The 60,948-nt window shown below is 39.9% G+C and overlaps 2 protein-coding genes across 2 annotated transcripts; one reads left to right on the forward strand and one right to left on the reverse strand.

The window, feature by feature from the left end:
• The first annotated feature begins 35,550 nt into the window (after positions 1–35,550).
• Positions 35,551–42,768, forward strand: traip (TRAF-interacting protein). The gene is made up of 16 exons (XM_083906449.1): positions 35,551–35,682; positions 35,838–35,956; positions 36,030–36,087; positions 36,176–36,259; positions 36,384–36,423; positions 37,053–37,180; positions 37,257–37,351; positions 38,491–38,604; positions 40,723–40,810; positions 40,893–40,982; positions 41,060–41,148; positions 41,475–41,630; positions 41,774–41,819; positions 41,903–42,007; positions 42,094–42,144; positions 42,642–42,768. The coding sequence occupies exons 2-16, from the start codon at positions 35,859–35,861 to the stop codon at positions 42,747–42,749; spliced, it is 1,350 nt and encodes a 449-aa protein (XP_083762575.1). The 5' UTR covers positions 35,551–35,682; positions 35,838–35,858; the 3' UTR covers positions 42,750–42,768.
• A 1,504-nt stretch (positions 42,769–44,272) lies between these two features.
• On the reverse strand, positions 44,273–55,912 carry grm6b (glutamate receptor, metabotropic 6b; the record flags this gene model as incomplete). The annotated part of the gene is given in 12 exon segments (XM_083906134.1): positions 44,273–44,512; positions 45,654–45,965; positions 46,030–46,653; positions 47,385–47,524; positions 48,173–48,373; positions 48,457–48,597; positions 48,834–48,988; positions 49,114–49,249; positions 50,284–50,500; positions 53,948–54,502; positions 54,505–54,537; positions 55,898–55,912. Coding segments are annotated over 12 exon segments (2,769 nt in total).
• Positions 55,913–60,948: the final 5,036 nt, after the last annotated feature.

A 60,948-nucleotide genomic window follows, 5' to 3' on the forward strand; every position in this document is an offset into this window, starting at 1 on the left:
AACCCTAATGCTAAAATTACAAGTAAACGGTTTTCCCATAGAAAAATAAGAATATGACATTAGGGATTATTAATCAACCATTTAGGAAATTGTTTGCATGACAACGATATGCCAAATATATATATATAGATTAACTGTTTTTAAAGCTCACCTAGAGTGGTCCTGTTGCACATATATGTTAGTCATGGAGGTCTACATTAACTTGTTTTTATGGTCAAAAACCTCCTAGTTGCTGTAAACGAGCCGAAATCCTCTTTTCTGACGGTGTTTCCCAGCTGCGAGATTTGAGACTCAACTCTCTCACCCAGAAGACAGAGTCTTGGTGATTGGCCAGTACCTGGAAGTGACATATTCAGCACACCAGCTCTCACCCTGGATTTCCACTGGACGCGGAACGGCCGCGGAACGGCAGCGGCGCGGTTCTGCTTCGTCCTCTGCCCGGCGTCTTACCCCACTGGTCGCGTTACAGCAGCGGTGCGGAGCATTGGGAGCCGGCGGTATTCACGGAAGATCGCGCGATAATCTTAAACGTACGGTTAGCGAGATCCAGCGATAGACTCTGTGTATAAAGGAAACAACAACAACACAGCTTCTTTTCATTCTCTGACGTGGAAGAACTGTTGATCTTGTGTCATAAATGATTTTATGTTTCTCCATTTCTTCAATCAGTCTCTCGTCGTACAGTATGACTCTCAGAGACGCTCTGATGATTGACTGTTGACCTGGAAGCACCAGTCCCGACGTAATGTTGATGTGAAGTTGTGACAGGCTATATGACCTGCGTATTGTGTTTTATTTTGAAAGGGGGGCGGAAATGTTTTACTTTGAGTCTGTGTCGGACTTCCTGTCTGGTGCGAACTGCTCTGTTGGAATTTACGAGGTTCAGCAGCGGCAACGGCAAAAATAGAACTGCTACCTATCGATAGTGCTGCGGCGCGGCGAGCCGCTTCTGGGACGCTGCTGAGATGCTCCGCAGAGCGGCCAGTGGAAATGCTCTCATTGATTAGAATGGAAGCGATTTGCAATGGCGACCGCGCCGCTGCGTCCAGTGGAAATTCAGGGTCAGAAGCGCAGCTCCCCCCTCTGGAACGGTGGATGCACTGCTTCTCATTATCAAAACATTGTTTTAACAAGGTTTAAAAATAGCTTCTTCACGACTCCCCACCGCAGTCCCTTTTAAGACTTTGACCCAGAGTCAGACCCAGAGTCAGAAGACACTGTCGCTCGTGAAACACCTCCACAACGGACGTTATTCTTCTTCTGCGGTTCAATGTACGCAACCGGATGTGCCCGGACTAGTGCCCGGAGCAGGAGGATCTGCTGTTCAGGAGAACCGGTTTTTACGTAGCCAGATCTGTTTTTTTCAGAGATCTCGCTGAGCCCGAGATTACAATAAAACACAGCGTTCTCAGCAGTGGCTGAACTGTTTGTTTTGAACCTTCAGGGCTTCATAAACAAGGTAATGACGCAGATACACACTAAAAAACAGCGTTAATTGGAACTTCTGGTCTAGGTCCGCTTTAAATAACCCCTTGTTCACACTGTATCAACAGGAAGTGAAAATAAATGAACTGAATGGAAATGACATGGTTGACTGAACCAAAGATGTGACTGACTGAACTAAACTAAAGAAAAAACAGAGGGACTACAGATGAACTGAAGGGTGAACAATTTCATTTTTTTCATTTATTTCTTGTGTAACACTCATTTATGTTCATTTCTATATTAGGGCTGTCAGAGTTTAATACAGCCGAGATTTACATGATAACATAACTGAATACAAGTTTGTTTACGTGTGTTTTACTAACGATCCTCCTCAAAGCCTATGTAGCTTTCCATTTAGTCCTAAGACTATTACATTTCAAAGAGTGGTTACAAATGTTGTTTTTGACGAGCCAGCCAGGAGGATTTTAACTAAAGCACAACACGATAATAAAGACCTGGTGCCAGCATTGTTTTCATGGTTATGCTAGTCATGCTGATGTTGAACACACTTATGGGGTTCATCCAAGAAGGGCAGTGTTTGCACAGGGTATTATTGATGAAGACACTTTGGTTATTCAGTCATATGGTAGGGTTGATAAAATAGTCCGACTAAAACCAGTGAGGAGCCATAATTATTGTTTGACTCTGAAGAGACAGTTGCACACCTTAAGCCACAGTTAGAGATTAGAGATCCTAATTTGAAATGGTGTTTAGACAGCATTGGCAAAATGACTAAATGTCAAAATTTCAACTAGTCAGCTTAGCCAGCCCTCTTGACCAGTGAACTAAGTCAGGATGAGGTGGTCCAGCGAGTCCTGCAGTTCTGCTCTGAGATTGAGTCAGATAGTAGTGAAACACCATGCTCACTGGTTCCCCCACAGAACAGACAAACTGTTCCTGCTTCCCCTCAATCTCCTTCCCCTCTGTTATGACTACAAAGCCCAAAAGACAACCTGCACCTGACGGAGTGAACATTCTGTCTAGAGCTGTGATGGCCCAAGCACGACAGAATTCGGCCCGAGTCTGTCAAGTACATTTTGATTGACAGCTCTTTAAAAGTCTGGACCCGTTCACAGCCTGGCATTATTCAAATGCTTTTTGTCAAGAATGAGTCATTTGGAAGTTGAAACAAAGAAATAAAATCAGTCCTCTGTTAACATCTCAGCACTCTAAATAGGCCTGAGGAGGAGTGGGTTCAACTCCGTACAGCTCTGGGTCTGGACTCTCCACATCTGGTGTACCTGCAGAAGAGTGCAGGCATGAGCACGTACGGCATTCCTGTCTGAGTGCGAGAACATTCTCACGTCTCATGTTGAAAACTTGTGAAAGGTCCTGTATAATCACTTTATTACTGCAGGGCAGTTTACGCACGACAGCTTGCTGGAGAGTCCACGGTCCCGTCCCATCGTGTTCAATCGGGTTCAATCGGGTTCGGACAAAGATCATCAGCTCTAATTCTGTCTGTAAACATTTACATCCTCCTCTCCACAGACTCTGGTCACCTCAGCATCCTCCTCCTCCTGGACCTCACTGCAGCTTTTGACACCATCAACCACACCGTTCTTCTCTCTCGCCTCGAATCGTCCCTCAGCATCACCGGCACCGCCTTCTCCACATCAACAACTGCACCTCCTCCACTGCTCCACTGTCCCAAGGCGTCCCCCAGGGCTCGGTGCTTGGTCCTCTCCTCTTCATACTTTACCTCCTTCCACTGCTACGCCGATGATGTCCAGCTCTACATCTTCACCAAATCCATCACCGCTGCCACTCACTGCACTCTCTCCAACTGCCTCACTGACATTAAATCCTGGATGCACACCAACTTCCTCAAACTGAACTGCGACAAAACAGACATGATCATCATCGGTCCCAAAAACCATTCCCAGCTTCTCCCTCACTGTCGACACTTCCACCCTGTCTCCATCCCTTCACAGTCGCAACCTTGGAGTCATCTTTGACAATAACCTCTCCTTTGAACACCACATAAAACAAATCACCAGAACTGCCTTTTTTTAACTCAAAAACATCGCCCGACTCCGTCCATCACTCTCTTTCTCCGCTGCTGAAACCCTCATCCACGCCTTCATCACCTCCAGACTTGATGACTGCAACAGCATCCTCTACGGCACACCATCCAAAACCTTTAATAAACTCCAGTACATCCAGAACTCTGCTGCTCGTCTGCTCACCCACACCCGCTCCCATGACCACATTACCCCTGTCCTCCAGAACCTCCACTGGCTCCCGGTCCCACAACGAATACAATTCAAAATCCTCCTCCTCACACACAAAGCCCTCCATAACCAGGCCCCTGCCTACCTCACTGACCTGCTCCACCGCCACAACCCATCCTGTAGCCTCCGCTCATCCAGCGCAAACCTCCTGTCTCCACCACCCAGGACCAAGCTCCGAACCTGGGGCGACAGCCTTCTCTGTCGCTGCCCCCTCCCTCTGGAACTCTCTCCCCACACAAATCCGTGACTCCACCGACCTCTCAACTTTCAAATCAATGTCAAAAACTCACCTTTTTAAAATTGCTTTTAATGTTTAATTTAGTCTGATTTGTTTTTAGTGTTTTTCTTATTTGATGCTGTTTTTACTGCTTTTATGATGTATTGTGTCTTTGAGTACTTAGAAAAGCGCTTCAAATAAAATGTATTATTATTATTATTATTATTATTTTTGATTCAGTGCATGAGTTTTAATTTGACAGGAACGGGCGCGGGTCATAAGCTCGTGTTGAGTAAAGTCTTGTTTATACTCACCGTGTTGTTGTAGTAGTATTCGTCTCTACAACAGGGGGCGTACAACCAAAATATCCAAGTTGTGCTGCCGGATAAATGTCCGCTGCCTAGCAACGGTAGTAAACAACAACTTTCCGCATATCGCTTTCATTGGTCTCCGTAACAAGCCCTAGATCATGCAATTGTTGCGATAAAAGTATCAAAATGTTAATATTTTAAATGGATTTTCTCCAAAATTCCACAGTAAATATGGACATATGGGGCATCACTGGAAAGGTGAGAAGGTGTAGTATGTGAATCAGGTGAGACATTCAACGGGAAACCTTATTTGGCCATTAGGTGGCACTGCAAATTCAACAATTGTTGCAATAAAAGAGTCAAAATTATGATGCTTGAAATGGATTTTCTCCAAAATTCTACAGTAAATATGGACATATGGGGCATCACTGGAAAGGTGAGAAGGCAATAAATAATCAGATAATATTTGGCCATTAGGTGGCACTGCAAAGTCAGCAATTGTTGCAACAAAAACATCAAAATGTTGATTTTTTAAATGGATTTTCTCCAAATTTCCACAGTGTTATATCAATAACATTGTAACAATTTATATCAAAAATCTCCCCCTCACAGAACTAAAAACATATCAATATTAGTAATGATACTAAATATTATTGAATGCTGTTCTTCTAAAGTGTTTAATTTTTGTGTTGTTTAATAAATACAAGGATGCACCATCATATTTTTATCTATTGTATGTATATGCACCTGTATGTGCCGTCAAGTTTTTTTAACCAAAAAAAAACAAAAAACACCCCCATATCAACAGCTGTGTGATCAGCACTGCTCTGCAGAATAGCTCGCCACCCAGTGGCTGAAACTTGCACTTTTTAAGGTGGAACGGAAACTTGAAGAGAACCGGAGGCGAATGTGGTGCCAACTTCAGCGTCGTAGTATGGACATATGGGGCATCAATGGAAAGGTGAGAAGCTTTAGTGTGGGAATCAGGTGAGACATTCAACGGGATGTTGTGTCCATTAGGTGGCACTGCAAAGTCAGCAAGTGTTGCAATGAAAACGTCAAAATGTTAATTTTTGAAGTGGATTTTCTCCAAAATTCCACAGTAGATATGGACATATGGGGCATCACTAAAAAGGTGAGAAGGTGTAGTATGTGAATCAGGTGAGACATTCAACGGGAAACCTTATCTGTCCATTAGGTGGCACTGCAAAGTCAGCAACTGTTGCAATAAAAACGTCAAAATGTTGATTTTTGAAATGCATTTTCTCCACAATTCCACAGTAAATGTGGATATATGGGGCATCAATGGAAAGGTGAGAAGGTGTAGTATGTGAATCAGGTGAGACATTCAACGGGAAACCTTATTTGGCCATTAGGTGGCACTGCAAATTCAACAATTGTTGCAATAAAAGAGTCAAAATTATGATGCTTGAAATGGATTTTCTCCAAAATTCTACAGTAAATATGGACATATGGGGCATCACTGGAAAGGTGAGAAGGCAATAAATAATCAGATAATATTTGGCCATTAGGTGGCACTGCAAAGTCAGCAATTGTTGCAACAAAAACATCAAAATGTTGATTTTTTAAATGGATTTTCTCCAAATTTCCACAGTGTTATATCAATAACATTGTAACAATTTATATCAAAAATCTCCCCCTCACAGAACTAAAAACATATCAATATTAGTAATGATACTAAATATTATTGAATGCTGTTCTTCTAAAGTGTTTAATTTTTGTGTTGTTTAATAAATACAAGGATGCACCATCATATTTTTATCTATTGTATGTATATGCACCTGTATGTGCCGTCAAGTTTTTTTAACCAAAAAAAAACAAAAAACACCCCCATATCAACAGCTGTGTGATCAGCACTGCTCTGCAGAATAGCTCGCCACCCAGTGGCTGAAACTTGCACTTTTTAAGGTGGAACGGAAACTTGAAGAGAACCGGAGGCGAATGTGGTGCCAACTTCAGCGTCGTAGTATGGACATATGGGGCATCAATGGAAAGGTGAGAAGCTTTAGTGTGGGAATCAGGTGAGACATTCAACGGGATGTTGTGTCCATTAGGTGGCACTGCAAAGTCAGCAAGTGTTGCAATGAAAACGTCAAAATGTTAATTTTTGAAGTGGATTTTCTCCAAAATTCCACAGTAGATATGGACATATGGGGCATCACTAAAAAGGTGAGAAGGTGTAGTATGTGAATCAGGTGAGACATTCAACGGGAAACCTTATCTGTCCATTAGGTGGCACTGCAAAGTCAGCAACTGTTGCAATAAAAACGTCAAAATGTTGATTTTTGAAATGCATTTTCTCCACAATTCCACAGTAAATGTGGATATATGGGGCATCAATGGAAAGGTGAGAAGGTGTAGTATGTGAATCAGGTGAGACATTCAACGGGAAACCTTATTTGTCCATTAGGTGGCACTGCAAAGTCAGCAAGTGTTGCAATGAAAACGTCAAAATGTTGATATTTGAAGTGGATTTTCTCCAAAATTCCACAGTAAATATGGACATATGAGGCATCACTGGAAAGGTGAGAAGCTGTAGTATTCGAATCAGGTGAGACATTCAACGGGATTTTTTAAGGTGGAACGGAAAATTAAAGAGAACCGGAGGCGAATGTGGTGCCAACTTCAGCGTCGTTAAATAAACACTGTGTAGAAAAATCCAGAAATAGACAATAAGAGTATAAACTGAGCACATATTTCTTTGTAATGTATGATCAATTCTTTAAATAGGTCTTTTTAAAGTATTTAAATGAGATGAATATGAACAATAATAACATGAATCTCAAATGCTCTCCTGTTTTTTTTACTTTTACACATCTGTCTTTCTGTGGAGCCTAAATTCCATCTTTTTTTATGTCAAATTTCTCCATAAAAAGTGATCAAAGTCCAGCAGAGACAGCGTTAATGTGGGTTTTGCAGTGTTGAATTAAAACCATTTGTAATCGATGTTTAAATGTGACTTTGTGTTTGTTTATTTCTCATTTCTCAGATGAAGATCACTGTAAACTGACCACATACATTTCAAAAGCTGTATTTTGGAAGCAGCGGAATAAAAAGTCTTATACTTTCTACACAGTGAATGAACTATTTAAACAATAACATATACATTTTAAATATAGTGATAGGAGGTAGAGTTTATATTGTTGTTTAGAAGTAGTTTTAGTATGAAAGACAAAAACGACTGTTTTAAAAAGAGAAGCACGCGAGGTCACATGGAGCAGAGACCACGCCCCCCAGCGGCCAGGTATCACAGGTGACGTAAATGAGCAGGTGATTAGGCCAACCACTGACACCTGTGTGTGTGTGTGTGTGTGTGTGTGTGTGTGTGTGTGTGTGTGTGTGTGTGTATGTATATAAGCCAACTCCTTCAAATGCTTCATTCTCCGCTGAACCTCAGTGAATCATCACCTGAGCAGCTGAGCATTTTTGACATTTGCGAAAGATTCCCACCTTTCACTAAACTTTTGTTTTCATGCATTTGTAGGTTCCAGCGGTAACACCGAGACACACGAAGGAGGTGTGTAGATAATGACTTTTGATAGAAAACTAGTGGAATTCCTTTTGTGTACGTGTGGGTTTTTTTTCCCCGTTAACTTGCATCATTATTCATCACCAGGTGAAAGAAGATGCCATGACTCACGGCCTGCAGACCGGCCGGTTCTTAGAAAGTACATCCATTGAAGTCCATGCAGCCAGAGGTACGAGCTGCAACACTGATTTATTTATTTATTTTTTAAATGTTATATTCCCCCTTGCTCGGTTTTTTTTTTTTTTACGTGCATTTCTTTTTCAGGATTCTGGCCTGAGTGCGACTTCCTGCAGCAGTGGAAGCTTTTGTCCACAATCTGCCAGAGAAGCAGGTTAATCCCCATCCACTATCTGTTCTGTTTCGCCGCAAGATGGCGCCAGAGGGTGGACTTTAATCTTGTGATTTCCTTTTATTGGACTTTTACAAATGTGCTTGACCCTTTCGTCTTTATTTCAGACTCTGGGGATGTCTGAAGGAGTCATGCAGGAAGTCAACCCCTTCAAGTTATCTGCACAGGTACATTTCATGGAAACTGTTTGCAGTTGTGTTGAATAAACATATGCTCAAAGGCATTTAAACAAAGTTACTTGTTTGATTTGAGGTGAAGCATTTTGCTTTTATTTTATCTGGACTATTTTTTCCACTCACTACCATAGTGCTTCCTGTTGGCCACATTCATGCAACAAGCTGCTAAGAGCTTTGAATACTTCTCATGTTGGTGACATCTGGAGATGTTTTTTAAATTTCTTCCATCCTCTCCTGCTTAATTTGGAGTAAATTCTCTCACGCTGTAGTCTTCTCTTCACTACTATAGTCCTTGTGTCCTTCCTGTTAGCCACATTCCAAAAAAGCTATCGGACTCATTCCGAAGACATGGAGCCATGAAAACTTGTTCTAATGTTGTAGGCTAATGTCATTTTTAAATGTCTTCCATTGTCCCCTTGCTTAAACCTAGAGTAACTGACTAAAAGTTTGGTTTAAATTGCCTTGATGTGTATCAAGCTTTAGTTTTGCATCTCCTTGATGCCCATGTCTAACTTTCAGTGCTTTAGATATTGTCCTCAAGTAGGAGTGACTTGTGCCCTTCCTGTTACCCACAATTCAAAAAGGCTTTAGGATTCATGCAACAAGCTGCTAATTTGGAAGACCTTGATCTTTAAATACTTGTGCTAATGTCAACTTTGTTTGAATGCAGATGCATTGTGTCTTAATGAATTGGGTTTAAATTACCCTAATATTTATTGGTGTACTGCTAAGCAAGGGTCCACTTGTCATTTATGTCCAACTTGGTGTCTTGTCTTCTGCAGGATATCTATTGTCTTCAGTAGATGATGACTTTTAGAAAACTAGTGGAATTCCATTTGTGCGTTTTGCCATTAACGTGCATCATTATTCATCACCAGGTGAAGGAAAAAGCCATCACACACGGCCTGAATCCAGCCTCTTCACTTCCGGTTCTTCTTATTCCGCTTCTGCCCGGAGTCAACATCACTTCCTGTTCAGAGTCACTCGGACAAGGAACAGAAGCTCCATCCTGAGTCCCTGCAGCAGACTTGCATCAGGTAATTTTTGTTTTTTGTAACCACATCCTCAAATGTGCTCACTTGCTCACAGCAATTGTAGCAAATGGGGATAATGGCAAACTTAGTCCCTGCACCATTTTCTATAGAGAAATGTTGGTTTTTAACATCATGGCACACATGCATTAAGCCAGTGCTGCCTTGACTAGTGACTTAAATGTTTGATTCCCTTAACCAAATTAACCATTTAATCTAATTTAAATTTCACATTCTCCTCTTGCTCTTTATTCTTATAAACTTGTATTTTTCAGGATTCCTGACTTCCTGCAGCAGTTGAAGCTTGGACAATCTGCTAGAGAAGCAGGTACATCTCCAGCGTCACTGTTTGACCACAAGATGGCGCCAGAGGACATATTATAATCTGCAGTTTTCCTTTACTGACCTCTTACAAATGTGCTTGACCCTTTTTTCTTGTCTTTACTTCAGACTCTGGGAATGTTTGAAGGTGTAATGCAGGATGTGAACCACCTCAGGTACACTTCACAAACTGTTTGCAGTTGTGTTTAATAAACATGCTCAAAGGCATTTAAACAAAGTTACTTGTTGGTGTTTGATTTGAGGTCAAGCGTTTTGCTTTTATTCAATCTGGCATTGGTATTTTCACTCACATAGTCCTTCCTGTTGGCCACAAATGCAATTCATACAAGCTGCTAATTTGGAAGATGCTAACATCTGAAGATGTCATTTATAAACTTCCTTCTTTGTCCCCTTGCTTAATTTGGAGTAACTGACTAAAAGTTGGGTTTACATTGCTTTAGTGTCACAGCTCCTTGACTCATGTCTAACTTTAACTGATTTAGAAATTGCTCTTGTCCCCAAGTTAGAGTGACTTATGTTGCGTCTTTTAACCACTATAGTCGTGTCCTTCCTGTTACCCACAATCCAAAAGGGCTGTTAGATTTGAGTCATTCATGCAACAAGCTGCTAATCTGCAAGACCTTGATCTTTAAATACTTGTGCTAATGCTGTAGGCTAACACCTGAAGATGTAATTTTAAAGGTCTTCCATTGTGCCCTTACTAAATTGGGAGTATCTGACTAAAGGTTTGGTTTAAATTACCTAGATGTGTTTTGTAGTGTTAGTGACTTATGTTGAGTCTTCACTGCTATAGTCCGCGTGTCCTTCCTGTTAGCCACAATCCAAATTATTGTGAATACCCAGCCTTATGTTGACTGTCATTGTGTCTCACATGGACAATCTTTATTAGTGTTCTGCTAAACAAGGGTCCATTTGTCTGTGTAACTTGGTGTCTTGTGTTCTGCAGGATGCTGTTGAGATGCTGCTCCACTTGGCTGAGAAACCAGAAGCTCCTTGAAGAGACAACTGCACCATCATGTGAGTATGTTGTCTTGCAGCATGTCACCACTTCTGTGGTGTTTGTGTTGAAGTTGTTGTGCTTTGTCTTCCAGAATGAAGATGGACTCTTGCAAGAACTTCAGTTTTGTCTATTTGCTGCCATTTGGAAGAAGAGTGTTCAAGAATCCCTTGAGCACTCATTGTCCAGAGAGAAACATGCGTTTAGATAGTGCAATGCAGGGATTGTTGTGTTTCAAAATAAAAACTTGAACTATACATCTTTTCAAAAATGTTTCAAGCATACTTTTTTTCATGTGTATCTTTATTATAAGGAACAGAAGAAGTAAAACAAATTTACTAAGTACATTCAATGAACCAGTTAACACTGGAGCTAAGGACAAAAAATTATAACAAAGTACAACAACCAGAGAAGCTGAATGAAGTAAAGTTAAACACATTAAAACATAGAGAAAAGATTACTAAGTATAAATGTAGAGTGACACAAGCTGCACAGAGAATAATTATAACAAACAAGACTATCAGAGGAGCTGCTGAACTAAGTTAGACATTAACAAGATTAAATCTACAGTTAAAGTCAAATAATCTGACAAAGTATAAACAATATAACAAATCTGTCTCAGCCAAAATAAAATGCTAAGTTAACAGCTAACAATTGTCACAGAGACATGTTCAGCAGCTCTGTCAGTGATCAGTGACAACTGCAGAGACAGTGGAGACTTGCACTTATCATTAAAGAAGTTCTCTTCAGTGATAAGTTTAAGACTCAAACACTGTCTCTGCAGTTGTGTCACTGATCACTGACAGAGCTGCTGAACATGTCTCTGTGAAAATGTACAAGTGTTAGTTTGCAGTTAACTTTGAGTATTTTCTTTGGCTGAGAGAGAGAGGTGGTCTTCACCTGCTGAGACACACTGACATTATGGTTTAGACTGGATGGGCAATGTAATTGTGTGATTATTTTGAATTAATCTGAGTTGGAAAAATAAATTGGTCTAAAAATAGATCCTAATGGGACTTGATTAGATCGTTTAATAAATAGACAGTACACTTTATTTAATGCTGTAACTTTATTTTCACTCTTTACATTTACAGTTTACTGTTAAATTACTCAATGATTATTGATTGAAATCTTAACATAAGTCACTGAAGAAATGATAATAGTTCATGTTCAGTAGAGAAGGAAATTATAATATTTAGTTTTGGTCTAATAATCAGTTAAAGTAGCATTTTTTTTTCACGAATTTTTGTATGCAAGATTGTATAATTACATAATGATTTTATGCATTTCCAAAATTGTACTCCTTTAACAACCCAATATTCTATTCGTTTTACATTTATTTTGTGAACACCGGGTTTATTTATATTATAGAAACTGCACAAAAAAGCAGCACGGTTTTCAAAAGACGACATTATTATGTTTGATTGTTGTAAAATTATATATAAAAAAACGTGATAGAAACATAGTACAATTAAGATTTTTTTTATTTGGACACACATTGTACAAAGTGACAATTCAGTTATTTAAAATATAAAGATACTATACAGAAAGATTAGTTTAATCATTTTATTTGGCAGGTTGAGCAGGAGAATTCAAAGTCTCTAGTGACAAAGACGATCAATTAGTTTTAGCTATTAATAAAAACAGGAATTTAAAGTTTATTTGAGGAGATTGTGAGATTAATATCTTTAATGCAGTTAAAAGTTTAAGACTTAATAATTCTAGTCATTCTATTGACAGGTCACTGATAAAATTAGAGCAAGTAAATATTAAAAGACATTTGTTGTTTTTTTTCCCCACAGAAGGTTTATTTTAAAAGTGGACAATATTAGCTGTTATTTAGACAAATCAGGATTCATATGAGAAGACACTGATCTGTTATCTTACTAAAATGGATTAAAATTATCATCACGTTATATTTAAGAGCTTAAATTACATTTTAATCAAGTGAGAAGTAGCTAATTTTCTCATAGACTTACATTACATTTGAATCGAGTTAATTTTCAGAATTATCAGAATATGTCTACGTAATACAGTCTGTTTTTTGTTTTTTTTAAAAATAGAATTAATCAATAAAAAAGGGTAGAAACTACATTGATATGATGTCTCAGCGTGGTAGAAGAAGCCGCTCACCGAGTCTTCATGGCGGCTCGTCTTCTTCATCCAGCGTGGCTTCTCCAGCAGAACATCCGGGAACTCTTGGCTTTGGCCGACACGAAACGACAGCTTCCTAAACAAAACGGTCACGGTCAGCGTCATAGTATAAAGTATGTCTTCAACATTAAAAACAATCATTGTTCAGCAGCAGTTACCACCACATGTTTGTCACCGCTGCTCCTCGTCCTTCCGGGTGTCTCCTCCTGCACCTGCGTGCGCGGAAGTTCTGAATGACAAACAGGAAGTGGAAGATTCCAAAAATAGTTGTATCTAAACTGCCATCCGGTGGACAAATGTGATAGTATTGCTACTCAAAAGTTGACACTGCCCTCCGGTGGACAAACGTAATATTACTGCTGCTCAACTGTTCAATCTTACATACACAAGTAGATTGATTCCAAGTCGAGGGATAATTAATTCACAGTTGCTCAACTCTTAAAACTGCCCTCCGGTGGACACACGTGATATTACGTGTAGATGAATTGATTCACGGCTGCTCAGATGTTAAAGCTGCCCTCCGGTGGACAAACATGATATTACGTGTAGATGAATTAATTCACGGCTGTTCAACTGTTAAACCTGCCCCCCGGTCGACACACGTGATATTACATATAGATCAGGGGTCTCAAACTCAATTTGCCTGGGGGCTGCATGAGTTAGAGTCTGGGTGAGGCTGGGCCGCATCACAGGTTTCCCGTTGAAGGTCTCACCTGATTCACATACTACAGCTTCTCACCTTTCCAGTGATGCCCCATATGTCCATATTTACTGGAGAATTTTGGAGAAAATCCACTTCAAAAATCATAATTTTGACACTTTTATTGCAACAGTTGCTGACTTTGCAGTGCCACCTAATGGCCAAATAAGGTTTCCCGTTGAATGGCTCACATGATTCACATACTACAGCTTCTCACCTTTCCAGTGATGCCCCATATGTCCATATTTACTGGAGAATTTTGGAGAAAATCCACTTCAAAAATCATCATTTTGATACTTTTATTGCAACAATTGCTGACTTTGCACTGCCACCTAATGGACAAATAAGGTGTCCCGTTGAATGTCTCACCTGATTCACATACTACAGCTTCTCAACTTTCCAGTGATGCTCCATATAGCCACATTTACTGTGGAATTTTGGAGAAAATCCACTTCAAAAATCATCATTTTGATACTTTCATTGCAACAATTGCTGACTTTGCACTGCCACCTAATGGACAAATAAGGTGTCCCGTTGAATGTCTCACCTGATTCACATACTACAGCTTCTCAACTTTCCAGTGATGCTCCATATAGCCACATTTACTGTGGAATTTTGGAGAAAATCCATTTAAAAAAATCATAATTTTGACTCTTTTATTGCAACAATTGCTGACGTTGCAGTGCCACCTAATGGCCAAATAAGGTGTCCCGTTGAATGGCTCACATGATTCACATACTACAGCTTCTCAACTTTCCAGTGATGCTCCATATAGCCACATTTACTGTGGAATTTTGGAGAAAATCCATTTAAAAAAATCATAATTTTGACTCTTTTATTGCAACAATTGCTGATTTTGCAGTGCCACCTAATGGCCAAATAAGGTTTCCCGTTGAAGGTCTCACCTGATTCACATACTACAGCTTCTCATCTTTCCAGTGATGCCCCATATGTCCATATTTACTGGAGAATTTTGGAGAAAATCCACTTCAAAAATCATCATTTTGACACTTTTATTGCAACAGTTGCTGACTTTGCAGTGCCACCTAATGGCCAAATAAGGTTTCCCGTTGAATGTTTCACCTGATTCACATACTACAGCTTCTCAACTTTCCAGTGATGCTCCATATAGCCACATTTACTGTGGAATTTTGGAGAAAATCCACTTCAAAAATCATCATTTTGATACTTTCATTGCAACAATTGCTGACTTTGCACTGCCACCTAATGGACAAATAAGGTGTCCCGTTGAATGTCTCACCTGATTCACATACTACAGCTTCTCAACTTTCCAGTGATGCTCCATATAGCCACATTTACTGTGGAATTTTGGAGAAAATCCATTAAAAAAAAATCATAATTTTGACTCTTTTATTGCAACAATTGCTGACTTTGCAGTGCCACCTAATGGCCAAATAAGGTTTCCCGTTGAATGTTTCACCGGATTCACATACTAAAGCTTCTCAACTTTCCAGTGATGCTTCATATAGCCACATTTACTGTGGAATTTTGGAGAAAATCCACTTCAAAAATCATCATTTTGATACTTTCATTGCAACAATTGCTGACTTTGCACTGCCACCTAATGGACAAATAAGGTGTCCCGTTGAATGTCTCACCTGATTCACATACTACAGCTTCTCAACTTTCCAGTGATGCTCCATATAGCCACATTTACTGTGGAATTTTGGAGAAAATCCATTTAAAAAAATCATAATTTTGACTCTTTTATTGCAACAATTGCTGACGTTGCAGTGCCACCTAATGGCCAAATAAGGTGTCCCGTTGAATGGCTCACATGATTCACATACTACAGCTTCTCAACTTTCCAGTGATGCTCCATATAGCCACATTTACTGTGGAATTTTGGAGAAAATCCATTTAAAAAAATCATAATTTTGACTCTTTTATTGCAACAATTGCTGATTTTGCAGTGCCACCTAATGGCCAAATAAGGTTTCCCGTTGAATGTCTCACCTGATTCACATACTACAGCTTCTCAACTTTCCAGTGATGCTCCATATAGCCACATTTACTGTGGAATTTTGGAGAAAATCCACTTCAAAAATTCATCATTTTGATACTTTTATTGCAACAATTGCTGACTTTGCACTGCCACCTAATGGACAAATAAGGTGTCCCGTTGAATGGCTCAAATGATTCACATACTACAGCTTCTCAACTTTCCAGTGATGCTCCATATAGCCACATTTACTGTGGAATTTTGGAGAAAATCCATTTAAAAAAATCATAATTTTGACTCTTTTATTGCAACAATTGCTGACGTTGCAGTGCCACCTAATGGCCAAATAAGGTGTCCCGTTGAATGGCTCACATGATTCACATACTACAGCTTCTCAACTTTCCAGTGATGCTTCATATAGCCACATTTACTGTGGAATTTTGGAGAAAATCCATTAAAAAAAAATCATAATTTTGACTCTTTTATTGCAACAATTGCTGACTTTGCAGTGCCACCTAATGGCCAAATAAGGTTTCCCGTTGAATGTTTCACCGGATTCACATACTAAAGTTTCTCAACTTTCCAGTGATGCTTCATATAGCCACATTTACTGTGGAATTTTGGAGAAAATCCACTTCAAAAATCATCATTTTGATACTTTCATTGCAACAATTGCTGACTTTGCACTGCCACCTAATGGACAAATAAGGTGTCCCGTTGAATGTCTCACCTGATTCACATACTACAGCTTCTCAACTTTCCAGTGATGCTCCATATAGCCACATTTACTGTGGAATTTTGGAGAAAATCCATTTAAAAAAATCATAATTTTGACTCTTTTATTGCAACAATTGCTGACGTTGCAGTGCCACCTATTGGACAAATAAGGTGTCCCGTTGAATGGCTCACATGATTCACATACTACAGCTTCTCAACTTTCCAGTGATGCTCCATATAGCCACATTTACTGTGGAATTTTGGAGAAAATCCATTTAAAAAAATCATAATTTTGACTCTTTTATTGCAACAATTGCTGATTTTGCAGTGCCACCTAATGGCCAAATAAGGTTTCCCGTTGAATGTCTCACCTGATTCACATACTACAGCTTCTCAACTTTCCAGTGATGCTCCATATAGCCACATTTACTGTGGAATTTTGGAGAAAATCCACTTCAAAAATTCATCATTTTGATACTTTTATTGCAACAATTGCTGACTTTGCACTGCCACCTAATGGACAAATAAGGTGTCCCGTTGAATGGCTCACATGATTCACATACTACAGCTTCTCAACTTTCCAGTGATGCTCCATATAGCCACATTTACTGTGGAATTTTGGAGAAAATCCATTTAAAAAAATCATAATTTTGACTCTTTTATTGCAACAATTGCTGACTTTGCAGTGCCACCTAATGGCCAAATAAGGTTTCCCGTTGAATGTCTCACCTGATTCACATACTACAGCTTCTCAACTTTCCAGTGATGCTCCATATAGCCACATTTACTGTGGAATTTTGGAGAAAATCCATTTAAAAAAATCATAATTTTGACTCTTTTATTGCAACAATTGCTGACTTTGCAGTGCCACCTAATGGCCAAATAAGGTTTCCCGTTGAATGTCTCACCTGATTCACATACTACAGCTTCTCAACTTTCCAGTGATGTTCATATAGCCACATTTACTGTGGAATTTTGGAGAAAATCCACTTCAAAAATCATCATTTTGATACTTTCATTGCAACAATTGCTGACTTTGCACTGCCACCTAATGGACAAATAAGGTGTCCCGTTGAATGTCTCACCTGATTCACATACTACAGCTTCTCAACTTTCCAGTGATGCTCCATATAGCCACATTTACTGTGGAATTTTGGAGAAAATCCATTTAAAAAAATCATAATTTTGACTCTTTTATTGCAACAATTGCTGACGTTGCAGTGCCACCTAATGGCCAAATAAGGTGTCCCGTTGAATGGCTCACATGATTCACATACTACAGCTTCTCAACTTTCCAGTGATGCTCCGTATAGCCACATTTACTGTGGAATTTTGGAGAAAATCCATTTAAAAAAATCATAATTTTGACTCTTTTATTGCAACAATTGCTGATTTTGCAGTGCCACCTAATGGCCAAATAAGGTTTCCCGTTGAAGGTCTCACCTGATTCACATACTACAGCTTCTCAACTTTCCAGTGATGCTCCATATAGCCACATTTACTGTGGAATTTTGGAGAAAATCCATTTAAAAAAATCATAATTTTGACTCTTTTATTGCAACAATTGCTGAATTTGCAGTGCCACCTAATGGCCAAATAAGGTTTCCCGTTGAATGTCTCACCTGATTCACATACTACAGCTTCTCAACTTTCCAGTGATGTTCATATAGCCACATTTACTGTGGAATTTTGGAGAAAATCCACTTCAAAAATCATCATTTTGATACTTTCATTGCAACAATTGCTGACTTTGCACTGCCACCTAATGGACAAATAAGGTGTCCCGTTGAATGTCTCACCTGATTCACATACTACAGCTTCTCAACTTTCCAGTGATGCTCCATATAGCCACATTTACTGTGGAATTTTGGAGAAAATCCATTTAAAAAAATCATAATTTTGACTCTTTTATTGCAACAATTGCTGACGTTGCAGTGCCACCTAATGGCCAAATAAGGTGTCCCGTTGAATGGCTCACATGATTCACATACTACAGCTTCTCAACTTTCCAGTGATGCTCCGTATAGCCACATTTACTGTGGAATTTTGGAGAAAATCCATTTAAAAAAATCATAATTTTGACTCTTTTATTGCAACAATTGCTGATTTTGCAGTGCCACCTAATGGCCAAATAAGGTTTCCCGTTGAAGGTCTCACCTGATTCACATACTACAGCTTCTCACCTTTCCAGTGATGCCCCATATGTCCATATTTACTAGAGAATTTTGGAGAAAATCCACTTCAAAACTCATCATTTTGACACTTTTATTGCAACAGTTGCTGACTTTGCAGTGCCACCTAATGGCCAAATAAGGTTTCCCGTTGAATGTTTCACCTGATTCACATACTACAGCTTCTCAACTTTCCAGTGATGCTCCATATAGCCACATTTACTGTGGAATTTTGGAGAAAATCCACTTCAAAAATCATCATTTTGATACTTTTATTGCAACAATTGCTGACTTTGCACTGCCACCTAATGGACAAATAAGGTGTCCCGTTGAATGTCTCACCTGATTCACATACTACAGCTTCTCAACTTTCCAGTGATGCTCCATATAGCCACATTTACTGTGGAATTTTGGAGAAAATCCATTAAAAAAAAATCATAATTTTGACTCTTTTATTGCAACAATTGCTGACTTTGCAGTGCCACCTAATGGCCAAATAAGGTTTCCCGTTGAATGTTTCACCGGATTCACATACTAAAGCTTCTCAACTTTCCAGTGATGCTCCATATAGCCACATTTACTGTGGAATTTTGGAGAAAATCCACTTCAAAAATCATCATTTTGATACTTTCATTGCAACAATTGCTGACTTTGCACTGCCACCTAATGGACAAATAAGGTGTCCCGTTGAATGTCTCACCTGATTCACAAACTACAGCTTCTCAACTTTCCAGTGATGCTCCATATAGCCACATTTACTGTGGAATTTTGGAGAAAATCCATTTAAAAAAATCATAATTTTGACTCTTTTATTGCAACAATTGTTGACGTTGCAGTGCCACCTAATGGCCAAATAAGGTGTCCCGTTGAATGGCTCACATGATTCACATACTACAGCTTCTCAACTTTCCAGTGATGCTCCATATAGCCACATTTACTGTGGAATTTTGGAGAAAATCCATTTAAAAAAATCATAATTTTGACTCTTTTATTGCAACAATTGCTGATTTTGCAGTGCCACCTAATGGCCAAATAAGGTTTCCCGTTGAATGTCTCACCTGATTCACATATTACAGCTTCTCAACTTTCCAGTGATGCTCCATATAGCCACATTTACTGTGGAATTTTGGAGAAAATCCATTTAAAAAAATCATAATTTTGACTCTTTTATTGCAACAATTGCTGATTTTGCAGTGCCACCTAATGGCCAAATATGGTTTCCCGTTGAATGTCTCACCTGATTCACATACTACAGCTTCTCAACTTTCCAGTGATGCTCCATATAGCCACATTTACTGTGGAATTTTGGAGAAAATCCATTTAAAAAAATCATAATTTTGACTCTTTTATTGCAACAATTGCTGACTTTGCAGTGCCACCTAATGGCCAAATAAGGTTTCCCGTTGAATGTCTCACCTGATTCACATACTACAGCTTCTCAACTTTCCAGTGATGCTCCATATAGCCACATTTACTGTGGAATTTTGGAGAAAATCCACTTCAAAAATTCATAATTTTGATCCTTTTATTGCAACAATTGCTGACTTTGCACTGCCACCTAATGACAAATAAGGTGTCCCGTTGAATGGCTCACATGATTCACATACTACAGCTTCTCATCTTTCCAGTGATGCTCCATATAGCCACATTTACTGTGGAATTTTGGAGAAAATCCATTTAAAAAAATCATAATTTTGACTCTTTTATTGCAACAATTGATGACTTTGCAGTGCCACCTAATGGCCAAATAAGGTTCCCCGTTGAATGTCTCACCTGATTCACATACTACAGCTTCTCACCTTTCCAGTGATGCCCCATATGTCCATATTTACTGGATAATTTTGGAGAAAATCCACTTCAAAAATCATAATTTTGACACTTTTATTGCAACAGTTGCTGACTTTGCAGTGCCCCCTAATGGCCAAATAAGTTTTCTCGTTGAATGTCTCACCTGATTCACATACTACAGCTTCTCACCTTTCCAGTGATGCTCCATATAGCCACATTTACTGTGGAATTTTGGAGAAAATCCATTTAAAAAAATCATCATTTTGACTCTTTTATTGCAACAATTGCTGACTTTGCAGTGCCACCTAATGGCCAAATAAGGTTTCCCGTTGAATGTCTCACCTGATTCACATACTACAGCTTCTCACCGTTCCAGTGATGCCCCATATGTCCATATTTACTGGAGAATTTTGGAGAAAATCCACTTCAAAAATCATAATTTTGATACTTTTATTGCAACAATTGCTGACTTTGCACTGCCACCTAATGGCCAAATAAGGTGTCCCGTTGAATGTCTCACATGATTCACATACTACAGCTTCTCAACTTTCCAGTGATGCTCCATATAGCCACATTTACCTTGGAATTTTGGAGAAAATCCATTTAAAAAAATCATAATTTTGACTCTTTTATTGCAACAATTGCTGACTTTGCAGTGCCACCTAATGGCCAAATAAGGTTTCCCGTTGAATGTTTCACCTGATTCACATACTACAGCTTCTCACCTTTCCAGTGATGCCCCATATGTCCATATTTACTGGAGAATTTTGGAGAAAATCCATTTTTAAAAAAATCATAATTTTGACTCTTTTATTGCAACAATTGCTGACTTTGCAGTGCCACCTAATGGACAAATAAGGTGTCCCGTTGAATGTTTCACCTGATTCACATACTAAGGCTGAATCCCAATACCACCCCTTAGCCCTCCCCCTTCCCCCTACCCCTTTGTCAGAGTTCCCCTTGGCCCTCAAAACAGAGTTGAGGGAGCGAGGGGTACGAACGTTCCCCTAAGAAATGAGACACACCTCCATTACGTCATCACGTCGTCCGGACTTGACGCTCGCGGACTGCTTCATCAACAAGCCGATGCGATGCTTGTTGATGTAACAATCCAAAAATGCCGTCCTCACAAGTAATGTCTGTTGCCTGGGCTATTTTTCTGTTTTTACGACTGTCAGCTGCTACAAAGACATCGGCGGCGACGCTGTGAGGAGTGTTCACACACACAGTTACAGCGACTGCAGACCCGCTGCATTACCATAGCCACACACACACACACGGTGCAGAGGGAGAAAGCTGCTCGCAGACAGAGCGGAGTAGAGCGGGGACAGAATCTCCTGTTCTGTCCTGAAGACGTAACTGTGCACTCCGGCACAATTTGTTAATGTTAAAAAAAAATAGCGATAGCAGCTAGCTAACCACTTACGAAAGGAACGCCGGGATAGCATCGGCTACGACTAGCTAGTAATTCAAAACAAACTTGACTAGTGATTCAGAAACACCGTTGACAATTGAAGAAGACCACAACACAATCATTACACATGACTGTCGTGATTAAAATACTGAAAATACATTTGTGCGAGTCTTTAACGGCCAGCTTTCAAACTTCGCTGACAGGTGACGCGGCGGAAGCTGCGAAATTCCTCGAAGCCCTCCGTTTCAAGTGTGGTCCTGAGGAAGCTTCGTTTCGAGGGCTACGTAGCCCTACGGCTTGGCCCTACCCCTTAACCCTTATGAGAAATGAGACAGCCCTACCCCTCACATGAACGCGCAAAAACAAGGGGTAGGGGGAAGGGGGAGGGCTAAGGGGTGGTATTGGGATTCAGCCTAAAGCTTCTCAACTTTCCAGTGATGCTCCATATAGCCACATTTACTGTGGAATTTTGGAGAAAATCCACTTCAAAAATCATCATTTTGATACTTTCATTGCAACAATTGCTGACTTTGCACTGCCACCTAATGGACAAATAAGGTGTCCCGTTGAATGTCTCACCTGATTCACATACTACAGCTTCTCAACTTTCCAGTGATGCTCCATATAGCCACATTTACGGTGGAATTTTGGAGAAAATCCATTTAAAAAAATCATAATTTTGACTCTTTTATTGCAACAATTGCTGACTTTGCAGTGCCACCTAATGGCCAAATAAGGTTTCCCATTGAATGTCTCACCTGATTCACATACTACAGCTTCTCACCGTTCCAGTGATGCCCCATATGTCCATATTTACTGGAGAATTTTGGAGAAAATCCACTTCAAAAATCATAATTTTGATACTTTTATTGCAACAATTGCTGACTTTGCACTGCCACCTAATGGACAAATAAGGTGTCCCGTTGAATGGCTCACATGATTCACATACTAAAGCTTCTCAACTTTCCAGTGATGCTCCATATAGCCACATTTACTGTGGAATTTTGGAGAAAATCCATTTAAAAAAATCATAATTTTGACTCTTTTATTGCAACAATTGCTAACTTTGCAGTGCCACCAAATGGCCAAATAAGGTTTCCCGTTGAATGTTTCACCTGATTCACATACTAAAGCTTCTCAACTTTCCAGTGATGCTCCATATAGCCACATTTACTGTGGAATTTTGGAGAAAATCCACTTCAAAAATCATCATTTTGATACTTTCATTGCAACAATTGCTGACTTTGCACTGCCACCTAATGGACAAATAAGGTGTCCCGTTGAATGTCTCACCTGATTCACATACTACAGCTTCTCAACTTTCCAGTGATGCTCCATATAGCCACATTTACTGTGGAATTTTGGAGAAAATCCATTTAAAAAAATCATAATTTTGACTCTTTTATTGCAACAATTGCTGACTTTGCAGTGCCACCTAATGGCCAAATAAGGTTTCCCGTTGAATGTCTCACCTGATTCACATACTACAGCTTCTCACCGTTCCAGTGACGCCCCATATGTCCATATTTACTGGAGAATTTTGGAGAAAATCCACTTCAAAAATCATAATTTTGATACTTTTATTGCAACAATTGCTGACTTTGCACTGCCACCTAATGGACAAATAAGGTGTCCCGTTGAATGGCTCACATGATTCACATACTAAAGCTTCTCAACTTTCCAGTGATGCTCCATATAGCCACATTTACTGTGGAATTTTGGAGAAAATCCACTTCAAAAATCATCATTTTGATACTTTCATTGCAACAATTGCTGACTTTGCACTGCCACCTAATGGACAAATAAGGTGTCCCGTTGAATGTCTCACCTGATTCACATACTACAGCTTCTCAACTTTCCAGTGATGCTCCATATAGCCACATTTACTGTGGAATTTTGGAGAAAATCCATTTAAAAAAATCATAATTTTGACTCTTTTATTGCAACAATTGCTGACTTTGCAGTGCCACCTAATGGCCAAATAAGGTTTCCCATTGAATGTCTCACCTGATTCACATACTACAGCTTCTCACCGTTCCAGTGATGCCCCATATGTCCATATTTACTGGAGAATTTTGGAGAAAATCCACTTCAAAAATCATAATTTTGATACTTTTATTGCAACAATTGCTGACTTTGCACTGCCACCTAATGGACAAATAAGGTGTCCCGTTGAATGGCTCACATGATTCACATACTAAAGCTTCTCAACTTTCCAGTGATGCTCCATATAGCCACAGTTACTGTGGAATTTTGGAGAAAATCCATTTAAAAAAATCATAATTTTGACTCTTTTATTGCAACAATTGCTAACTTTGCAGTGCCACCTAATGGCCAAATAAGGTTTCCCGTTGAATGTCTCACCTGATTCACATACTACAGCTTCTCACCTTTCCAGTGATGCCCCATATGTCCATATTTACTGGAGAATTTTGGAGAAAATCCACTTCAAAAATCATCATTTTGACACTTTTATTGCAACAGTTGCTGACTTTGCACTGCCACCTAATGGACAAATAAGGTTTCCCGTTGAATGTCTCACCTGATTCACATACTACAGATTCTCAACTTTCCAGTGATGCTCCATATAGCCACATTTACTGTGGAATTTTGGAGAAAATCCATTTAAAAAAAATCATAATTTTGACTCTTTTATTGCAACAATTGCTGACTTTGCAGTGCCACCTAATGGACAAATAAGGTGTCCCGTTGAATGTTTCACCTGATTCACATACTAAAGCTTCTCAACTTTCCAGTGATGCTCCATATAGCCACATTTACTGTGGAATTTTGGAGAAAATCCACTTCAAAAATCATCATTTTGATACTTTCATTGCAACAATTGCTGACTTTGCACTGCCACCTAATGGACAAATAAGGTGTCCCGTTGAATGTCTCACCTGATTCACATACTACAGCTTCTCAACTTTCCAGTGATGCTCCATATAGCCACATTTACTGTGGAATTTTGGAGAAAATCCATTTAAAAAAATCATAATTTTGACTCTTTTATTGCAACAATTGCTGACTTTGCACTGCCACCTAATGGACAAATAAGGTGTCCCGTTGAATGGCTCACATGATTCACATACTAAAGCTTCTCACCGTTCCAGTGATGCCCCATATGTCCATATTTACTGTGGAATTTTGGAGAAAATCCATTTAAAAAAATCATAATTTTGACTCTCTTATTGCAACAATTGCTGACTTTGCACTGCCACCTAATGGACAAATAAGGTGTCCCGTTGAATGTCTCACCTGATTCACATACTACAGCTTCTCACCGTTCCAGTGATGCCCCATATGTCCATATTTACTGGAGAATTTTGGAGAAAATCCACTTCAAAAATCATAATTTTGATACTTTTATTGCAACAATTGCTGACTTTGCACTGCCACCTAATGGACAAATAAGGTGTCCCGTTGAATGGCTCACATGATTCACATACTAAAGCTTCTCAACTTTCCAGTGATGCTCCATATAGCCACATTTACTGTGGAATTTTGGAGAAAATCCATTTAAAAAAATCATAATTTTGACTCTTTTATTGCAACAATTGCTGACTTTGCAGTGCCACCTAATGGCCAAATAAGGTTTCCCGTTGAATGTCTCACCTGATTCACACACTACAGCTTCTCAACTTTCCAGTGATGCTCCATATAGCCACATTTACTGTGGAAGTTTGGAGAAAATCCACTTCAAAAATCATAATTTTGATACTTTTATTGCAAATGCTGACTTTGCACTGCCACCTAATGGACAAATAAGGTGTCCCGTTGAATGGCTCACATGATTCACATACTACAGCTTCTCAACTTTCCAGTGATGCTCCATATAGCCTCATTTACTGTGGAATTTTGGAGAAAATCCATTAAAAAAAATCATAATTTTGACTCTTTTATTGCAACAATTGCTGACTTTGCAGTGCCACCTAATGGCCAAATAAGGTTTCCCGTTGAATGTCTCACCTGATTCACATACTACAGCTTCTCACCTTTCCAGTGATGCCCCATATGTCCATATTTACTGGAGAATTTTGGAGAAAATCCACTTCAAAAATCATAATTTTGATACTTTTATTGCAACAATTGCTGACTTTGCACTGCCACCTAATGGACAAATAAGGTGTCCCGTTGAATGTCTCACCTGATTCACATACTACAGCTTCTCAACTTTCCAGTGATGCCCCATATGTCCATATTTACTGGAGAATTTTGGAGAAAATCCACTTCAAAAATCATCATTTTGACACTTTTATTGCAACAGTTGCTGACTTTGCAGTGCCCCCTAATGGACAAATTAGGTTTCCCGTTGAATGTCTCACCTGATTCACATACTACAGCTTCTCACCTTTCCAGTGATGCCCCATATGTCCATATTTACTTGAGAATTTTGGAGAAAATCTACTTCAAAAATCATCATTTTGATACTTTTATTGCAACAATTGCATGATCTAGGGCAGGGGTCTGCAACCTGCGGCTCCCAGGTGCATCTTCCTAGCGCTGTACCTGCATATAGCCCCATGGTGCTGCGAGGGTCCCAGGCCGAACTGCGCAGAGTCAAAGTCACCAGAACCAAATCTTGTGGACCTCTTATACCTTTGCAGCAACAACTCCAGGATGCAATCCTATTTTCAGCATATGAGTCTCCCCTTCCTGCCTCTGGAACCACATCTTCCATCCCCAACCTGCACCCTTACCAGACTGAGGTGTCTGGCTCCTCTTTCAGTCACAGACCCCCACAGTTTTCTCTCCCAACCCCAGAGGACTCAACTAGAAGTCTGCATAAAGCCCTAGCCCTGGAGGGGCTGAGGGACTGGTACCTGAGGAACGCCCTTGGTTATCCACCTGCTGTCTCAAAGGGCCACGACACAGGGATCTCTAGCCTTTCACATCCTCACCCATTGGTGCATCAGGCCCAATCTGTTCAAGGTGAAGCAGCCAACCTCAAGAGCCCTCAGATGTCCCAGTCAGCCAGTTTCCACGGACTCCCATTGCATGGAAGGTCAGCACTTTTTATGTTTTGACTTTGTAAGAGTACATTTACATACATTTAAAGAACACAATAATATGCAATAGTCATATAATATTATGCAAGTCTGGTGATTTGGTGTCAACACCCTTCCCTGAGCCAGAGAATTTCTCTCTCTTCAATTTCCGTCACTTTCTTAACATGATTCATATTTATACAATGTCACTGCCTTCTTCACAGGTCGATAGAGTTCTCTCTCTATCAGGAGACTCTTCATCCACAGATGCAAGAGGTGACCCCAAAGGAACCCAGTGCAGACCCTGGCACCCTCGTGTGATGCAGCAGAACACACCCGACACTATCTTAACTCACTAATGCCCTTTTCACGCCATAAGTCACTGAAGAAATGATAATAGTTCATGTTAAGTAGAGAAGGAAATTATAATATTTAGTTTTAGTCTAATAATCAGTTAAAGTAGCATTTTTTTTTTAAACAAATTTTTGATTATTTTTGTATGCAAGATTGTATAATTACATAATGATTTTATGCATTTCCAAAATTGTACTCCTTTAACAACCCAATATAATATTCGTTTTACATTTATTTTGTGAACACTGGGTTTATTTATATTATAGAAACTGCACGAAAAAAGCAGCACGGTTTTCAATAGACGACATTATTATGTTTGATTGTTGTAAAATTATATATAAAAAAATGTGATAGAAACATAGTACAATTAAGATTTTTTTTATTTGGACACACATTGTACAAAGTGACAATTCAGTTATTTAAAATATAAAGATACTATACAGAAAGATTAGTTTAATCATTTTATTTGGCAGGTTGAGCAGGAGAATTCAAAGTCTCTAGTGACAAAGACGATCAATTAGTTTTAGCTATTAATAAAAACAGGAATTTAAAGTTTATTTGAGGAGATTGTGAGAGTAATATCTTTAATGCAGTTAAAAGTTTAAGACTTAATCATTCTAGTCATTCTATTGACAGGTCACTGATAAAATTAGAGCAAGTAAATATTAAAAGACATTTGTTGTTTTTTTTCCCCACAGAAGGTTTATTTTAAAAGTGGACAATATTAGCTGTTATTTAGACAAATCAGGATTCATATGAGAAGACACTGATCTGTTATCTTACTAAAATGGATTAAAATTATCATCACGTTATATTTAAGAGCTTAAATTACATTTTAATCAAGTGAGAAGTAGCTAATTTTCTCATAGACTTACATTACATTTGAATCGAGTTAATTTTCAGAATTATCAGAATATGTCTACGTTATACAGTCTGTTTTTTGGTTTTTTTAAAAATAGAATTAATCAATATAAATGGGTAGAAACTACATTGATATGATGTCTCACGTGGTAGAAGAAGCCGATCACCGAGTCTTCATGGCGGCTCGTCTTCTTCATCCAGCGTGGCTTCTCCAGCAGAACATCCGGGAACTCTTGGCTTTGGCCGACACGAAACGACAGCTTCCTAAACAAAACGGTCACGGTCAGCGTCATAGTATAAAGTATGTCTTCAACATTAAAAACAATCATTGTTCAGCAGCAGTTACCACCACATGTTTGTCACCGCTGCTCCTCGTCCTCCCGGGTGTCTCCTCCTGCACCTGCGTGCGCGGAAGTTCAAACGTGATATTACGTGTAGATAAATTAATTCACGGCTGTTCAACTGTTAAACCTGCCCCCCGGTGGACACACGTGATATTACATATAGATCCGGGGTCTCAAACTCAATTTGCTTGGGGGCTGCATGAGTTAGAGTCTGGGTGAGGCTGGGCCGCATCACAGGTTTCCCGTTGAAGGTCTCACCTGATTCACATACAACAGCTTCTCACCTTTCCAGTGATGCCCCATATGTCCATATTTACTGGAGTTTTGGAGAAAATCCACTTCAAAAATCATAATTGACACTTTTATGGCAACAGTTGCTGACTTTGCAGTGCCACTTAATGGCCAAATAAGGTTTCCCGTTGAATGTTTCACCTGATTCACATACTACAGCTTCTCACCTTTCCAGTGATGCCCCATATGTCCATATTTACTGGAGAATTTTGGAGAAAATCCACTTCAAAAATCATAATTTTGACTCTTTTATTGCAACAATTGCTGACTTTGCAGTGCCACCTAATGGCCAAAAAAGGTTTCCCGTTGAATGTCTCACCTGATTCACATACTACAGCTTCTCACCTTTCCAGTGATGCCCCATATGTCCATATTTACTTGAGAATTTTGGAGAAAATCTACTTCAAAAATCATCATTTTGATACTTTTATTGCAACAATTGCATGATCTAGGGCAGGGGTCTGCAACCTGCGGCTCCCAGGTGCATCTTCCTAGCGCTGTACCTGCATATAGCCCCATGGTGCTGCGAGGGTCCCAGGCCGAACTGCGCAGAGTCAAAGTCACCAGAACCAAATCTTGTGGACCTCTTATACCTTTGCAGCAACAACTCCAGGATGCAATCCTATTTTCAGCATATGAGTCTCCCCTTCCTGCCTCTGGAACCACATCTTCCATCCCCAACCTGCACCCTTACCAGACTGAGGTGTCTGGCTCCTCTTTCAGTCACAGACCCCCACAGTTTTCTCTCCCAACCCCAGAGGACTCAACTAGAAGTCTGCATAAAGCCCTAGCCCTGGAGGGGCTGAGGGACTGGTACCTGAGGAACGCCCTTGGTTATCCACCTGCTGTCTCAAAGGGCCACGACACAGGGATCTCTAGCCTTTCACATCCTCACCCATTGGTGCATCAGGCCCAATCTGTTCAAGGTGAAGCAGCCAACCTCAAGAGGCCTCAGATGTCCCAGTCAGCCAGTTTCCACGGACTCCCATTGCATGGAAGGTCAGCACTTTTTATGTTTTGACTTTGTAAGAGTACATTTACATACATTTAAAGAACACAATAATATGCAATAGTCATATAATATTATGCAAGTCTGGTGATTTGGTGTCAACACCCTTCCCTGAGCCAGAGAATTTCTCTCTCTTCAATTTCCGTCACTTTCTTAACATGATTCATATTTATACAATGTCACTGCCTTCTTCACAGGTCGATAGAGTTCTCTCTCTATCAGGAGACTCTTCATCCACAGATGCAAGAGGTGACCCCAAAGGAACCCAGTGCAGACCCTGGCACCCTCGTGTGATGCAGCAGAACACACCCGACACTATCTTAACTCACTAATGCCCTTTTCACGCCATAAGTCACTGAAGAAATGATAATAGTTCATGTTAAGTAGAGAAGGAAATTATAATATTTAGTTTTAGTCTAATAATCAGTTAAAGTAGCATTTTTTTTTTAAACAAATTTTTGATTATTTTTGTATGCAAGATTGTATAATTACATAATGATTTTATGCATTTCCAAAATTGTACTCCTTTAACAACCCAATATAATATTCGTTTTACATTTATTTTGTGAACACTGGGTTTATTTATATTATAGAAACTGCACGAAAAAAGCAGCATGGTTTTCAATAGACGACATTATTATGTTTGATTGTTGTAAAATTATATATAAAAAAATGTGATAGAAACATAGTACAATTAAGATTTTTTTTATTTGGACACACATTGTACAAAGTGACAATTCAGTTATTTAAAATATAAAGATACTATACAGAAAGATTAGTTTAATCATTTTATCTGGCAGGTTGAGCAGGAGAATTCAAAGTCTCTAGTGACAAAGACGATCAATTAGTTTTAGCTATTAATAAAAACAGGAATTTAAAGTTTATTTGAGGAGATTGTGAGAGTAATATCTTTAATGAAGTTAAAAGTTTAAGACTTAATCATTCTAGTCATTCTATTGACAGGTCACTGATAAAATTAGAGCAAGTAAATATTAAAAGACATTTGTTGTTTTTTTTCCCCACAGAAGGTTTATTTTAAAAGTGGACAATATTAGCTGTTATTTAGACAAATCAGGATTCATATGAGAAGACACTGATCTGTTATCTTACTAAAATGGATTAAAATTATCATCACGTTATATTTAAGAGCTTAAATTACATTTTAATCAAGTGAGAAGTAGCTAATTTTCTCATAGACTTACATTACATTTGAATCGAGTTAATTTTCAGAATTATCAGAATATGTCTACGTTATACAGTCTGTTTTTTGGTTTTTTTAAAAATAGAATTAATCAATATAAATGGGTAGAAACTACATTGATATGATGTCTCACGTGGTAGAAGAAGCCGATCACCGAGTCTTCATGGCGGCTCGTCTTCTTCATCCAGCGTGGCTTCTCCAGCAGAACATCCGGGAACTCTTGGCTTTGGCCGACACGAAACGACAGCTTCCTAAACAAAACGGTCACGGTCAGCGTCATAGTATAAAGTATGTCTTCAACATTAAAAACAATCATTGTTCAGCAGCAGTTACCACCACATGTTTGTCACCGCTGCTCCTCGTCCTCCCGGGTGTCTCCTCCTGCACCTGCGTGCGCGGAAGTTCAAACGTGATATTACGTGTAGATAAATTAATTCACGGCTGTTCAACTGTTAAACCTGCCCCCCGGTGGACACACGTGATATTACATATAGATCCGGGGTCTCAAACTCAATTTGCTTGGGGGCTGCATGAGTTAGAGTCTGGGTGAGGCTGGGCCGCATCACAGGTTTCCCGTTGAAGGTCTCACCTGATTCACATACAACAGCTTCTCACCTTTCCAGTGATGCCCCATATGTCCATATTTACTGGAGTTTTGGAGAAAATCCACTTCAAAAATCATAATTGACACTTTTATGGCAACAGTTGCTGACTTTGCAGTGCCACTTAATGGCCAAATAAGGTTTCCCGTTGAATGTTTCACCTGATTCACATACTACAGCTTCTCACCTTTCCAGTGATGCCCCATATGTCCATATTTACTGGAGAATTTTGGAGAAAATCCACTTCAAAAATCATAATTGACACTTTTATGGCAACAGTTGCTGACTTTGCAGTGCCACTTAATGGCCAAATAAGGTGTCCCGTTGAATGTCTCACCTGATTCACATACTATCCACATTTACTGTGGAATTTTGGAGAAAATGCATTTCAAAAATCATAATTTTGATACTTTTATTGCAACAATTTCTGACTTTACACTGCCACCTATGGTAATCTTCAGAGTTAAATATCAATAGAAGTCTGGTTATACGTCTTTAAAAGATTTATTTAACTGCAACACAAATATTTAATGTCAATTGCAGTACATTAACCATTTTAACATTTTACCAACAACACTGTTGGTTATCTTGTTTAAGGCTGTAAACATTTACATCCTCCTCTCCACAGACTCTGGTCACCTCAGCATCCTCCTCCTCCTGGACCTCACTGCAGCTTTTGACACCATCAACCACACCGTTCTTCTCTCTCGCCTCGAATCGTCCCTCAGCATCACCGGCACCGCCTTCTCCACATCAACAACTGCACCTCCTCCACTGCTCCACTGTCCCAAGGCGTCCCCCAGGGCTCGGTGCTTGGTCCTCTCCTCTTCATACTTTACCTCCTTCCACTGCTACGCCGATGATGTCCAGCTCTACATCTTCACCAAATCCATCACCGCTGCCACTCACTGCACTCTCTCCAACTGCCTCACTGACATTAAATCCTGGATGCACACCAACTTCCTCAAACTGAACTGCGACAAAACAGACATGATCATCATCGGTCCCAAAAACCATTCCCAGCTTCTCCCTCACTGTCGACACTTCCACCCTGTCTCCATCCCTTCACAGTCGCAACCTTGGAGTCATCTTTGACAATAACCTCTCCTTTGAACACCACATAAAACAAATCACCAGAACTGCCTTTTTTTAACTCAAAAACATCGCCCGACTCCGCCCATCACTCTCTTTCTCCGCTGCTGAAACCCTCATCCACGCCTTCATCACCTCCAGACTTGATGACTGCAACAGCATCCTCTACGGCACACCATCCAAAACCTTTAATAAACTCCAGTACATCCAGAACTCTGCTGCTTGTCTGCTCACCCACACCCGCTCCCATGACCACATTACCCCTGTCCTCCAGAACCTCCACTGGCTCCCGGTCCCACAACGAACACAATTCAAAATCCTCCTCCTCACACACAAAGCCCTCCATAACCAGGCCCCTGCCTACCTCACTGACCTGCTCCACCGCCACAACCCATCCTGTAGCCTCCGCTCATCCAGCGCAAACCTCCTGTCTCCACCACCCAGGACCAAGCTCCGAACCTGGGGCGACAGCCTTCTCTGTCGCTGCCCCCTCCCTCTGGAACTCTCTCCCCACACAAATCCGTGACTCCACCGACCTCTCAACTTTCAAATCAATGTCAAAAACTCACCTTTTTAAAATTGCTTTTAATGTTTAATTTAGTCTGATGTGTTTTTAGTGTTTTTCTTATTTGATGCTGTTTTTACTGCTTTTATGATGTATTGTGTCTTTGAGTACTTAGAAAAGCGCTTCAAATAAAATGTATTATTATTATTATTATTATTTTTGATTCAGTGCATGAGTTTTAATTTGACAGGAACGGGCGCGGGTCATTAGCTCGTGTTGAGTAAAGTCTTGTTTATACTCACCGTGTTGTTGTTGTAGTATTCGCCTCAACAACAGGGGGCGTACAACCAAAATATCTAAGTTGTGCTGCCGGATAAATGTCCGCTGCCTAGCAACGGTAGTAAACAACAACTTTCCGCATATCGCTTTCATTGGTCTCAAAATGACTGTCCGTCTCTCTGTGTTTCACATATTAGGACAAACATCCCATAATCCACCAGAATCACAGGGAGGGCTTTTCCCCCTGGGTCACCACTCTTTACATGGACTCGTCTTTTGCCCTTCACAGAGTGATCCCTCTTTTTTTCACGTCCTACGGCAAAAACCATCGTCTTTTTGTCTCCTCCACACTCCCGCTTCTCATCGCCCTGGCAGCGCTCTCTCCACCACCTGACACAAAAATCAAGCCGAACAAGCTGAACTGTAGATCAGTTAAAAAGACTTAAAGGGACACTGTGTAGTATTTATGGGTTAATATAACCCAAAATCCACTTTTGTATACATATTATGTGTTCCTGCATTGTCTAGTCGCTGTATAATATTCTTTGTTTCATTTTCGTAGTGTTTCAAAAAGTCATGTAAAATAACATGGTCGCGGGCCGCTACTGCATTGCCACGACGCCATGTTTCTACGGGAGCCTGTAAGGACAAACGCGAGAGAACAAATCAAGCGTCGCTTTACTAGTAGCGGAAGTCCCGCCTCCACTCTCTCCGCTTCGTCTGCTACGGCCGCGGTAGCTCGCCCTCCCCCTCGCCTCACGAACCTCATCTGCTCAGGGAAGGGAGGGGGTGAGCAGAGGAGCAGTTCTTTGTTGTAAATTTCAGCCTCTCCTCTAGATGGCACTATAAACTGCTTACTTCACCTTTAAAGGCGCCATATGTAAGAATGTGGCCAAAAACGGTTACTACATTCAAATTCAAAATACAGAGATCTTTTAGGTTTCGTTTTCTGACGTAACTGGCAACCCGTGGTTGCTCGGCAGCTTAGACTCTACTGACTGCAATGATTGGTAGATGGCGGTAGGTGGCGCCAAAACATGATTTCAAAACATAAACATGATTTGCAGTCTGCAAAATGTTTTTTTTAATGCAAATATTTTGGTTGTACTGTTGCGGTTTGTGAGTTCAGTTTGTTATATGAACATTATTCCTCAGTCTCTGTGACATATTAGGAGAATTTTATGGCCAGTTGCTTTAGATTTATTACATAATGCACCTTTAACAACCCTTAAAAACGTGGGTTAATCTCCAACCACTACCAGGGAAATGTGTAAAATCTCAGTATTTAACAGAGGAGTCTGGTGTATTTAAGGACAGCATCACAAACCCTGCTGCTGTATTTCTGTGTCAGACAGAGTCTGTGCTCCGGTCATGGAGGAAGAACTGACAGGTGAGGAGACAGGACAAAGGTCATCAGAAATATCATGGAGAAATTATGATTCAAGAGTTGAGAGACATTGATGTGGAGTTTGACTAAACATATTACTACAAAAGAAACTCAGTTACTGTTACACGATATTATTTCCTTTTCTTAAAACCACAAAATTGATTGAGCGGATATGTTGGGATGTAAGTTATGTAAGATGTATGTTTTTCAATCTGTTTGTATGTTGTATATTGTACGTAAAACTGTTTACACAGTCACATTATGGGGACAAAAAGCAATCCCCATAATGTAAATAACTATATTTTAAGGTTAAAGTGAGGTTGAGGGTAGGATTAGGTTAAGGTTAGGCTCGGGATTAGGTTTAGGCCAGTAGTAATTATGGTTAAGTTTAGAGTAAGTCTCCAGGAAATTAATGTAAGTCAATGCAGTTCAAAAACCTTGTACGTGTGTGTTTAGGCATGTGTATATACATGTATGCACATCATGAATATTATTATTATTGTTGTTATTTATTTTTAATTTTTTTGAATGTTTTTTTGCAGTCATTGATCAGTTAGATCAGTCCTTCTCAAACAGTGGGGCGGGCCCCCTGGGGGTGTGTAATGTGATGCCAGGGGGGGCATGTGTGACCACGGGAAACATGCAGTTTTTGCCGTACCAGAATGAAGTGTAATTGCACATCCACATCCACAAATTGATGCAATGCAAATTTAAATATTTTCTGTTACAGACTAAAAAACAATATTAATAAAGTTTTACTTTGTTGTAAGTTGATCTATATTTTGTTTTCTTTAATGTTAATAAGCATACAATGTTATGCTACGGTGGCCCTGAGGTGCAAAACACAAACGCAAATGCAAATCACAAAACACACATAATTGAGAAGCACTGATAGATCCACATTTTGGTCCACACTCCACACCAGGTGGTGGCGGTAATGCAACAAACCGTTAGCTCGAAGCAGCAGCAGCAGCAGCATCAGCGGCAGAAGAAGAACAACAACATTGATGTTTGAACAGAATGGCGGGGACAGCGCAGATAAATGTGTTGTTGTAGTGCGTTCGCAGCCTGAACTCCCGCAGTTTACTATAACTGGGTTAAATGACATTACACGAGTTAGACGGACACGACTAGGAATGCTCCTGAGCTGTAAACGAACGTCTTTGTTTGGTAAGAAAGCTGGTGGCTGATAGTGTAAATGTTAGCCTGATATGTAGCTAATGCTAATTTGTGTGACGTTATCGTTACAACTGTAGTCAAGCACGTTGATTTAGTTAATTCAACGAGCACTGTTGTTAAATGGTTGCCCCTTTTTTTTATTACAGGACGATCCTTGTAATAATAAGATGCCTATCCGAGCATATTGTACCATTTGCTCTGACTTCTTCGATCACTCCAAAGATGTCGCAGCCATACACTGTGGACACACTTTCCACTATCAATGGTGACGACATTAAGAAAGTCAAATGTTTTCCTTAAGTATTTCAGCAGCTGCTTACTCTGTTGTCTCCTCTCAGCTTGCTCCAGTGGTTTCAGACAGCTCCCAATAAAACCTGTCCACAATGCAGGAAACAGGTAGAGTAACTTACTCGACCATACTCTCTGACCCACTGTGAAACAACTTGTCAGAGGAAGTGTTGATGATGTGCTGCTCTGTGTGCAGGTCAGCACCAGACACATTATCTGCAAACTCTACTTTGACATTGGTGTAGAGGAGGAGGGTACGGTGGACCCGGAGAGTTTGCAGGTACTAAAATTACGACCACGAAAGCATTTTGTTCTGTAAAAAACATTTTCTGGATACAGGATGGGAAGAGCATATTCTACACATAATGATTCCTTTACATTATCTCATCTTCTTTTATCCTTAGAATGAGCTCGATCAAATGAAGGCTCTGCTAAAGTCTAAAGGTAAGAAGCCACAGTCTCTAATGATGGTCCTTGATTTTTGAGAGTCAACAGATGGGTTAGGCGCTAGTCACATTTCTAATACAACAAAACCTTTTCCATACTTTTAGATGGTGTGTAATATTACTGTCACTATGTCCCTGCACCCCGATGCCATGTTTAAATAAATAAAAGTGAAGTTTAACCCAGAGTGGAGTCATCCTAATATGTGAGGGGTCCTCCCCATCTCCCCCTCGCCCATTGCCCCTGCTGCATGCCCCTCATCATCCTCAGCAGTGCCAAAGGTTGAGGCTGATGCAGGGATTTGTGCACTGACTCGCTTTCAGTTCCTGCATTTATTGACTTTAAGTGGACATTATACTTTGATATCGCAACATGTTATTTATGTTTTTGTTTGGGACAGACTCACTCTTTCCCAGAGGACAAGTGGTCACATTGTGATATCGCATCCATTAATTTAATAAAATTGAATTGCCCAGATCGACAAGAAAAAGTATTATACTGGTCTGAAAACTCACCCACGCAGACGGATATGTTGGACAGACGCTCTTATTTTGGTATTCAATGTTGTATAATGACATACTATTGCCTAACCTTAGTACACAGTATTTACAATCTGTCTCTGTATCTAGAGAAAGACTGGTGGGACAAACAGAAAGTGATGGACAGTTTGAAGGAGATTGTGGATAAGCAGAGGAGAGATCTGGAAAATGGAAGAAAGGAGATCATGGAAAAGGAGATGTTGTGCTCTGCTCTCAGAGTAAGTTTATCTTTTTTTTTTACACTGACTCACATTATCTCTGTTATTCTTATTCATTTGTACAAACTTCTCACAGAAGCAGATGATGTATCTAGAGACGCAACAGAGTGACATTCAGGCTGCCAAGGAGGAGGTCAAGAAACTCAGAACTAAAATGAAAACTTTTGAAAGGTATCTGCAATCACGTTATCATTCACACTGACAGCCACTTACTAATCACAAAACTGACTTTGCTACGTATGTGAAAGCTGTTTTTGAATGGTCTTGACTATGTCAGTATTAGAAAATTGTTTATTATCCTCTTGGGGACTCCTTTTCTGTACATTTGCATGTCTCACTTTGCAGAAAAATATGTAGGACATGAAAAGATCCGACACAAAAGAAAAACATGTAACATACTAGTGCTGGGCGGTATGACCAAAAATATATATCATGGTATTTTTCAAAATTCGAACGGTTTCACCGTATATGAAGGTATTTTTTTTTTTCATGCATAATCAGGTGTTCGCAGCATTTTCTACTGGTGAGAACAGAATTACTGCAGTAGTATCATAGAATAACTCCACACTAGTACAGGTTCGCATGGCCCCAGAAAATGATGCTGTACAAAGAAGAGCTAGTCATGATTCTAATGCAAATCAATATTCCCCATGTAACCTGCTGATGTGGAGGGTGCCGACATTAACTACATGCATTCTTGATATTCCAAGACATGCTTACTAGGGCTGTCAAAATTGTTAGCGTAATAGAGGATGATATTTCGAATATTCCCTCTAAAAAAACACAGGATGTGTTTTTCCAAGTTCTTCTGTGTCGGCATGTTCTACTAGTTCTGCAGCTTCGATTTCGGAACTTTCCATGTCTATCCTATCCATCTTCACCTTCACGTAACACCAGAGCGCTTTAAACCTCAAACCTTGCAGTCTCACCATGCGTGTTTACTGTAGATGCGCAACATTGAAAAGGACTCCGTCTGAAACAGCGTCGCTCGGCACATCGTTCCGTTGTAATCAAATACACTGGTATGGCGGTATATTAAAAATTCATACCATAACGAAAATATAAACCGGTATTCGGTGTGAACCGGTATACCGCCCAGCACTATAACATACTTAAGATCTATGGCTTTGTTTTGTTTAAGGTGGAGATGGCTGAAGATGTTAGAATTCTGCTGAAGCAGGGTTTTAATGCAATTCATACTTTTAAATCTCCCTTGTGAGTTAGAAATGACGATTGAATGGATGTGTGGTGTCCTGTGATATTGCATATGTGATGCGTGTGATGGCCTAACGCTGATCCTTTTTTGTCAGCCTGGACATCTTGTTACAGGGTCACAGGGCAGAAGTGGAGTCTATGATGAGAGATATGGGTGTCGGCCATGCGGCAGTGGAACAGCTCTCCATCTACTGCGTCTCGCTCAAAAAGTAAACAATTCAATCCTGTTTAATTATGCACTAAAGCTATGTTCACACTTGAAGTTTGGAGAATTGTTTCTAGACTTCTCTGGAATTTACTTTTCACACATCATTATTATTATTATTATTATTATTATTATTATTGCTACTACTACTACACCAATAATAATTGCATCAGATCAGGGTTAGATCACAGTGGCTAATTGCCCATTAATTCCTGAACAAAAATGTCTTTAAAAAAAAATATATAAGTAAGATAATTATAAAATGATTGTCAATGATATGAAGGCTGTAATAATAAAATAAAGATCAATTATAGTGCAGCATGGAAAAAAATACTGTAATCAAACAAGCGTCACATTCAGTTAATGTAACAGTCCCAGCTTGTTGTCATATTTCATCCCCAGAGCTCGCCCTCTCACTGCTCCACTCTCCTCTCTCGCCCAGTTCTCAGTCTGCTTAACTACTCTTAAAAATTAATGGATGGACAGAAAAATAATCTCTTCTGGGATTTGAGGGACAATTATTTGTTCCACTTTCTGTCTTGTACATGTCTGTTTTTGATTTCAAAATCAGACGTTGGCCGGAGTTAGCTGCGAGAGACATGAGAGAGATTGGTTGACACTGCGTCTGGTATGATAAGATAATGTAACCCTGGCATTGCAGTTACTGTGACTATAGGAGCAGGATTTAAATTTATATTGTCTTTTTTTCTAGTTTCGTCAGTACCTTGTCAGTACTGGAGACTTGTGACAGACCTACTGGAACACCGCGTTCACTGTAATAGTCCAGTCTAGGGTTTTTAACATCCTTAAATGACAGGATGTTTCTATTTTTTATTATGTTGTTCAAGTGGAAGGAGGCTGTTGTGAGATTTGTTTTATATAAGAGTTCAATGACTTGTCCAATATACTTAAAGATCCTGTCAAGTGATAAAAATCTCACTTCTGACTTGTGTTGGTAAAGATGTTTGTGTGTCCTCAGCCTTCAGATTTTTTCGTCATGGTAGAAAAAAATGTGGCAATGTCGGAGGATTCTCTGGTTCCTATGGTTGAACAATCTCATTTGTTTCATCCGTTGTCATAGATACAGCTTGTTCTTGTTATGTTGTCTTATTTTATGCTTATTAATAATGATGTCTAAAGGAAGCATGTATAAGTATAGGTTCAAGCACTTGGCCTTGTAGATCTCCATAGATAACTTTTGTTTGCATGAAGGACAATTGTGACAGTAATCATAATAATCACATTTGATTAGAAAAGCACATTATCTACTTATACCTCATAATAAAAAAAACTTTTTTGGTAGGTCGGTAATAACATTAAACTCAAAACATAAAAATATAGAAGCACTATATAATTATTTATGGAAAATTCACTCTGAGAAGATTTTTGAACTTTTAAGTGTGTGACACAGACCTCGGGAGAAGAGAGGATGCAACTTTGTTAAATCATTTAAAGATGTTTTGCTTCGTGGTTCGGAGCTAAGAAAAGTAGTTCTGGGAGAGAGTTTGGGGTGCATAACTGATGGGTTTGAAACCACAAACACACATGCATATTAACAAGTTTGAACAATAAAACTGCTGCTGATCAGTATGTCAAATCACTAGTTGCATAGATTTGTTGCAGGGAGACTGTAAAGTCGCTAAATATAGACACGGAAACAGTACAGAGCTTGAACGAACATACCTTTATGTGGCTTCACTCCCATCTCCTTGCATCGCAAGTGTACTAAAGATAACCTGATGGATTTTCTCTACACGGTTCATCATCAGTTTCATATTCAGACGTGTTTGTTTAACTTCCCTCATTCTCTGACTAAGACAACTGGACTACCGCAATTGCGACTTGCGTAGGCAAGTCTGCTGCACGGCGTAGATACAGGCCAAAAAATTGTGCATATACGTATATAATATGTTGTGTGTCCCAAACTCTCTCTCAGAATTACCTTTCTTATCTCCAAACTGGATCCTCGTTAAATGATTTAACAACGTTACATCCACTGTACTCCTGGGGTCTGTGTTATGAAACATGTTCAGATATCCAAACTATCTCTTTAACCTTATGGAAAATGATTGCAGTTTCCATGTTTTTATATATGTGTCTATCTGCACCTCCTTCTCTTCAGAGAGTATGATAACCTAAAGGGAAGCCTGAAGTCTGCACATGACATGTGTGAGAAGCTGAAGAAAGAATTGCTCTCCTCCACCAACAAGGTACCTTTGAAATAAATGATCACTCAGCATCCAGGAGGAGGAGCTTCAAATTCCTTTTTAAGTTGTGTTTGTTTCGTTTTAGTTACAAAAAGCTTCAGTTGAGGTGAATCAGACCAAGGAGGACATGAAGTCACTGCAGAATGATCAGGCAAATGCTTACAAAGAAATCTCTGTAAGTAAATCCACCGGATGTTTGTTTTGTTCTGTAGAAATGTGTTGTTTGTTGCTCTGATGTGTTTTTCTCCACAGAGTCTGAAGAAGAAAGTAGAGTTCCTTCAGAAGACTCTGAGAACGCCAACACGGACAAATGAAACCATTAATCGGCTCGTCTTTGAAAGGTTTGTGTCACCACCGAACTGAAGCCTCACACTTGTGCGTGTACAACAGAGCCAAGCTTTCGTCGAGTGAGCTCCAGTGACAAAACCTGAAAACCTCAGTCAGAGATGAAGACAGTGGTTATCATATGACATGTAGCACCGATTCATGCTAAAGTACAAAGTCTCTTATTAATGTAACACTGAGGCACATGGAAAAAGATGATATTGAAGTTTTTGTAGTGAACAACAAGCTGAAAGATAACCAGGTCCAGACTAGGTTATGTTCTGTGTGAGTTGTTATGGTGATCTAGCCATTTTAAAAGAGGGCCACCTTCTGTTTCTGTCAGCCCTGCCCCTCTGGAGCTGAAGCAGCCGCGCTTCCACCAACCCGGTGATGGTGAGGACGTGGACCTCAACATGACTTACGACATCACTACACCAGATGATTCTGCCAAGAAGTCAACGCAGGTCCCGTCTAAGAAGATGCGTCTTGACCCTCACTCGTAAGTTGTGCCCTACAGTAGAAGTGAAACATGTTTTTTCAAAATGACATTTACAGCATGAATGAATAAAACATGAATTTGTGTATTGAACTCTTTTTATTTGTGAGTTAGTGATTGTTTTCCTTTTTGAAAATACTTTTCAGGATATCCATGTTGAAACACGATGAGAAAAGTTCTTCTTTGACCAAGGTAGATTTTTAAAGGTACTTTTTTTTTTTTTTTGCTATGTGCGTCATTAAATGTGTATTTTTTCTTCTTTTTTTTAACCTCAGGTTCAGCAAGAAGACGGATTCATGGATCCGTTTTTGAGGAACTCCCTCCTTTTCCGAAAAAAGTCCTTTGGCAGTATGTTGGACCCGCAGAGGAAACCTGGAGCTGTATGTTCAAAGCAACCATCTGCTCTGTTTGAACATGTCTTTTTCCTTTGTCCTGCTTTGATGAAAGACACCATTTCTCATTTCAGGTGAAAACTGGTTATGATGGGTTAGGAGGAAGAACCAAATTCTTTCAACCTGTATCCTGTTTTGACTCATGAGGTATATTTGTGTTTCTTAAAAACCTCCGTCTGGGGTTTTTGAAGATGATTTGATCAGGATTTCTTTTCCACACTGCCTCCATCAGTAAGTTTAGGATACTACTGTCTAGTGGTGAGATAAAGTAACAGACGTATTTTGAAGATGTCGTTGACTTGAGCAGAAATCTATTTTATTAGGTAAGCCTTTCACAAAGTTTTGCTTTGTGTCCCTACTGGCAGCCATGTTTTCAATGATCATAGAAGTCTGGGTTGGTTCTTTTCATTGTCTATCAGTACTCCTACCACCACACTATTCCTTATAGTTCAGGTACATTTGTTAGGTGGCAGGATCAACAAGTTGAAATACACACTCTTGGCACATATTATAGATTCAAATGACTGTCATACTAGCTTCTTCTATTCTTCCCTACCAAAGGATATTCCAAAAAGTAAAAGAACTGGGAAAAAAAGCCTCATTCCTTAACCAAGCACTCCAGTCTCCTTTGTCACAGATTCGTCCATTGATGAAAGTGAAGAGGAAAAAGGTGACCAGGCCTCCACCCAAGATTGAAACTTGCCTGACTCTGGACAGCTTCCTCGAGTGAACTTTGAAGCGGAGCCCTGACAGGATGCTGCAGTAAAACGTTGGAAATAGAGCTGACCTGGTGATCAGCAATAGATCAGCAAGAGGACTGATAGAATATTATTTAAAAGAAATACGTGACCTTTAGTCAATTTAGCAATACCAGCGTATATTTTTTGCATGTGCATCAATATGCATTTTATTTGAATGCTGTGATTTGCCCTGACTTTTTTGTTGTCCTTTCTAATAATTAAATGTGTGTATATGTTTCTTCAGACAAGTCGATTTATTTGACAGCTCATGAAAGTAACTGCCTTCGTGTCAGAAATATTTGTTTTTCTCTGCACTCTTTGCGTCTGCCATCATGTGCAAGTAATGTAGGTGTTTTTAAGATTTTGTTTTGCCAAATGTCAGAACAATGCATATAATAAACATTTTTGTATTTATTCACGTGTTCGAAACCATTCCTTTTGAATTTTTATTCATAAATATTTCACTGAGGTGTGCTGTCCTGCAGAGGGCAGTATGAGCTGTGCTTTCTCACAGCCATGCACTTGCCAAGGTAAGCCAATCTTGTGTCGATCCGTTTTATTGAAAATGTTGCACCAGAAGAGGAAGTCTTGTACAATTTTAAATAATTGGAACACCTTTGGTAAAATATTTTTATTTTGTGAAATGGACTGTTTTCTCCTGCTGAATGAATAATGGTGGAAGCAGGAATAAGACTGTGATAAATGTTCTGAAATGCAGCTTAAAGCAGCTTATCTGATGTTGACATGTAGCAGAATTGATTGATACATGATTGATTTAATGAATAATTTGAGAAACAATATGGACAATTGCAAAACCTTGTTTTTCCATTGTGGTACAGTAGACAGTATTACCCTTCAGATAGGTTGCAGTTTTTATTCACTGCATTGTCAGAATGTAATTTCCTTGACGTATTTACTGTTTAACAGTGCAAAATCATCATTTCAGCAAAGCCCTGGGTCATGTTGGAGGTGGAGTCGTTATAATTCAGTCATCAATTCAATACCCACAGGAGTATATCAGACATAACAGGAAGTGGTCGTGCTTATTAAGAGCTACCTCATTCTAGCACAATCAGAAGAAAGTCATATCACATACAATCTTTGAAAACATTTATGTACAGACAAAACACATAATCCATAATCCATGCAATCCAATGGCACGCAGCCTTTCATTGACCTAGAGGGACTGCACATACATATACATTTTCTTCTGTAGGGCAAAGGTCACATTTAAGTTCAACTTTCTTTGTTTTTTTTCCATCCAGGGTTTTCCAAGGAGAGTTAAGACAAAAATCTGATGGGTTATACGTGAATACAACATTAAAATGCAGCAGCCTTTCAGTCTCTGTGTAAGCAACTAAAAACATTTTGTTCCTTTTGTGCTTCATTTCATCGCCGTGTGTGTTTTCTGCTGGTGTTTCAATCCAAAAGAGAAGGAGAAGGAAAACGTACGGCATATCCTGCCAATAGGAATAGCTGATATCTTTTCTTCGTTCTTCTGCTTTGTGCCAATTTACTGTGATCTGTCCGGCTCAATCTTGGACTCTCCGTTTTGTTTGTCGTTGGACTTTTGGGACAGATGTGTGGACATGGTAGCTGCCTGCGCCACAGCTTTGAAGCTGCGCTTCCTCTTCTGGACATTCTGCTCTGGGTGGAAGATGATGACATACACCTTGGGAATGTAGAGCATGCCCAGCGACACAGTGGCACTCAGGCTCATGGATACGGTCAGGGTGGTGGTCTGAATGAACATCTGCAGCAGAGACAGTAGTGCAAAAGAACTGCTTACACGCTCATGTGGTTAAAATGGCTGTGCCAACTACCAATTCATTACAGCAAACGCATCCATCACCATCCAGTTTCATCACACTGCAGTTCAAGTGAAGCACCATAGGCTGTCACAAGGCAGTTTATGTTTCTTTTTCTTTCTTTTTTTTATCTCTAAGCACAGGAGGCTGTGTTTTTCCCCGATTAATAATTTATAACCTGGCATATGTAGTCAGGGAAGGTGGCTCTATTTATGGGCTCTGACCATGTCTACTTCCCGCTGCTCCTTCTACTGAAAATTCAACAGTGATAATGAGAAGTGGCTTCTCCTGAGAACTGCCTCTGATAAATTATGAACTTATTATTCAAACAGACTGTAGAGATCATAAATAAATGAAGCCATGTGTGTTATAAATAAGATATATTTGTAGCATGAATAAGTCATTATTTGTACACTATCCTGAGCAACAGCACATCATGGTATCTCGCAGTCCGACGAAATAACAGAAAGTGTCCGCACACAAGTTACTGCTCAAGTGTGGACACTGTCTGTTATTTCATCATTTATCTGAATCTGCCCCACACCTTGTAATTATTTAATTTGGACACATTTGTCATTAAGATTTATTTTGTTGTGTTTATCTCTCCATTGGATTATTGAAAGGTGGAATGGCTTATATAAATACAGACATTGAGCAGGTATAGGTTATCTAAAAGCAGCCATTATGATCCAGACAAAGGTAAGAGTCTATTTCTATCTCTTTTTCTCAGCAATGATTAACTGAATGGGTGGCTAAGTCTATGGCTGTTCCCTCTTGTCCCTTAGTTCATCTGACCTCCTTTCTTTTTCTCTCCCCCCTTCATTTCCATTTGAGTGAGGTGAAAACTGAAAACCCTTTGAAAGCACCTCAGGCTCATTCACAACAACCCTTTATTCATTCAAAGTGCATATCTTTCTTTCTTTTTTCAAAACTTCCAGCAAACATTCTTGTATTTTGTCGTGTACTTTAACTGAATGAGCACAGTGGAGACAGGAAGCAAACATTATGATATGACTGTTATACTATTGTCACACTAGGTTCTAGATCGGGGACTAGTAAATCATGAAGAGATGCTGAATTTCCCACCTTCTCAGTTGACTGGGCCGTGCCAAAGAAGATGGGTACAAAAGCCAGCCAGACGATGCAGGTTGTATACATGGTGAAGCCAATGGGCTTAGCCTCATTGAAGGTCTCAGGAACTCCTCTACTCTTGATGGCATACACCGTGCAAGTAATCATCAGTACAATACTGTAGCTCAAACATAAGATGAGGGACAGATCAGACATGTCACACTTGAGGACTCCACGGGCAAACTCTGGGTTTGGAGGTTTCTGCTCCTCATAGTCGATGATGGTGTGGGGGGGCATTACACCAAACCAGATAAACACCGCAAGTAACTGTGAAGAGAAGAGTATAAGTGTGCAACACAGATTTTAATTTGGAGGAAAAAAGCTCACTTACCTGTACCGAGATGAGTATAAAAGTGATAATAAGCTGAGAGGTGGGGCTGATGAATTTCGGGGGCGTGACTGACTTCTTCCCCTGTTCAAAGATGCGGTAGATCCGATTGGTCTTGGTAAGCATGGCAGAATAGCTGATGCACATGCCTAGCCCCAACAGCAACCTGCGGAAGGCGCACACAGCCACACTGGGCTCAGCTATCATGAGGAAGGTGATGAGGTAGATGAGGAAGATGCCTGTTAGCAACACATAGCTGAGCTCTCTGCCAGAGGCCCGAACAATGGGTGTGTCATTGAAGCGGATGAAGGTGGCGATGACTCCCGTAGTGGCCAGGATGCCCAGAATGGCCAGGAAGACTGGAATGATGGCCCAGGGAGAGCTCCACTCCAGCTTGATAATGGGTGTGGGCCGGCAGCCTGTGCGGTTCTTCAAGGGCCTCATGTTAAAGGGACACATGTCACAGGAAAACTCATCCAGAAGATACTGATAGCCATCGCAGAGCTCACAGTGCCAGCAGCAGGGAACACCCTTCACCATCTTCTTCCTCTCACCAGACTCGCAGGGAAAACTGCACACGGAGTCTGGGATCTTATGGTCACCACCTGACCACTGCATCTCCTCTGGCTGTAGGGTGGATGCACGTACACGCACGCACGCACACACACACACACACACACACACACACACACACACACACACACACACACACACACACACACACACACACACACACACACACACACACACACACACACACACACACACACACACACACACACACACTTAAGAGTTAGCTTAAAGGTGCCGTATGTAAGAATGTGGCCAAACACGGTTACTACACTCAAATTCAAAATACCAAGGTCTTTAAGTTTCATTTTCTCCGCCATTGTAGCTCAGATGTAACTGGCAACCCGTGGTTTGCTCGGCAGCTGAGACTCTACTGACTGCAATGATTGGTAGACGGCGGTAGGTGGCGCCACATGCCAAAAACATGATTTCAAAACATAAACAGGATTTGCAGTCTGCAAAATATTTGTTTTTAATGCAAATATTTTGTCTGTACTGTTTTTGTTGGTGAGTTCAGTTTGTTATATGAACATTATTCCTGAGTCTCTGTGACATATTAGGAGGATTTTATGGCCACTTGCTTTAGATTTATTACATAATGCACCTTTAAGTTAAAATGTTGGAAATGAGAAAAATGTTCCCCAGGCTCTTGCTCATTCCATGCAGATCCTCTACTGGGTCAGATCACATATACAGTAATATAAACACAATGTCAAACAATTTGCAATACAGTAACTACATTTGTGAACTAAACCTTCTTGTGCTCAAATGGAATTAAATATATTTACATTGAGTCGGAGGTGGTTTGTCCATTGACCAATAATCTTGTAGCCCGGATTGCTGACGTTAGACAGTTGGTACTGAAAGATGTCGTATCGTCCAGGAGCATCTCCATTCTCATTGAACATTACTCCAGTCCCTGCACTGCCTGTTTGATGAAGACAAAAGTTAAATGACCTGTTCCCTGTAAAAAGCAACAAAGTGAGTCAGAGGACATTTGCATATTATCTAACATGAAAATATAAACTCACTTTTGAACACTTGTGTTTGCTTCCTTCAAACTGGTACAATCATGTAAAAGCCTAGTGCAAGGTGCTCTTTTATGAAGGCTCTGCACCATACATACAGCATTCAGAGCATTCTGCTCTGCTGCCCTAACAAGATGCAATCTTCCTCTCAGGTCCCTGCAGGCGCTCTATCTATACAAGCCAACGCCATTCAGCAAGAGGAGACCAGTAAGTAGGATGCTTTAATAGAAACAATGTCTTTTTTTTGTTTTTTTAATGAAAGGAGAGGATAAAATAAGAGTGGGTTGTAAAAGGAAGAGCAAGGAGGCAGCCCAAGGGAGCATATATGCTTTGAAGAAGTGCTCTGTAGCAAGGTACATTAGCAGACCTTAGTTTTCAAGTTGACCTATTCTATTCTTCTCTCCCATCTGCACTGACTTAGACAGCAGTGGCAAAGTGAAGGTTTTAGCCAACATACATTTCATATTTAACTCAAACACATTGTTTAAATTGAAATCTTCACGTTATATGGGAATACAAAATCACAGACAAAAATGTTTAACGCTCACCATTGAAGTTGACGGCACGAATATATTGTAAGAGCATCCGACCTTCTACAGGGTCCATCTTTTCACACACTCCCATAAAGCCAGGACAGAGGTCCAGGTGCATGTTGTGTACGGCGTGGGCCATGGCATACACAGCATCAATCACAAACTGCACCTTGCCCTCCTGTTCATATTGTGAGTCTTGACTGATTCTTTCTTTGCCTGGCAAATGACCAAAGTGTCACAAGACAAACCGACTTCCACTAAAAACATTGAAATGTTCATTGTAATTCTTTGTATCATACCTGTACATTTTCTTCTATCAGACTCATATTTTATACCAGGACGGGTTAGTTTGCACTTGAAGTCATCCTCCCAGAACTCTGCAAACCAGATGTTCCTCCTGTTGTTTTCTAGAGATCTCGAAGTGAAGTACTGGTCAAACCCTAAATTGTTTCACAAACCATTTATTGTTATTTATATATCAACATGCCAAACAGCAGAAAAAACAGCCCAGTAACTGATATGGTGTCGTATCAATAATCATATGATGCTACAATAAACACATTTGACTTTTTGCTAAATAAAACATGGCTATGACTTAAAATTTAGTGCCAGACCTGGAAATATCACTATCAGACATAACAATCATCCCTATTTTATTATTTTTGAGTTGCCCTACCATCAATAGAGGCTCTTTTTGGAAGGATGGTGACAGCGCCCTCAGCCACCTCCTCCTGATCTTGAATTGGGGAGTTTTTGGCCCCCCAACTGTCTGAGCCAACAAACAGGAAGTGTCCTGTCAGGTTGGCCTTTTTGGCAGCCTGCAGTACACGCCTGGAAGAGGACAGAATATACTTTACACAGACACTCTGTTTTACTCCTCTGCAAGATTCATGTGTAATTAGCAAACGGAAGACTTGACGATTGTCTAATGTGGCATGGAGCAGAGATTCACTCACTTGATGTCATCCTCATTGGCAAAGATTATAACACCACGAGCGTTGGAGGTTTCCATTAGTCTCTTGATGATCTTTTCAAACTCTCCTGGTCTGGGTTCTCTGGGAATCTTTATAGACTGTGCGATACATAACCCTCCTGTCGCAGACACATTAGAAATCTGTTGAAATTACTGTAACTTCCAGTTTTCTCCCAACTCTGCAAAGCAAAACACTGATGTGCATAATCTAATAGCCATTATTATTTATACAACTTCATCTACACCAAAGGGACAGTCAGCATTGTGGTGGTGGCACGTAAACTGAACTCATCATAAGACCTACCGTACTGGACCAAAATCTACTGCTTGCGTGGATACAGCAGTAGACTCTAAAACATGCTATTCATATGTCATTGAATGGGTCCCCTGCCATGTTTGCAGCTTTGTGTAACAGAGGTTATACTGTGGTAGAGTGGCATTAGCAGCTAAATGCTCATTTCAATAGATACATTGAAATGTCGACTAGATTGTGGCACAAAAAGTTCATCAGTCCATCATCTGTTTCTGAATCTTATTTTGCTGTTGTTATTCCAGAAGTCGTATATGATTCATTGTTGTTGAGCCATTTTACTCAAAACAACAACAGGTAACAACAATGTTAGTCTCGAGGTAACATTAGAATGTATTCTCTGTGAACCATGAAGGTTTACTATCTAGTTTTTACTGTGACACTTCAGCAATACAATGCTATACTGTGATTACAGATAAGATGCTGGTACTGTAATGAACTCCTCTTTGTATGCTATTGGTGATACAATATGTAAAGGAATTTTGAAATGTGAAACCATCATTTCAGCTCTTAACCCTATTGATTTCTCCTTTGTCCCGTTAGTCCTTGTGCATTGAACGACTTGTTGTATGTTGCAGTCTTTTAAGGCAGTGTTTCCCAACCCTGGTCCTCAGGGAACACTGCCCTGCATGTTTTAGATGTTGTCCTGCTCCGACACACCTGATGAACAGCTCTTTATCAGGCTGCTGCAGAGCTTGATGACGAGCTGACCATCTGAATCAGGTGTGCAGGGCAGTGATTCCTGAGGACCAGGGTTAAGGCAACTTGACTGAAGACTTGATGACTGAAAAAGTCCTTCTTGTCTGAACTGTGAAATGACAAACATATATTTGGACACCCAACCTGCTTCTCTGGATATCTGGAGGAAGGCATCAACACCGCTCTCCCCATAATTGCCCTCAGAGGCCAGTGTGGACACATAGTTCCAGCCCATGGCTTTGACGATGTCAACCATGGCTTGGGCTTGGTAGGAATCAGGAGGCACCACACGGGAGAAGAATTCGTAGCGACTATTATCACTCAGCTCTGGAGCAGTGGAGGCATAGCTGATCTGGGGGATCTGAGACAAAAGGGTTTGGTGAGTCGTCGTGGAGGTCATTGTTGATTATTAGGCCAATAACAAATCCATAGAAGACAAATTAATGAAGTGAACTGTGTCAAATGATAATTCATTACTTGCTTAACCTAACAATGTCTACATGGATCCCTGCCCTGTAAATCCTAACAAGTCAGAGTGCATTCAAATCCCAAAATTGGACTATCATGGGAGATGATCTCTTTAACAGCCTGTGTTATCAGTAAATCTGAATACAGAGTTATCGCCATGTTGCTGTCTGCTCAGAGTAGGTTTGTGCTCAGAATATGAGCAACAGCACAGTGAAATACAGATGGTAGGAACTACAACTGCAAAGGCATTTGTTTGGGGAAAATGAATGAGAAGATTAATTTACTGCTGTGCTACTTCTTTAATGACACAGTTTATGTGGACAGTTTTAACCCTGACCCTGTTAATGCTATTCCCTCTGCATGGCTTAATGTTAGCCTCCCTGGAGGGTATGCAGAGAAAAAGGTAGACACAAGGGGTAGTAAAGGGAGAAGGAGAGAGGAGTGAGAGAACCATTTCACAGATTATCTGGAAGGATTAGAGGGTTTTAGTCAAATTATGTTAAGCACAGAGGGAGAGACAGAGATCAGGAGAGTAGAAAAAGGTCAGCATTTCTAAGATGAAAGCCATACAATATATTTAATTCTGATTGCCACATGCTGCTTAAATTTGCTTCTCTGTGTATAATATTACATTTATTATAATATGAAATATTACATTACTACACATTGCCAAGTTACAGAGCACACCTTTAACCAGGGCTAAAGTTTCTCCACACCAGAACTCTTCTTCAGTGACCATAAGAGTATTTGGCAGCAAAGGGATTCAAATGTTTGCATATAATTTTGTCTTGGGTGAGATGACACGTAATCCTCTCTAAATTAATACCTCACAGGCATCTGCACTGATTCACTCTCTAAAAATCAATGAGACGTATCAGTAACCCAGGAAGTATCCTGTTACAGTCCAGTCTTCTCACTGTCAGTAAATGAATGAAGCTCTTAGAGCAAGACATGGAGCAGAGCCATGGAAACGTGGTTCTATTGATAGATGATGTTGTTATTAAACTTTACTCATCACTGAAAATAAGCTCTGCTGTTGCATAAACAATTCAGATGCATTTATTTTTAATAGTAATCAGCAGGATAATGATAATTAACAGTGAAGTATTTTATTATTTTTAAGTTGTGTCATTATATTGTTGTATTTGAAAAGATAATAATTAGACATTTCAATTAATTTCTCTGTTCGTCGATCAAGCTTTTCTTTGAAGGCAGTTTATTTTAACAAAGACGACACAAATGTTATGGAATTTCCATTTGGTCATTTCATTTAACAAAAGCGGACAATCGTCTGACTTTAGAAGCTAAATTTGTCAGTGGGTTAATTCACCCATCAAACATTTCAGTGATGATAATCTTGTACAATGAACTGAATGACGCTCAAATGTAAAAAATATAAACTCCGTTCATAAACTGTGGAGTATATACAATACTCTTGTTGAGCTTGTGTTCACTTAAACACACACCCTGCTGTGGTTAGGAGCAGATGTTTATGTGAGAGTAAACTATTCTGTCAGTGTAGAAGTCTGGACAGATATACATATGGACAGTGAGAGGAGATGCAGCATTTTGCTAAATCTGCCGCACAGTGGCCACAAGTTGCTAGAACCAATGTCATCTGCCATCCTGATGCTCTATTTACAGCCCAGGGTCCTGAGCTGTTGAGAGGGGCTTAGCAGAGGTTGGGATCTATAATTCTGTAGGTAACATCTGCCTTGAGTGCAGGCTTCCCCTCCTTGGCTTTCAACATCCTTTTATAAAGAATTCAACAACAAATCATTTCCTGGCAAGTAGAACTACATTTAAATGTAAAATTAATCTCACCAATAGGGTTGATGTTAAGACATATCTGTAGTACTGGCAGACTGTGTTAGTAAGTCAATGACACCATGACATCATAATATGGGATTTACACAAAGTCCATGTCACTTCATCGCTATAAGCAGCGCCATCAATTACCAAAGGTCAGTCATCTCTTCCAGAAATAATTGTACACTGAAAACATAAAATGGATTATTATGCAGGTGCGCCTGGATTCATAATAGAGTCCAAATCCTCATCCAAATTATTATCTTATGAAGTGTGTGTGTGTGTGTGTGTGTGTGTGTGTGTGTGTGTGTGTGTGTGTGTGTGTTCATGACATTTTTTGGCATAAACACTGGCCAATAGTCCACTGCTCCTTATTCCCGAGGACCTGGTTATGTTTGTTAGATTTGATCAGATGAACTGGATTTATGGTTAAGGTGAGGGGCAATGCTTTGTTTAGGCCGTTCCAAATGAATAGAAGTATAGTCAACACATCACCACATTATTGCAGCATAAAAAAGTAAATGATAGTAAATACATAATAAAACCCACTGAAAGCCAAGGTCGCAAGGTCACCTTATTTCCCTGACCTTAATAAGGACTATCCATCAAAGGGTTGGAGTTTGAAGTCATGGCTCCTCTAGTCTACATGCTGATACATCCCTGACCAAGACGCTTAACTTCAAATAGCTCCTGGCAGCCATCTTGACAGCATTGTATTTTGTAGAAAAAGCTCTACATTCATGTGCTGTATAAATAGGGTAAAGCAATATTTTTTTTCAAACTGTCCAGTCCACATGTAGAGTGGTTGACTGCATGCCTTGTTCTTCTTTATTTATTTTCTGACTATGTGACTGATGTGAGGGATGGAGAGAGACAGAGAAAGAGAGAGAGAGAGAGGCAAGGACATAATACACATATAAACAGTAGTGACACTGATATTCATTTGCATAGAAAGTTCAGTAATCGTTAACAACCACATTAAGAAAAGGTAACCGAGCCTACAACAACTGTAGACCCGGCAGATATAAATATAGAGATTTTAATGTATCCCTTAATGCAGGGGTCTCAAAGCAAAATGACCTGGGGGCCACATGAGCTTCAAGAGGGAGCAGTGAAGGGGAAAAAACAACAGTAGGGGTGGGCGATATTATCTATCTAACTATCTAATATTACAATATTCCATCGTGATATAGCAATAGCAATTTATATTACACAATTTCAAAATCAAAGTTTTTGTTTTGACGTGTAATGTCATGATGCAAAATGAATCTGTAAATATCAAAAACGTATGAAACACATGAAATCGGTTGTGACCTGCACATTTGAGACCTCGGCCTTAAAGTCTGGTCTTGCTCAGAGATATATTTAAGTCCCTGAAAGGATTAAAATATTGTTTCACTTAATACTGACTTTTAACAAAAAAAGGGTAATGGCCTTCACTTACTGGGTTCACTTACTTACTTAAAGGTCAATTGTACCAAATATGCTGCCCTGTCAATATTTTAAAGTTGATGAAACTCATGTAACTCACTGCAAACAGTCTGAGCACGTTGGCCACCATGATGGACACTGAGCTGCCAGATGCCCCAATCACTCCAAGCACCCTCTCTGGTTTGGGGATGATGGGAGGCTCTCCATTTGAACAGCGGACATCAGAGGTGTCTTTCTGGATGAGGGCTTGGACAAATGTGAGGGACTGCTCGAGAGCATACGTATCTCTGGAGCAGGTGTCCAGGATTCGGGCCCCCAGAGTGATGTTAGGCAGCAGGTCTGGGTCGCTGTTGATCTGGTCCAATGCATATAGCATGGCCTCCAGTCGGTGGATCCCCTTCTCTCTTTTAACTTCACCACAGGGAACCCCGGCTGGCCCTCGAGAGTGCACCGGGAAAAGTCCTCCCAGAGTGACATCACCCTCGATTTTGATGGACTGGGGCTGGGTGCCTTGTTGCGCCCATGATGTTGGGCTGATACCCACAAGCAGCACCCACAGCAGCCCAGACCACGTCCTGTATCCAGACAGTGAAAGGACCCAAGAGCACTGATGGAACAAGCAAGCCTCTGATGTCATGATGAGCAGCAGAGGTACTGACAGCACCGGGCCACTCCCTCTACCCTTGACACCTAAGGACAGTCAGAGTGGGGTTTAGTGTCTCATTATCACAATTGATTCATTTTTAATATTCTCCGCTTTTCACTGAGAACAAATGCAACCTGAAGTTGGTTATGTTGTGTGTAATGAAACATCCACGTTGCTGTTCCGGATTCGTCCTTCTCCACTTACTTTTCAAAGATGAAAGAAAACACATTTTGCAGTTTTTCTGTCTTAGGCCTTTTTCTTATTCAGAAACAGTGAACAAACTTCAAACATTTAACAAGCACACAATCACAATAAAACAGACACAGAATGAGCCAAGTCAGGGAGACAAAGAAAAATCAAATGACGAAACAGTCTCCAAAGACCTAACTCGTCAACAGTTATCATTTTTATCACCATCATTTTCCCAAAGTAGCATGTTTGTTTTTCCAAAAATAGCCAAAATCAAACGTATGGCTTCTAAACCTGTTCTTGGGCAAACAGCCCCTTCATTGATTTGACCCTTGTGTCAATAACCTGATATTGTAATTGTAGCCCTACCACTGGGTCTGTGGAGCTGATGTCAAAGCTAAATATTATTTCCATTTTTTTATTTCATAACGGAGTGAACTGATGCAATTTGACCTCTTATTCTTTTTTGTTTGTGAAACTGAACCTGTATTCTGACGTCTCTTTTGTGGAATTACATTAGAACTAATAAAACACAAAATAGAAGATACACTTAAAAAGCCATGGCTGAAAACGAGATTTGAGACAGTATTGCTGACAGACAGTGAACGTAATACATGTAGCAAAACAGAAAACATTATCTGAACTTTCTCAGTGACGGTAGTTCAGAGGTAAAAAAAATTGTCTTTCAACTTGAAGGTTCAATTCCCGACTCCCCTAGTGCCGATGTGTCCTTGGGCGAGACACTGAACCTCATGCTGCTCCTGACAGCTCTGCCGGCAACACGTGAATGGGAATAAAAGATGTCGATCATTTCATTATTTTATTATTCTTTTCTAGCATTTTGGGATAAAATGCTATTCACTGATTGCATTATTTTTATCCTTCTCCTGCTTGAATTGTTTTACATTTTGATTTAAATGAATAACTACTGGCTTTGGCTAATATTCTATTCTATGTTTAAGATATTTTTCTGGCTTATAATCGGGCTATAATCGTCTTCTTTTAATTAGCAAAATATTCTGACTGATGATTTTTTTTTTTTTTTCACACTGGATCATTAACATTTAATTTCAATAATCAAATCATTTCAAAATCTATACAATCATAATGTACATTAATAGAAATACAATGGATACACATCGGCAGACATTTGTTCATTCCATAAATACATAACTGGAGAATAGAGGAATCCATTCAAATGAAGACACTTCTTACCTTACCATTCTTCATCGACGAGTCTTGAATTTATCCATCACATGAGCTCCTCTACACAGACCATTGTCCATCACCAAAAGTAAATCCTCTATCATCTCAATCAGCCTCTCAATAAATAACCACAATACACACAAACAATTGTCTAAAAGGAAATAGTTCTGATTTGACTGACTTTTGAGGCTTTAGGGTATAGTATAGTGGCAGAGTCAGGGAAACTGAAGAAAAAACATGACATTAAAGCAGTGAGACTCTACAGATCACTGTCAAATCCTTTAAAAGCTCTCCCTCTCTCTCATTCTTTTTCCTCTGTGTGCATCTCTGTTCAGGCTCTCCCCCCCCCCCTCTCTCTCTCTCTCTCTCTCTCTGTTGAATCCCCTCCTCGCTTTTTCTCTCAGTGCATTTATGGACACAGATTGGGATTATCATGGCAGGCATCTGTGAAGGAAGCACTACATGGACTACCCCTTTTTATTTTAATAGAAGAGCCAAAGGCAGAGCCCCGCCAGTATGATGGAACTCTCACTTTGAGAGATTAGATGAACAGCTACACACACACACACACACACACACACACACACACACACACACACACACACACACACACACACACACACACACACACACACACACACACACACACACACACACACACACACACACACACACACACCAACGATGCTTCACGTTCACACTAGCTGTCTCACACACCTGTCAACATTGGCACGATGGTGGAGAATATGAGATAACAAAAAAGGTTTGTGCACCACAGAATGCATATGGATTAAACTTGTGTTAATGATTTCAGTCGATGCTCTGTGAAAAGCTGCCCCAGGATCCATTTGCAGCTCACCCTCTCTCAATCATGAGCTCCAAAATAGCGTCACTATCATCACCAAGGACTGCATCAAATTCCATAATTTGGTGATATGAAAAAAAAAAAAAAAATGTAATCCCCATGCTTCTTTCCATTTTTAGCTATTTTGGAGACATTTGAAAAACACGTCAGCTGGGATATACAGTATTTCGTAACATGTAGGTTTAAGCAGTAGAAGTATTTTTTATTCACTCACTCACTTACTCACTCAAAGTGCTTATACACCCCCCCCTCCCTCCAAAAAGAGAAAGAAAAATATATATAAATGCACACATGACCTTATATTCATGTAAAAGCTGGCAAGCCACCATAGTCGGTTCCTAGCTCAAGAACAGTAGTTGGGTTTATCTCAGATACACCACAAAGCAACAAAACAGATGATTTCACACATGAAATAACTGTGTGTGTCTAAACGATCAGTACCTTTCTCATCTCCTGCTTCATGGTCCATTCCTTGTGTCAGCAGAACTCATCAATGGCTTTGACCATGCTGCAAGGGTCTCCTCTAGTGGCATTCTATTGTACTGCACTGAGCAGAGTTATAAGATACAGAATGATGTCAGTGATCGCTCATTCATTAATTAAATAATTAATTAATTTCAATCATTCATTCTTCTTCAGTAGTTAGCTGTGGGCGACTGGACTTGCTCGAGTTGAGTTGAAGACGTTTGGTGTAAATGGGTGAATGGCAAAACTGTAGTGTAAAGCAACTCAGAGTGGACTAACATTAACTTAAATATTGTTGTGTTTCACAATAATCTTAATCTCAATGGGATTTTTCCTGGTTAAATAAATAAATACTTTGTGTAGAAAGTTGGGTTCTTTTGTGGTTAAGCAAGCTTTTATAAATGAACTTTGAAATAACGTTGTGTGCTCAGTGCTTCAGAGAGGTTGTTCCACAACCCAGAACCAGACATGTAAGGGTTCTAGAAGGTTCAAATGGTCAACGCAATTCAGAAGAATGTGGCAGAGTGAGACAATTAACATGTTTTAAAAAAACAAAAACAAAAAAATCAATGAAAATATCCTGCTCTGCACTCTGCTCTGAAACCCAGAGACCACCTTTAACTTTATAAACTCTCTCTACTTTATTAAAACACTTTTAAACTGTGTGCATTGGCCGGAGTGTATTGTTTAATGGTGACATATTATGGTATGTAGTGTATAAAAAACAACAACTCTCACCTTATCTCTGTCTCTGTCTTTGAATCGTTACAGAGGGAGGAGCAGGAAAAGTAAAACTCTTCTGTGCCTTTTGTTTAGATTCTATTTTACCTGTGAAGCAGAAGGACAAAACACTGAGTTTTCATCTGATTATGATGATAATATTTCATTTTACATGATGATGATTTACTGTTTGTGTGTGTGTTAATCTGATGTATTAAAGGAGGTGGAGGAGGAAGCTGGGGACACAGCAGAGTCTCCAGGACCCAGCTTTTGTCTGTGAAGTCTAACGCGTCTGCATTTGAACCTGGAGCCTCAGACTTAAAGTAAGAGAGCTGCTACAAACCTGTAACAGAGAAAAACCTCTTGCTGGTTCTTCAGTCTTATCAGTGTGATCATATGTGGCTGTGGCTCATGTTGTGTGAAGTGTAATAAAACGGAACAGATCAAATATTTCTGGAGTGGGTTTCTCTACATTCCTACTGCAGCACCAACTTGGTTTGGGTGAATGATCACTGTCATTACTCTGTGGAAACAAGAGACAAGAAAGAATCAAAGCTCATTTCTAAGAAACTAAAATAAATGACTTAAAATAACCAACACAACAAGTAAACAATGAACTTAGCAACCTTAAAATCCAAACTGACAATACTGTACACAAAAACCCTCTTTAAAAAGAATACAAGTCCAGTACAGAAAGAAAGAAAGAAAGAAAGAAAGAAAGAAAGAAAAATCAATCATCTCTGAGATGAATCTACACAAGAATCACAGCAAATTCATGTCATTTCTCCACTTATAAACTGACGACATCAGAAATAGAATCTTTCCTGAACAAACACTTTGTAAAGAGCGAGCTGAAACTTCAGTGATCAGTGGTGGACAGTAAACAAGTACTCATTCCTATTCATATTCTTAACCATGTGGTTTCTATTTAGTGCATCGTGTTTATGAGGATTTCAACAGATATCAGAGTCAGGCAAATTAACAACATTCTATTTAAAGCAGTCTCAGACACGCGGCTCGCAGGCCGAATATATTTTGTGGCCCCCCATTTGATATCAAAGTTTAATGTAAGTGCGGCCCGCAGTGACGATAAGGAAGACACACACACACACACACACACACACACACACACACACACACACACACACACACACACACACACACACACACACACACACACACACACACACACACACACACACACACACACACACACACACACACAGAAACGGTGTTGTGATGACGCTTTTTAAAAAAATAAAATTTGGGGTGGGGGGGATACTTACTTGATGCGGCCCAGCCTCACCCAGAGTCTAACTCATGCGGCCCCCAGGCAAATTGAGTTTGAGAGCCCTGATTTAAAGTTTAAAGGTCACATAGAGTGGTCCTGTTGCACATATATGTGAGTTATGGAGGTCTACTTACATACATCTTGTTTTTATGGTCAAAAACCTCCTAGTTGCTGTAAACGAGCCGATAGAAATCCTCTTTTCTGACGCTGTTGCCCAGCTGCGATATTTCAGACTCAACTCTCTCACCCAGAAGACAGAGTCTTGTGATTGGCCAGTACTCAGAAGTGACATATTCAGCACACCAGCTCTCAGAAGCACAGCTCCCCCTCTGGAACGGTGGATGCACTGCTACTCATTATCAAAACATTATTTTAACAATGTTTAAAAATAGCTTCTTCACGACTCCCCGCCGCAGTCCCTTTTATGACTTTGACCCGGAGTCAGACCCAGAGTCAGAAGACACTGTCGCTCGTGAAACACCTCCACAACGGACGTTATTCTTCTTCTGTGGTTCAATGTACGCAAACGGATGTGCCCGTACTAGTGCCCGGAGCAGGAGGATCTGCTGTTCAGGAGAACCGGTGTTTACGTAACCGGACTGGGTTTTTTCAGAGATCTCGCTGAGCCCGAGATTACAATAAAACACAGCGTTCTCAGTAATGGCTGAACTGTTTGTTTTGAACCTTTAGGGCTTCATAAGCAAGGTAATGACGCAGATACACACTAAAAAACTGCGTTAATTGGAACTTCCGGTCTAGGTCCGCTTTAAAGTTTTTTTTCTCCTCTTTGTTTTAAAGATGAAATAGTTTCACACATGCATTAATACATGTTTAATGTGTCTGTGACACATTGACTTGTAGTTCAGTTAGTTTATTAAAAAAATACACATATACATACATATTGTTTGATATCTGTTGTTTTGAACCTGGATGACATTCGGATGATTCTGACAACCCCTGGCTCCTCGCTGTGTTGTGCTTTAGGGCTGGCCGAGGCTCTGCGCACAACTCTAGTAACACTGACCTTGGTAAGCGAAATCGGCTTATGATCTAGTGATCATCATTTGCAAGTAAATCCTTGTGTTCCTTAAATACTCGCTTATGTCGGATTGCACCATTTGCAAGGTCCTCTAACAACGCTAACACTGCCATTGTAATACCATTTTCTTCATCACATTGAGCCTGCTTTTATATCCACACGTAATTGCAAAAACATGGGTGTGTTAATTGTTCATAAGTCTCTGATGCGCACATCACTCTGATGACTACTTGTTTTCACATTATTAACAGTTTCCCAGCATCACTGCTAAGTGTCGTCAAAGGAACAATAGCTGGAGAAACGTGCATACGCCAGCAATGAAGTTGGCGTGGGCACCGCACATTTACACGGTCATTTCATTTCATGTTTCATACATCTGAACGTGAGCGTGGAAAAGGTCGTATGCCACGTTTTTGTGCGTACGCAACCTTTGTACGTGAGGCCCCTGGACCGGTGTGGTCTTAGTGTGACTGAAGCCTCGGTTTACAAAGGGAGTTTGTACGGAGATCTTCAGAAGAGAGTGTGATCTTACAGAAATCAGTCTACTGCTTTGTTCATCTGAGGGTTCAGAAGTTTCTGGCAGCAGTCTACATGTTCCACTGTTTCACTAACAGGAGGACAGAGGTCCTGAAGAACTTCCTGGGAGAAGAATATTTAACCTTGTTTCAACAAGCGCTCCT

This window comes from Microchirus variegatus (assembly GCF_963457635.1).
Source record: "Microchirus variegatus genome assembly, chromosome: 19".
Classification (NCBI taxonomy): Eukaryota; Metazoa; Chordata; class Actinopteri; order Pleuronectiformes; family Soleidae; genus Microchirus; species Microchirus variegatus.

Coding starts and splice junctions, on each gene's coding strand:
- traip (XM_083906449.1), top strand. CDS start 35,859: ATGCCTATCCGAGCATATTGTACCATTTGCTCTGACTTCTTCGATCAC. Junction 36,424..37,052: donor GGCTCTGCTAAAGTCTAAAG/GTAAGAAGCCAC, acceptor CTCTGTATCTAG/AGAAAGACTGGTGGGACAAA. Junction 37,352..38,490: donor AAAATGAAAACTTTTGAAAG/GTATCTGCAATC, acceptor CTTTTTTGTCAG/CCTGGACATCTTGTTACAGG.